Below are 72,089 nucleotides of genomic sequence, written 5' to 3' on the forward strand. Positions count from 1 at the left end.
TAACGCGCACACACACACACCCAACACAAATACACGCCCTGAGACGGGGAGAGCGTCAAAACATTTACAGGCCATTTGCAGCGTGGTGCGTGACACGAGACATCGCGGTAAGAGCGCCACATGAAGAACAAACACACCGCGGCGGTCTTGCTAGACGCTCGGGGCGGCGTTGCAACCAAACAGCCAAGTAGTGGTGGTTGGCTGGCTGGCCTGTTCCCCCACTCCTCAGGGGCAGCGTGTCAAAGGATGACCCGAACACTCCCTCTTGACATTAAACAAGACAGAAACGCATAACAGCTCTTTGGCTTATAAAACTGAGAAAACAACAGTTGTAACTTGAGTGGAATGAAAAAACCGGTCACCTGAGTGAGAGTTACCTAAACTTAGTGTCCCCCAGCTATGAATTTAAGGCTGCTTATCTGGTGAAGGTGCACACTACGCGGACCATGCTACCAGTGTAGTCTGTACATCACATTCATACACGCAGACACACGTGGACACAGACGCACACACACACACAGACACACAAACACACTCACCCCCGCGCCCTCTCCCCTCCCATCACACACACACACACACGTCTATAACACTAAAGCACACTCTTCCTTTTTAGAAAAGGTTTGAAACTCTTTTTATCCATTAAAAGCCAGATCGATCTTGTGCCTTTTTACTTGATGGTGTTTTTTTTGTTGCTAAATGTCATAAAGGGAAGTCTCCCTGGCCCATTTCTACAGCCTATTCTTCATTTGGGGGTAATTATAGATGAAGAGATGAAAGATGTATTCCGACCCCCCACCTCACCCACTCCCCATTCTCTGTGCCTATCTGCCTCGCTCTGCCTCCCTGTGCATTCAGTGGGCCTCTCACCACCGCATCCTGATTACGGGACACTGTTCAAAGCCTCACCCACACAGCCTGGAGTGTCCCTTGGTCATCCACTATGGTTGCTGCTGCTGCTTTTGTTGGCATTAACAAGCCAAGCCACCAAGGGATGTTTTCTTTTTTTTGTCCTTCCTCCAACAGGTACAAACTTTTCTTTTTATAATTACCTGCATTCAGGCAGTACGTCGAGTCATGGACAACGGCGTCATGAAAGGAGCAAGGCGGGAGAAGGTTATACGCCTCACCCGAAGAAAGGAGTTAGAAAGGGAGGGAGTGGGGAAAAGATTTTTTTTTTTAGGAGATCTTTGTAAGACAGGATGTTCTGTAAGTGCTCGTGGATGTTATACCTGAATTTCTGTTCGGATTTCTGTTTTTAATTTCCCTCCTCGTTCGTCGTTCGTCCTCTCCCTCTCTCTTTCTCACTCTCTCTCTTCTTCGTCTCTTTATCCCACTCCGGCGAGTAATGAGTGAAGACTCTGGAGATTTGGGCAGAATGGCCTCTGCCATTATTGAATGGAGGAAACACACAGATGGATGAATGGACCTCCTCATTGGGTTTTTCTGTTTTCCTTATTCCCTGCTGTCTGGAGTCAAAACCCCGGGATGCCTCATGAAGACGGCAGAGCCTCATCCCTGGTTTCCGCCGTCTCATCTCTTGAGAAAGAAGGAGGGACAGGGTTAATAAAAGGCACAAGGGAGAGGGGAAAAGTAATCTTCTTTTCCAGTCCAACCATTCTTTGGGTGGGGCTTTTTTTTACACTTTTCCCCCTGTGTACTTTCATAAAGCTCATTATTATTTTGACATGGGCCCCTCAGGTAAGAACCAATGGGCCTTTGTGCGCTGCTCCGTCAGTCTCTCTGGCATGGAGTGGGGAGTCACATTAACATCTGGTCTCTTCCTGCACCAATGTGCCATTGAAGCCTGCCTTGTTCTTCTGCATGGCCATCATGGAGATGGACGTTGACAATTATCTTCAACAGAGCTTTTCTCTGCAATATACATATATATTCGAGAAAATATAAATCGTGTAGCAGTACAAGAGCCATCTCTACTATTTGTACAAATCATTATTTTACATTTACATTTAGGGAATTTAGCAGATGCTTTTATCCAAAGCAACTTACAATAAGTACATTTGTCAGAAGAAAGAGAAACAATATATCGCTATCGCTACAGTAAGGATGTTCATAGGACCAAGTGCTAAGCACTAATAATTGTTAGGTTAACCCATTCCCCGTATACAACAAAGACAGCTAGGACAAGACGCTACATGATGCTAAGTACTATTTTTAAGTGCCAGGACGTACAACATACAATAAGTGCGTACATTAAGTGCCAGTACTTTCATGTCATCTATCGGTACTATTCGTCTATCTGCTGCCGTTGAGGGATGTAACTTTAAGTGTCTTAAAGACAACAATGTCTTCATTTCATCAAAACCAGGTCCACAAGCTGCATAGCCTGCAGTACCAGTCTGTGGACACCGTCAGCATCGATCCATGATCATGAAAATGTAAAAATCCTCACACACACACACACACACACACACACACACACACACACACACACACACACACACACACACACACACACACACACACACACACACACACACTAACCCCAACCCCTATGTCCCCACTCACACATCCACCCAGCCTCCAACCTCCCCTTCGAGCCAACCCCCGCCCCCTGTCCCCCCTCCACCCCTTTACCCCTCCACCCCTCCACCCCTCCACCCCACTCTTCCGGCTGATTTGTCCTAATGTAATTTTAATTAAAAATGGTGGTGTCAAAGGGCTCTGCCTGCCTGAGAAGCGGGTGCAGATTGCATCCCAGTGGCAGATCCCCTCACTTGGTTGAGAGGAAATGCATCCTGACACGAGGGCGAGGGTGGTGCCCTCGCCGCCAACAAGAGCCTCCGGCCCATCTTTAGCCCCCCCCCCCCCGTATCGGTTTGCTGTGGCTGCCACTACAGGGCAGGATGCTCGTGTATTTTTGTATTGGTGTGGTGTTGTAACGCTTGACTATCAATTTACTGAAATGTAAAATTCTAAACAAATGTATATTTTTAGATCTTTTTTTAAATATTTTTTTACAATCGCTCTATGGTTTTCGTATATTAGCGAGAGAGATTAAAAGATGAACGTAGTGTTACTCGTCATCATACTTAACATACAGTAATGCATATCAATTGATATTTGTTTGAATTAAAGCATTCTTCACGGAGCGTATTGTAATTTATTTTTGACTATATTTGACGTATTTATTTATTTAAGTAAAATCCCCTTAAATTTGTACACATTGATGAAATTATGATGATGATGATTGATGATGTTTGCATTATTTACAGGATGCAGTAATGAGTTTCAAAGAGATCCACAAACATACGGAAATGTTAGACACAAAGGCCTAGAAAGCATTCTCTCACTCCATCGGCTGTCAGCGGACGTCAAGCGGTGCCCTGATTCCCCCAGAGTAGCACGTGCACGTGAACGCAGTCCCACTGTACGCTACAGACAAGCTGTCTGAGGTTGTTATTTATAAAAGCAGCCTGTTAATTAACAAATACTTCCTACAAGCATGTATGCTGTGCATGCTGTGCCACACCACACGTCCTATCCTCCTCCGCCAGTCTTTGATGCCTTTTGCAAAAACTCAGTTATCTTAAACACAGTGTTTGTATTATCGATGTAGAGATACCTAGCTAGGGTTCTGACATGCACCTATACTCTTTTCCTTCTGCTAGAGTTTCCATTGAGAACTATCCAACAATGACAACATTTACGTTTCATTTCATGCGTTTTATGCAAAGGTTCATTTGCATAAAACGTAAAACCTCGGTTCATACACGCACGCGTTCACACACCGGCGGCGGAGTCAACCGCGCAAGGCGACAGCCGGCTCGTCGGGAGCAGTCAGGGTGAGGATGATGGTGTGGACGATCCTCTTCGGAAGGCAGGGGGACATAAACATTGAATAACCGATGCCTCCCGTTACATCCTACACCCACCTTGCACATGCACCTAGACAACTACTCGATGGAGATATCCCGACGACAACCGATTAGGAATGTACATATACAGAGTATCCTATCTGTTTGTCGCATAACGTGATGATATAATCCAAACGAGGCTTGTGTCTAAAATACCAGTAATGTTACCAACATTACCATCTCCCATAGACTGGGATCCATCCTCCTGAGATGAGAATCTCAATAGCTGGTTTATGTTTTTATGTCAGCATAGGTTAATAGTTCAGAAGGTATAAGGTATAACGATGCTGTGCATTTTATAAATAAAACACTTTGACCATTATGCTTTAAGGAAGAGCGGGTTGACTTGTAATCAGGGTGAGGTGTCTCGCTCAGGGACACCTCGATGCTCGGCCAGGAGGAGCCGGGGATCGAACTACTGCAACAACCTTCCGGTTCCAAGTCCGCTCTACCTCCTTGGCTTAACCGACCCCCCCCCCCAACGCAACAAGCTCAATGTAAACAGGCCCCGAGACGAGGCCTTATGGGGGGGTGGGGGGGGGTTGGGGGGGGTGGGGGGGAGACAGACGCATACTAAAAACATTCCTTGGCCAAGATTTATCACAGGCATGACCTGCGATAGGGCCCTGAGCAGCGGGGGCCACCTGCAGAGGTCAGCCGGTAGCTTTGTAATCCCTCCACCCAAGCTGTTGGGATTATCAGATCTCCGACGACCCCGAAGGGGCTCCCCGCGGCTGGGGGGCTTAACCGCGATGAAACCCGCCCCGCCACCACACATCCCACCTGTCAGCCGCCACACAGTGCCACATCTCAGAGAGATCGCGGACGCTGGAAGAACGGTGGCGGGGGGCCGCAGTGATGGGGGGCAGACGGGACAGGTAAGGCGGACGAATGGGAAAGGGAGAGGGGGGCGCGGGGCGCGGGGAGGACGGGATTGGCTCGTGGCTGGATGGGAGGACGGACATCAATGTCTTCATCCTACCTGGATGCATGCTTGAGCAAGACGCACAACCCATAGCCTTAATAGACCTGTTTCTGTGTTCACTGATTGATTGGAATCAGGTCTTTGAGTAAATAATAATGGCAAATCTATATGCAAGCAAACCACGGGTTAGTTTCAGTTCCACTTTTCTATTGTCGTTTTATTGTAATTTTCCACTTCCTAACATGCATAAATGATTTAATACAAATAACAGGGAAGAAAATCTAGATTGATGTCAATGCAGAGGAATATTAATGCAGCATTCATGTTTCCAAAATCAATAGAGCTTTGAGAGTATTTGTGACCATTTATAAATCTCAAAAGGGGTACGTGTGTGTTTGTGTGTGTAAACATTTATGTGTGTCCGACTATGTATGTGTGTGTGTGTGTGTGTGTGTGTGTGTGTGTGTGTGTGTGTGTGTGTGTGTGTGTGAGTGCTGTGTGTATATGTGTATATATGTATATGTGTGCATGTGTGTGTGTGAGTGTGTGCGTATGTTTGTGTAGACATGAAGCTGTGTGTGTGTGTGTGTGTGTGTGTGTGTGTGTGTTTTTGTGTGCACACGTACATGTGTGTGTATATGTGTGTGTGTTTGTGTATGTACGTATGTATGTGCATACATATCGCTGTGTGTGTGTGTGTGTGTGTGTGTGTGTGTGTGTGTGTGTGTGTGCATAAACATGTAGTTGTGTTTGTGTATGTGTGCACCTGCACGTGTGTGTATACCTGTGTGCACATACGTGCGCGCGCGCGCGTGTGTGTGTGTATGTGTACACCCATAGGTGGCTTGTAAGCGTACATTCATATGTGAACGTGTGTGTGAACGTGTGTGTGTGTGTGTGTGTGTGTGTGTGTGTGTGTGTGCGCCCGCCTGCACACGTGCGCGTGCGTGCGCGCCCACACACCGGTGGACAGTTGGGTGGCTGGTGGTGGGCGGTGCGCTGAGGCGTGTCGTGAGAGGGTTTAACTTCGCTGACCTCCCTTCTGCCAGGTTGAGGGGCGCCCGCTGCTCAGATGATATTGGATCGGTGGGTGACGGCCCGCTTTCTCCTGATACAGCGGCCAGCGCGCCAGCCTGCCAACCTGCTCCCCCCCCCTCATTAAAGTGTCCCCGTGCCAGCGGTGTGGAGAGGTGCTGGTGGTCCGGTACGAGGCCCGCACAGGGGAACACAGCTCAGCGCTTGAACCGCGTTCACGCCGTCTCTATGGGGAGGTTGTAGAATAGAAGTAGCCGCTTGGATTGATGTTATGGCATTAGTAATATTATTTACATAGCGTTTTTTGGACCTTGTGTGTGTGCGTGTGTGTGTGTGTGTGTGTGTGTGTGTGTGTGTGTGTGTCATTCACTACTACAGTTATAACATTCATGTTGCATAGCAATATAAAACAAGCCTACATAATTGTTTGAAGAAAAACTGATTTTAGATTCATCTTTATGGGAAAGTTGTAGCATAGAGGTCTGTATTTATAACATGAATGTTGCAAAGCAGTTTATAGCAAACCTATTTTGTGGAAAGATAAAAACAAATCAATACAATTATATCTAAAGAAATATATGAACAAGCTATAAGAATATGCCCAATATTAGCAAGTGATCTGAAAATATATTATGATATGTATTTGCTAGCAATGCGTGTTTGTTTTATTTGTGACGAGGTTGTAACATGGATGTAGCCTGTATTGAAATGTTGAAGGAGCTTGTCTTGTGGCAACCAAGTGTAGTGAGCCTGTGCAATGGTCTTTCGACATACAACCGAGTAGTTCTAGTATGTTTTGTCTTCACATGTATGTTTCCTCAACAAAATGTATTTATAAATATATATAAAAATATATAAATACATTATACATATACTTTATACCTGTACCTATATATGTACCCATTTTTATATATATATATATATATATATATATATATATATATAATTAAATTATTAAAATATTTACAATATTTACCTTTATATATATATATATATATATATATATATATATATATATATATATATTTATTTATTATTATTATTTTTTTAAGTTAAATATTTTAATAAGATTGTTATTCAACAAAAAAAAAGAATTGCATAGATAGAGCATGTACAATCAAGAGCACAAAAACAGGGTTACAAAAGCCTTTCGACTGACGGATCGCCTCTCTCAGTGGTGAACGTGGGAGTTGTAGTTTTATTTACCATTCCTCTTCCGGTGGCGGAAGTGTTTCGCGTGTATCCTGGAGGTCATTTTCGGTCTTCACATTGCCTTCTGTTATCGCTTGCTTTGAGACTACACCTGCAAAAAAAGAAATCTATACTCAATGGAAGCCGTTCAAGCAGGTAATGTAAACGGATATGTTAGGTAACGCGTGCTATGTTTTCGCATAGACAGCGGGTTTAACACTGGTGGTGTGGACGATCCTCTTCGGAAGTCAGGGGGACATAAACATTGAATAACCGATGCCTCACGTTACATCCTACACCCACCTTGCACATGCACCTACGACACAAACTACTCGATGGAGATATCCCGACGACAACCGATTAGGAATGTACATATACAGAGTATCCTATCTGTTTGTCGCATAACGTGATGATATATTTCCAAACGAGGCTTGTGTCTAAAATACCAGTAATGTTACCAACATTACCATCTCCCATAGACTGGGCTCCATCCTCCTGAGATGAGAATCTCAATAGCTGGTTTATGTTTTTTTATGTCAGCATAGGTTAATTGTTCAGAAGGTATAAGGTATAACGTTGCTGTGCTTTTTATAAATAAAACACTTTGACCGTTATGCTTTAAGGAAGAGCGGGTTGACTTGTAATCGGAAGGTTGCTAGTTCGATCCCCGGCTCCTCCTAGCTGAGTGTCGAGGTGCCCCTGAGCGCCTTGCGTGGTTGACTCCGCCGTCGGTGTGTGAATGTGTGTATGAACATGACGTCTGCTAAATTCCCTAAATCGAAATTAATGGATGAATGAATGATTAACATCTCACCTGCTCCTTAGAATCCCCTGTGTAACGATGATGATGATGATGAGGAGGAGGAAGAGGCTGAGTGGTCCTCTACTTTTTGTTTTCAGAGCCTCCGCTGAGGCACGTGGAGACCGATGTGCTGATCCCGAAGCTCATGAGGGAGAAGGCCAAGGAGCTCTGCCATGAGAAGGTCCAGGGTGTGTATTTACATATTGTCTCAAGACTCAACGTTACAAGTTGATCACGTCAATCATTTTATAATATGCCTGAGGTTTTTGACGTGTATTTTATTGTATTTGGCAAAAAATATGAATTTGTTTACCTGGCGATATCAGCCATTTTAATTGGCTTTTCAAAATAAAAGTCACACCAGGCATGTTATCACACTAGGTCTGTGAAGACGTAACACTATGTAATGGAAGCCAAGTCATGCGTGTTTTATGTATTTCATTAATTGGAGTCATTCAGAATTCTGATACTCATAGTCATTCTTTAGTTCTAGTGCACAGTTTATTTATCTGTGGATCTTTTTTTTTATAGATTTTACAGAAACCTTCTGGTACGGCTCTTTGCTGACAGTTATATTTACAACATTGGCAGTAATCTCGGAGCCAGAAGTTTGACAATGCTATGGCCAAGATTTTAAATGATTCACCTATACAGCCCATATTGCTCCTCTCTTGTTTGTTCGATTCTGCCCGACAAAGTCTGTGAATTCTCCCAGTTAGAACCATCAGCCGGTCAAGTTTTTAAACATGCCCACAAGTTCAGTTAATAGGCTTCCTGTTCTACCCAATTAAAAAATTAACAAATAAATAAATATATATATATATACAAAATTGTAAAAATATTTCATTTGTATGAATATAAATTTTCCTTGGATAACTTTTTATTGATTAATCTGATCAAACTTGGAACTAAGCAAACAAAACAAAACCAGAAATAAACAGCACAAACCGGGCCTGTGGTCTCTCAATGCAAGTCCCTGAATGGAGGCAGGAATAGGTAACTTGGATTAAAATGTGCCCTATGACAGGCTGTCCCTCGTAGCGTGCCGAGCAGGGCACCGTCAGGTGGGCTCCCCCCCCCCGCTGCTTCCCAAACTGTCAGGCTGCACCTTCATGTGCACATGGCAATACCTGAAGGTTCAGATGACCCCCTGCTGAAGCCGTCCTTTCAGTCTGAAACATAACATCATAGTGTCTTTTATGGGCGATAAGATTGAACAGATTAAATGAATTATCCTGTGTGTGTGTGTGTGTGTGTGTGTGTGTGTGTGTGTGTGTGTGTGTGTGTGTGTGTGTGTGTGTGTGTGTGTGTGTGTGTGTGTGTGTGTGTGTGTGTGTGTGTGTGTGTGTGTGTGTGTCCGTCCAGAGACGAGTCCTGCCCTGTGCAGCTCCTAGCGGTGCCCTGAGACTTGAAGTGTTTGTTGATTAGATTAGTCTCACTGCTCTGCCCCTCCAAATGGGTTTTTGTTAATGTCCGCATCCCAACAAATTTTGTGTGTGTGTGCGCTTGTGTACACGTTCTTGTGTGTGTGTGTGTGTGTGTGTGTAAATTAACCACGGTGATAATAAAGGTAATTATTACGGCGGTTGGGTGGCGGTTTGCACACACTCCTCTGAGGGGTTCAGGGGGGGGTTGTTGACGGAGATTGGGGGGTGCCGGGGGGGGGGGGGGGGTAGTGGGTCATGGTTAATTCAAAGTCTTTCAGAAGGAGCTGGGTAAGAGGGGAACGACTGAACGCATTCGACACCAGGCTGGTGTCTCCTCTTCCCTGCGACCTGCTTGGGTCAGGGACACCACGACCCCCTCTTTGGGAAATAATAAGCGTCACGTTAGAGTCCCTTACCTCCCTGACTTGACGCGGTGTAGGGAAGTAATGCAGTTTGTTGGCAAGGGTTAGAAGAATGTCATTTAGCAGATTCTTCAGCTTGGAACAATCAAGGCGTGCGATCAACATTGGACTACGACATTTAAGAGTGCGGCATTAGCTGTTTTTTTGGTATTTCGGCAGTAACTAGTAAATATAAAAAAAATGATTTTTTCTAAATGTCTGGGGGTAAATATACATCAATATATCATTCATTACCCATATTTTTATATATTTTATTAATTTTTTACGTTTTTTCTTTTGGTTGTGTCATTCTGTAGTGTACAGCTGCTTTATACAGCATTGGACGGGAATAATTCATAGATTTGTCAGCCTTTGCACTGTGGAGCCTATGACCGTACTCAAACCGTTGGTGTGGCTGTCTAACCCCCCTTCTCCTCCAGCCTTCAATGTCTGCTGCAAGGACTCTGGCTTCCTGATGGTGCTCAAATGCAGGGAGCAGAACGCAGCCCTCAAGGAATGCCTGACAGTCTAGTGAGTGTTTTGACTTTGTTTCTACCTTGTTTTTAGATGATAGGTTTACACTACATTTCAATTTGATATAGGAGGGTTTCACATGGTGCCACGCTCACTCCAAGCCACCATCTTTGTTTTTTTTTACCATTAAAGAAAGAATAATGCATCATTTTGCGTTTGTATCTTCTCCTGACAGCTACAGAGATCCAGTCTTCTATGAGAAGTGCAAGCAGGAGTACATCAAGGAGAAGCTGGAGTTTCAGAGGACGGGAATCCCCACCAAGAACAGGAAGCAGAAGCTCCCGGCGAGCATGTAGGCCCGACGCGCTCCGGGGAAAGGACGCGATGGAGCGGGTTGGCTGAAGACCGGACGGAGCCTCATGGCCTCATGGTGGAGGACACTGAGATCCATCTGAACCGAGCTCAGTGGGGGCGATTTGCTTCGTAAATGATGTGTGTTTGGATGGCATTTGGAGTGTGAAGTATGATTTAAGAACAATGTTGATAATATCTTTGATTCCTATCAAGGGGTACAGCTGTGCTGCTCCCTTGCGCCTCCGTCTTTGGTCAAGATCTTGCACCCACACATAGATGGATCATGCATCATACATACAACATGCCCCATGTTGGTTGGATATCTTTCTGCCAGTGAAGGGTATAAGGCATTAAGCTGAAGAGTTTGCGTGTGAAGGGTCACCCATCTTTATGTGTATGTATTATATTGACTCAGCTTTTGCTAATAAGTGCAAAAATGTCATCTTTTTTCTTTGCCTGTGCTTTCATTGTTGCAGTGCCCCCCCCCCCCCCTTCACCCGCTGCACAATTCAATAAAATGACAGTGCATTGATACCTGCAGTCCAGTTAATATTACAGAAATGTTCACCCACTCTTCATTAAATTGTGTTTGCTCATACATTGTTAACCATCCATTTTCATTTTTTCATACAAAATCAGTTCACCTTTGAATTAATCAAACGACTGGTAATGTGAATTGCAGTTTGCTTGCTTAATGATAAGACAGTGCTAGGCTGTCATAACCTAACTAACTTAAATTCACATTACCACCTTTGGAATTAACTATCAAAGGTTAATTAACCTTTTATCACATTTACTATTGTCCTTTCTTCCCAAGAAAATCAGAATAGCCTGTTTTTATATCAAAGTGCTAATTCTAAGAAATATATAAATGTGAGAGTATGGCTATTACCTTTGTCATTATGCACAATGTGATTTCTTTTTTTTCCTCCATAAAATGTGTGGGGCCATTCTGATACCTATTTGGTTATTACATGTTTTGATTCGTATTCATATTATTCATACAAAACCCCAGAATAATGGCAAATTCATGTGCCGATACCGATGTAATCATATAGGCGCCGGGCCCATTTCATCTCCTGTTGATAAGAGCTTATTTTTAGATGTGCATGCGACCGTTTCCCTGATTCCTGACGGGTCGACAGTCAATCAATAATAGACTGAAACCAAATAATGAAAAGAGTATGCAGGTGGCTCAGGAAGAGCGTATTTGTGACAATTGTTTTCTAATATATGTTTAATGTAACAGAAAGCCTTGATTTAGATATGATAAAACCATCCCGGGTATTAAATTCAAAACTTAAAAAAAGGGACACAGTCACACTCATTCATTCCTTCTTTTAGTTTGCCATATTTACAAACAGTCTGAGTGCAATAATTCTAAAATATAATCCATATCTACTGTACATTGCATTTTGGTTTGCAAATTGTTCACAGAAGTATGAAACTGCCGCGGCTGTAAAAGAACATTTTTCGTTTTAAAAATCAAGGAATCATTGACCGTGTGACAGACCAGAGTTGAGGAAATATGGAGAAGCAGAAGATAATCTCTTTTCACAACCACAGACTTGCGTGCTCCGCGCACCCCCACTTGTCAAAGCCATGGCTCACGTTACTTTACAGGTTGAATGTTCACTCAGCATCCCCACGCCCACCACTTCCCCCACCCCCAAAAAGGCAGACGACTTAAACACATAGAAAATCTTGAGGGTGGTTGGGCTGGTGGGCAAGTTAGGCAAAATCAATTGGTCTGGATAAGTGCATAAATCTGGCCTTGCGGATGAAAAAAAACCTAAAAAATATTTTTAAAAGCCTGTCATATACATTGATATAGTTTACTGTGATACGTTTGTGTGGTGTGTGTTCCCCTATATACTGACTCAAACCTTGTCCTTCTATACTACCCATGAAGGATTCACATGGTATACACACTTGATAAGCTGTTTTTCGTTTGTTCCAGTGTACATAGAATTGCCTCCGATGATTGTTTTGCTTATTACAAGCGCTTTCCCGATTCTTTTCTTTCAAAACACGGGTTTACTTGATGAACTTTCATAATTACACAACAGCTAAAAGGTTTGTGGGAGCACTGAGTCAACAAATAAAATAAATGCAATACAATCCAGTGCAGCATGACAACCCTTCAATACACTCAAGAAGTAAGTTCAACCGATTTTTTACTTTTCAGTTAAGTTCACAAAATATGTAAGGTTCTACCACGACACAACTTTTAAAATACCCAGGCCTCGCATCTCAACGTCCCCGTTACAATTTCACTCGAAAGAAGAAGAAGAGAGAAATAAAACCACAGCGCACGTGACAGTGTCCCACATCAGTGCTGAGAAGGTTACGGAAAATGTGTGGTATGAGATTCAGGAGGCTTGAGTTGTTGAATTGTGAAATTGTTGAAAAGTGTAAACAGTTGAGCCATTGTTGGAGATTTTACATTAGTTTTTTTTTTTTGGTACCAGTGAGGTTGAAGTTGAAATTCATTGCATATGCATGAATTTGACCACCTGGGAGATTATTATCTAATAATTATAAATAAATTACAAAAAAAGCTTCTGGTAAAACAAAACATGTCAATCATAGTATAGTCCCCTAAAAAAAAAAAAAAAAACTTTTTTTTTTGCCTCAACATGCCTTTGTTGTTTTTTCGACATGACCCAGCTAGTGAAAAAAAAGTGTGTGGAACTATTAAAAAATTAAAATAAATAAATTCTACCTTTCACTTTGGAATGAAGCTCTTCCTCTTAAAAAGGTTAACTGTATATCAGCCACCACCACCACGGTACGGAAACAGAACATCCTTCACAGGAGCATCCAACAACCAGGGGAGGCCACGCCCCCTTTTCTACTTCACAAACGGTCCAATAGAAACAGACTTACATTGGAGAGAGAGAGTACAGGTTTATAGTTTTAAAAAAACGAGTTCTAGCTCTATGATGAGATCCTTCTGCGGGCCCGGCGGTCACTGGGGCCGCGCTGGACGCAGAGCGGCGCATGGAGCCCTGTCGAGATTTATTATGTAATAGTGGACGCGGCCGGGCGAGGAGATGCCCGCCCGCACGCACGCAGAGCTGCACACGCACACTAGAGGCACCCACACACACTAGAGGCACACACACACACACACACACACAACACACACTAGAGGCACACACACACACACTAGAGGCACACACACACACACACACACACACACACTAGAGGCACACACACACACACACACACACACACACAACACACACTAGAGGCACACACACACACACACACACACACACACACACACACACACACACACACACACACACACACACACACACACACACACACACACACACACACACACACACTAGAGGCGCACACACACACACACACACACACACACACACACACACACACTAGAGGTACACACACACGCACACACACACACACACACACACACACACACACTAGAGGCACACACACACACACACTAGAGGCACACACACACACACTAGAGGCATACACACACACACACACACACACACACACACACACACACACACACACACACACACCTAACACCCAGTCAGAAGTCAGACATGTCCTTCACCGACCGACGTGGTGTGAAAAGACCGACCACAAAGGGGTGCCATGTTCAAAGCCCCCCCACCCCACACCCCCCCACCCCCCCACCCCCCCTATCCGGCAACGTGGATCCAGTTCAATCCAGTTTGGTCAAGAGGAGTGTTCTTCTCGTAAGGCAGGTGAGGTGGTAGCTTTGCGGCAGGGCCGAAGGATATCCCTTGGTTCGCTCGTCCTCTCCTTCGCCCCACCCATCTGTCCATCATCCATCTGTCCCCCCCGGGGGAGGGGGGGGGCGGGAGGGGGCCTTCAGTAGGGCTTGGCCCACTCGGCGTTGGGGGGGCTCCGCGGGGTGCAGCTCCCTATGGAGGAGGACGAGGAGGAGCTGGAGGCGGCGGCGGAGGCGGCGGCAGAGTGGCCCTCCCAGAACAGGGCGTCGCTGGGCTTGGGCGGGCTGGGGAAGGAGCGGGAGCTGTCGTCCAGGGAGGCCTGGTTGAGGGGCGGGGGGGGCAGCAGCACGGAGCAGGGGTCCCCGCTCTCCGGGGGGGCCTCGCAGCCGGGGCCGGCGCCGGCCGTGTTGGTGCCGGCGGCGGTGGCGCCGGCGCCGGCGGCTGCGGGGGACGCGCTTGGGTGTCCGGGCCAGGGCCCGTCGTACCAGCGGTCCTCCCGCAGGCCGTCCAGCAACGGGGGGCCCGACGGCGCCCCGAGGGCCGGGTGGCAGGGCCCGGCGGTGCTGGAGCCGGAGGAGGAGGCGGCGGCGGCGGCGGTGGTGGTGGTGGGCGGGGGGTGAGGCACGGACACCCGCAGCAGGGGGGGGCGCTGGCGGCGGTGGTGGTGGTGGTTGTTGTTCTTCTCCACGTCGTCCAGACACTGGATGGGGAGCGTGGAGGCGCCTGTGGACCCAGCAGGTCAGGGTTAAGAGGGAGTCAGGGGGGGGGCTGAATGCTTTAGAGGAGACGTATCATCACACCACCAGGTGAGAGTGGGATTAGCCGTTAACAAGCCGTTTTGAATGTCGATCCTCTTCGGACATCACAAGTGGGCGTTGTCTGCCTAGATGTGCGACGGATAGATGAGCAACGTTTGCGACAGTCCACTGGGTCGGCTGGTAGATCTGATCTATCCTGCACACGTCTAGGGGGACACTCCCACTAGTGATGTCAGAAGAGGCCGATTTTCAAAAACGGCTTGTTAACGGCTAATCACACTCACACCCGGCGGTATGATACGTCCCCTTTAACAATCTAGGTAGGACAGGGCACACAGGAAGGTGGAGGTAGTGTGGGTATGCAGGCACCCGAAGGACATGCAGTTGCAGTTTGACGGTTTTAAGAAGAACCCTGAACCACCCATCCCTGAGAAAACAGGGCTGAGTTCACAGGAGGAGGAAGGGAAAGGGAAACCAAAGAAAACCAATTCAACCGGAGAACAACATGCCACCCGTGTTTATTTTGACCAGAGCAGAGGAGCAGAATGGCCCTATCACCATCGCAGCCTGTCACACCAACCCACTGGCATGTACCTTTATGGATAGTGTGCTGGGAATGACCCTGAAACGAAAGAGAATATGAGGGAGGATATGATTTTAATTGGGGTTGGATTGGGGGATTATGAGGCTAACTTCACAACAACAGTTACAACAACTTTAGCACTTTAGTGTGTGTTTTTGGATGAAGAATTGAAAAGGGGCCACTGAGTTTGGCTCTGTTAGTTTTTCTATTGACTTGTGTTAACGGTGTGACAGGAAGTGAGACGTGTTCTCACAGAACAGTGTTTTAACAGTCATTCATGGACCTACATGCAGTTGAACTAGAGGAGTAGGAATACAAATCAAATAGGAATACAAAATGTTGATTTTGAAAAAAAAAGATGTGAAATCCATGTTGGAATTGCTTGGACTTATTAGAATTGATTGGAATTAGATAAGATATGATAAAATGGACACACAAAATAACGACAACAGAAAAGACTAGTATTGATTTTGTATTCATTTACCAGTGAAGCAACCATTACACAAAACCCGCCTTGTTGAAAGCGGCCTACTCTAATCCCCATTACATACGACATATAACATAATTAAATGTAAGCATAAACAACATAATTAAAAGGTCTATGAATGTAGTTGTACCACCATGGATGCAAGAGGACTGTGTGTGAGAAACACAAATAGGCTGTAACCTCCGCCATGTCCTACAACACGTACAGTGTCCATGGTGACAAAGACGCCCGCTTGTGATCGGTCAAACTGATTTATTCACAGGCTTTTCAGCTCCATGATTTGGATTTTTTTTTATTGATGTGGGAAAAAAAAATCACCACACACACAAAAGTGTACCACGTAAAAGGACCTTCGCTTGTCAGCTATGACCTATAGTCTTACTTTTACAGACTGAGTACCTAAATACAATTCATAAACCTAGAATAAAGGAACATCCTAACTTGACAGTTGGCTGCTCGATGCCGTTACAAACGACAACATGAATTGGAAGTACCTACTGGCACCTTACACCATACGGGCCAGTGCAGGCCAGCGTAGTCGAATGGGAAGGGTGAGAGAGGGGACCTATTCGCTTGCAATCTGCAACCTCACCACTAGGGGCCATCTACATTTTACACACTTTGGACTTTGAACATTAAGACATTTCTAACGCTTCTTAAACTTAAAAATCCTTCACTTTCGACACTTATTTCATGTTAAAAATGAACACATTTAACACTTCATTAACATTAAATTCTTTCACTTTTTACTTAGTACAAAAAGTGATTAGACTGAAAAGGTGTGTTTAACAGTGTTTGCCATTTGCTCAGAGAAGAAACCTAGAGAGAAAACCTACCTAAAAAGACCACACACACACACACACACACACACACACACACACACACACACAACACACACTACACAAACTGCCCCCACGTCAGCCTCCCCAAATTGACACAAACCCCTGATCAAAAGCAATCAGAATGCAGAGGCGACGTTCCCAGCCCCTGTTCCCATATCAAGCGTATCCTTAGACATGCATATACAAATCACATACAAATAGCCTAATCACACACACTCCGCTGCCTCGCTACCAAATCATCTTGAGGGGATAATGAAGTTTAAATGAGAGTTTCTTCCTTACACATTCCCCCCCTGACACACACACACACACAAGCGCACACACACACACACACACAGATGAGAGGGTCCCCGGGGGCCAGGATTTGAATACAAAGTGATTCCAAAAGGAAGAACATAGGAAGAATAAAGATGCAGACTATCATGGTAATAATAAATTAGTATATATATATATATATATTATATTCTTCTTCTACTCCCCCTACATCCGCTGTGCCACACACACACACACACACACACACACACACACACACACACACACACACACACACACACACACACACACACACACACACACACACACACACACACACACACACACACACCTTTTTCCCTAGGTCTGTCTCTCATCTACATTACAGGATTACCCAATTATTGAATAGAATAAAGAATAATAATCTAATTTTTTTAATCTCCTTTCGTGAAAGGGCTTATCCCTACTTTGCCGGGAATATCTCAGTCAATTGATGGGGGTTTGCACTTAATTTTCTCCCAATGCAAGCTTCTCGAAATGCAGATTAAAAGAGAGTCGTATACGGCCAAGGCTTCTCCATCAAGGAGAAGTATTCCCTGTTAATCCCTCACACACAAGCAATTAGTGCTCCTTCCCTCCTGTGGACACCTGTGGGGTGGGGGAGGTGGGGTGCATTATGCTACGAGGCTGTATATGAGGCATAGTGCATGTCGATTACCCTGCCTACCCTCAAACGTTTGGGTCCAACATTAGAACCGCGCAGCCAGCCGAGGTGTTTCCTGTGGCCTTTGCATGGCTGAGGAGGTGTGATCTCAGACTCTCATTAATGAATTGTGAGTATGTCTATATGAGCAGGTCCACATAGAAACACACATACACAGAAACATATCAGCATCGACCACGATGTCACAGGACATCACACCTTCTACCACGGCCGTAAACACATCCACCTCTGAGGTTGGAGTGAGTAGAGAACAGAGCAGCAGACAGAAGGTGATACCAGGTTCATAAGGTTATAAGGTTATTATGTACAATAACACTCACTCACTTTTTTTTACATGATACAACATGCCAAAGTAAATAGTAGCAGGTTGTAATGCAATGTAAACAACCTCTGTCACACACACACATGTACGCGTGTGCGTGTGCGTGCGTGCGTGCGTGCGTGCGTGCGTGCGTGTGCTGGAGCGGTGCATGGGACGGGGCTCACCTGCTCGGTTGTCGTTGAGAAGCGGTCGGAGATGCCTGACCAGCCGTGATTGGTGCTTGAGTTCGGCGTGGAGGCGGGAGATCTCGCCGCACAGCACCTGGTACATCTGCTGCATGCCCCTCTCCCTGGAGGACCGACAGGGAGCGGGTTGTGTGTAGGGTAGTGAGGGCTGCTCCGTGTGTGTGTGTGTGGTGGATCGTAACGCTGTAGGGTCTATTTACATTTAGATTCACATTTAGGGGATTTAGGGGACGCTTTTATCCAAATCGATTTATAATAAGTACATTTGTCACAATTTGTCTATAGTGGACTTGGACTGGCTTTGACAGTAAAACCATCTTCCTTTACTGGTTGTATGTTAAGTGGTGGTAAAAAGTGGTTAAGTATTTGCACTGAAATGTAAAGTGTTTTAATTGGCCAATTTAAACGGCAATGGTGTTCTGTGCCCGTTGACTTACAAATGTGTTTAGGCACTGAAGATGTGTCCACAACATCACATTAAAGAATTTCAGATTTTTTTCATTGATTTTTTCAAATTAATAGCGTGACACTTCAAGGCAGTTTGATAAAAAGAGAAGATAAAAAATAATTAAATAAAACTAAAAACCAAGAATTGCAAATGCCACAAAACATTAGTTTTGTGTTTGTTCACATTGACACATTTAAACAACACCCTAAACCTTGTCATCTTTGGTGACAATGCTGAATCTCACTCACACTGTGTCTTAACGTCATATATTGAAATGAGAAAAACGTATGTGTTAAAAAATGTGCTGCTCAACAAAAAGGAACACAGGCAGACTTACCTTAAAAACGCTAACGGTTATATCATAGCCAGATATTTATATTGTGTGTCAAGTTATTATTGAAAAATCCCTGCTGAACATACACACAAAAACTGGATGATCTCCTTGCGGCACACACTGCATTTATTGGTGCCTGTAGTGTTTCTAATGCATCTTAGTTAAAGTGAAAACAAATCTGCATCGCCCTCTGGTGGCTAAAGAAAAAGAGTCCAGTGTGAGGGGAGCCACAATCAAATGATTTCACTAGTGCTTTCATTAAGTTGTAATTCACGCACACATTTCCCTAAAGCCAAACGGGACATCCTTGTTGGTCGTCATTAATATTTGCGCCAATTACCTTATGTTGTACGCAACATCAGAGTCCTGATCGGAGTCCGGTCCATTGAGGCCATGGGGTTCCTGAGTCGGGGGAACAATGACATCATTCAAGACAGAGAAAAATTGAAAGCCTAAAACGGCCGAGTGAATTCATCAGCACAGTTCCAGTACACACGGGTAATGGGATATGGGAGCGGGCCAATCTTTGAGCAGTCATAAGACGGGCTGGGAGTCTAGACAGAGGGCGAGATTTGGGTCAGTCTTTGTCAGCGTTATTCAGAGAGAGAAAGGGAGGGAAAACCAGCTACATACCGGTGGCTGTTATCAATTCTAATGACTCGAGACTCACGTGTTCAGTTTACCTAGACTCTGCATAGCCACCCCCCACACCCCTCTTATGGCTTATTGTATGTTGTACATCCTGGCACTTAATGTGGCCCTTAATGTATGCACTTATTGTATGTTCTACGTCCTGGCACTTAATGTACACACTTATTGTATGTTCTACGTCCTGGCACTTAGAAATAGTACTTAGCATTGTGTAGCATCTTATCCTAGCTATCTTTGTTGTATACGTTGAATGGGTTAACCTAACATTTGTTAGTGCTTGGCACTTGGTCCTATGAACATCCTTACTGTACCGACAGCGATAGATCGTTCCTCTTTCTTCTGACAAATGTACTTATTGCAAGTCGCTTCGGATAAAAGCGTCTGCCAAATGCCCTTAATCTAAATCTAAATATGATATTGCATGAAACACAATGCATTCATTTACTAGGGTTGTTTTCCATGGAAATTAAAGTGACTGTTTTTTTTTCAAATTCAATGCTGATTTCAAGGTTTCACGACCGTCCCGCCTCTACCCGCCCCAGCGTTCTCCTCCCCTGATCTCATTGGCTGCCGGTGGCCCTAGCCGGCGGAGGGCCTCACCCCGCAGCGTTCCAGCAGCTTGCCGTTCTCCAGCGTCACCCTCTCCAGCTCCAGCTGCAGCTTGTGGATCTGCAGCTCGCTGTTGGCCCCCTCCACCTGCCAGTAGTCCTGGGGGCTGGTCAGGCTCTTCATCACTGGACACGCACGGGGGTTAGCACACACACACACACACACACACACACACACACACACACACACACAAACAAACATTAGAACTTTGCGATGGTTTTGTTAGACAAGCGCTTTGTAGAGAGGTATAAGAGATGCTTCCTATAAGAGAAGGTGATAACACATTTTGAATGTACAACATTAAAAAGTATGTCAAAGGGCATATAGTGAACTAGCATCGATAATGTAATGTTTTCACTGCTTAATATCGTGCAAGACATTTCTTTGTCCTTTTCAGACCACAACAGAGAACACTGTGACAGCCTCTGTGGTTATCCTGCCCTCCTTGGGTATAAAAGACTCCATGTGCCCCCTAGTGTATAAACCAATGACTTGCAGAGAGTTGCACATGACACCAATGCTTTAAATATTAAAAACATATACATTAACAAAAGATAACATTAACAAATAATATAAACATAAACTTTTAATAACTCACTATACAAGATATCCATCCTGTCCTTACTCTCTATTCAATTGTCAGCTCAGGAGGTAGAGCAGGTAGAGCAGGTCGACTTGTAACCGGAAGGTTGCTAGTCCGATCCCCGGCTCCTCCTAGTGTTGATGTTTCCCTGAGCAAGACACTTAACCCTAACTGCTCCTGCATGCTGGCTGTCGCCTTGCGTCGGTGTGTATTAACCATTGTAAGTCACTTTGGATAAAAGCATCTGCTAAATGCCCTAAATGTCAACAGCGTTTTTTGCCCAACCGTATTTATTACTGTCCATTTTATTGCATGAATGCTTTGAGAGTGATAATAAGCTCCCATGGATCATGGACGTAGGCGCTGTACCTTTACCTTGGCTGGTCTCCATCTCCGTCCTAAGCTGAAGCAGCTCCATCTCTCTGGCCTGGAGCTGCTCGTTCAGCTGCCGCTCGCTCTCACTCCTCTCCTTTTTCTGATATATGAGAGAGAGAGAGAAAGAGAAGAGAGAGAGAGAGAGAGAGAGAGAGAGAGAGAGAGAGAGAGAGAGAGAGAGAGAGAGTGAGAGAGAGAGAGAATGAGAGAACGAGAGAGAGAGAAAAAGAGAGAGAGAGAGGGAGGAAATGAAAGTGGGAGGAAATGAAAGTCGGCACATTGATTAGATAAAGATTTGCACATCATGTTCACACTGTGGTGTGGTGTGATGTCAAGGCACAGAGCGCCGGTCTGTACCACTTTGTTGAGCTCCAGCTGCAGGTCCTCCTTCTCGATGTAGATGCCTCGGTAAGCACTGAAGGCCTTGTTCACGTACTGGGGTCCCTCTGTCGGGGGGGCGTCGGGCCTGAAGAGCTGAACGCATGATAACAGACGCAGGCCATAATGAAGACATGCAGTCCGGATGAGACGGGGAATATTCAACTCAATGGTTTTCACGTCGTGCTCATTTTCGGTGTTTGGTGGATTTGGAACATTTATGATTACGGTTGGGTGGAAGAATTTGTGTCGAGCAACTAGCAACGTTCCAGTTAACAGTCAACCCTGCTCTTCCTCCTGAGCTACTGCCACCCACACTGTTTGTCCGTTTTAACTGCGACACCCTCCTCCCTCCACCACCGTCTCATCGGTGCCCATACCTTATCCTCCAGCTGCTTCACCCTCTTCCTCAGCAGCGTGTTCTCCCTCTCCGTGTCCCTCAGGCGCTTCTTGATGTCCTCGTAGGCGGTCACCAGGGCGAAGTGTGACGCCACCGACTCGTCGCCGGCGCACACCGACACGGGGCTCTCGCCGGCCAGGCCGTACGCCGTCTCGTGCTTGAGGATGCAGATGTCATCGTCTACCGTCAGGGGCTCCATGCCTGCACAGGCCCGAGTGGCAGCAGAGAGCAGGGCTGGGAGGAACAGGAGTAAGGGGAAGGGTTAGCTAGGGGCTGGGCCATGATTCAATGTTATCGTTTGTCATCTTTGTACGGTGTTGTATCGTCATCGTGAAATGAAGATGAGGACTTATTGTCATATCCTGTTTTATCACATGTGAGGTTTGAAACGTCAATGACAAAGGAAGACTTGTTTGAGTCTGATATTATAATTTAAAAGTGCATATTCCTTTATGTAACGACCCTCAGTTTGATTGTCAAGACAATAAATGTAACCCCAATGCACAGTCCTAGTTGTATCTTTCAACTATAAATTAAATTTAACATACTGCACAAACTGTTAATTAGATAAAGCCTTGAGGTATATAAAGAAATGTTATGGTTATAGAGCAAGGCAAAATGGCAGCTGTAACTTTGACAAGACGTCATCGAATTGGAAAATGGGATAATTATAGCACAGCATTATACATACAAATGTATTTTCGGCATCATAAATAGTAATCATTCACCACAACTTTATCCGTCTACATGTCTAAAATTATCCCATAATTTATATATCATATCACATAAATACAATGTCATTGAACTATATGGCAATATAGCATACACAACATATATAAAACATGTTTCTGCTCAACGTGGTACACATTTGACACGTCATATCTCAATCTTATTACGTCACGGTGATCTGATTCTAAAGGACGCAGGTCACATACATGGGAACGAGCCTTCCTATAAACATCACATGTGCACTTGATTTTATGCGATGGGTTCCAGTGATTCGGTTGACATCGACTCTGCACATGAGGATTCGCAGAAAGCGTTAATATTACATGAACCTCCACAGTGACATTGGCTCGCCAGTGCGGGTCACAGGGTGCACCTGACTGGTGATGTCAGCAGGCGATGATGCAGCAAACGACGAGCAACTTTTAAAGGACGTACTTTATAAATAAAACACCCCGTTACCGACGGAGTGAACCACAAAGGGAGGTGTTTAGACCGATTCTAACACCACACACGTCAATGACAGTCCGATCCCTTACAGCTGATCTGTGAACGTCGCCGAGGCGAAGGGATGCAAAACGAAACTAACATGATGGAAACGAACACACACAGGGGCTTGGGCGACTGCATCTTAAAACAAGGAGCGAATAACACAATCCACCAGGGTTACAGTCAAGGGAAAGCTGGGTAATGATAAAAAAAATAGGAAACCCCGACAACGTCCAGGCAGGGTACAACATTGTAAACAACGAAGGTTTCTCTTGTTATTTACGAAGCTAACCCAGGAACACAGCTAACAACTCTTGTTGTGACAGTCCTCACACCGACACACACAAAACACACACGAATCCCAACACTGCAAAGACACCACACGACACACACTCCAGACATGTCGATCGCGTGAGCCTGCCGATCACCGCGATCGATCTGTTGTGATCACGTCTAGCACACAGACCGTCCGGGCTAACGCTCGCCACTGGCCGTCTGGTTAAGGCTAAGGTGAAGCTACCACCGCCGATGCCGCGGGTCGACGTCGTCCACTCACCGTCTCAGATTACGGTCGGCGTTTGTGTGTGTCGCTTCGTCGTCGATGTGTGTGTTGTCGTGCATGGGAATAAATGTTTTCACCGTCGGGGGGGGAGGGCGGGGGGGGAGGGGGGAAGTGGCGATCCTCCGTCTCTGGGTTGAAAAACAAAGGAAGCCAGACGACACTTCCACCGTGTCAGAGCTGACAGGTGAGGGGGGAAACATAAACTTCCGGGAGTCGCGAGACTCACGTCTGAGTGCCTTCAAAATAAAAGTACGGAGGATGCGATGTGTCGTGATGTGCGTGCGTGCGTGCGTGCGTGCGTACGTGCGTGTGTGTGTGTGTGTGTGTGTGTGTGTGTGTGTGTGTGTGCGTGCGTGCGTGTGTGTGTGTGTGTGGCGCTCTTTCAAACGCTTGAATGTTCCTTAAAGAATCAAACATTTGAGGTAATTTATGCAAAATGTATAAATCCTACATAAAACTTAGTTTACAACATGGCCTGACTGGGTGTCAAGATATCACTTGGTACAGGTGGCAATAAGGAAGGGGGCTACAAGTTCGCGGTACTGATGGTCGCGTGGTACTTTTACACGTGACGGTCTGAACATTTTTAGTCTGGGAAAAACATTAATGGTTGTTTGACGAGGAATGTTCGAAACAATACACCACACATAGAGCACAACATCAGCGTAAACTGGTTTGTGTTGATTTAATTGTAATTGGGTGTTATAATTTATAATTTTGCAAATATAATTTTGCAATTAGGTTCGATAGCCAGCATGTCTTAAGCTAAGGTAAGTTAGCTTCATCATTTTGACCATTAGAGTTTAGTTTGTCAGTGCCTACTGCCTAGACATAGGCCTACAGTATATATATATATATATGTGTGTGTGTGTGTGTGTGTGTGTGTGTGTGTGTGTGTGTGTGTGTGTGTGTTGTTTGTATTATAGTTTATAAAATTATAGACAGTTTATATTATTGTTACATTTTTGTCGTCCTTTATTTTACACATTTTCATTTGCAGTGTTTCATATCGTCACATAGAGGGCAGTCAAGGAACACTGACGATGGCAAATACCGCGACTCGACTACTAAAATCATCCAGCACCACCAAGAACTTTAAAAGTTACAACGAATCTTCACATGTGGAAGAAAACCAGATATGGGTCCAGTGTGAGTCACCATGCTGCCTCAAATGGAGGCAGGTTCCTCAGGTGATTAGAATTGATCTTTGTATAAAGTCTATACGTGGATCAGTTTTTGTTTTCTGATATGTTTTCAATATCTGATAACAGCTCTTAAAAATACGAGCAGTTTTATTTTTATGTTAGCTTCATAATATAATATATCATATAGGAAAAATAACACAACAATCACTTGGTCTTAAACTTGTGTCCATGTTCACGCTCCCTGTCTCATCTCCTTGATGATCCTTCCACCTTAGGTGAGCGATGGTGGTGTGAGGCTGAGCACAGAGCAGTCCTGGTTCTGCAGCATGAACCCCGATCCAGGGTACAGCTCATGTGCGGCGCCACAGCAGCTCTTACCAAGTGCCTCCCTGCTCAAAAAACATGGCTTGGAATATGTTTACTCACAGATACCCGTAGGCAGTCTTGTCTCTGCAAAGATCTGCGGATGGCCGTGGTAGGTGTATAAAAGAACCTTGTATTCACAGTTCATGGATTTTGTTTTCCATGAATCATAAAATATAAAAAAAAAGGCATGTAGCACTATAGTGTAGCACACAGTAATAAAACACAACACCTGCCAAATTCAAATGGGATTGGGGCAAGGTCATATGAGATATAATACTGAGAAATGTGCATGGCTCTCAACATAGCTTACTTTGATGCTGCTGAGTTCTTTTTAAAAACATGAACATGAGATCTCACCTTAGTTCAGGAGTTACTCGATATGCTATTCACTTGGCTTCAAACGCCCGACAATACAAGGGAGTTTCATGGTTTGTTGCTTCAAGGTGAAACTGAAACACAAGGGTATTTATAACGAGGTCAGACCAGAACAAACATAAAGGGATGGTCTGCAAACTACTGTATAGATACAAAGGCTACACAAGGTTAAAACTCGCCCACTCTCCAAAGAACAATGACAATTTTTTTCAATCCTTTCGCTGATTTATTTAATTGATCAAAGCCAACAAATAGCTGAACTTGAACATACATTTCCATGTGTCATATTGTTGATTTTGTAGTTAATTAGAACTTTTAGCAATAATGTCTTGACATCTGCTTTCAGGTGGCCAGCTGTCTTGAGCCCTGACCCAGGCAACGGGATGCACTTGAAACAGGATGGAGATGGAGATGTGCGCAGCTACCATGTTGAGTTCCTGGGCAGCCCCCACAGCAGATGTTGGGCCATGGCCAAGTGTGTAGGCAGCTACCGATCCATTGCTGCGAAGGTGCTTTCAGGAGTGATACTCTTCTGCTAATTGCATTTACCAGTGGCTTCATTTTCAAGCTCTGGCAGCTTTCATATATATAACACTTTGCACTTCATCTTCCTCAACCTTTTTGCAAACATTTGCCAATTTCTCATCCCTTTTAAGTGTTCCTTACTGGTTGTTGTTCTCTATATTTTTTTTCCCTGGTCAATTGATAGGATTTGAGAGTACTTACGGATACTGACAGGAAGTCATGTGATATTGCCATACAGGAGGCTCACCAAATCACAAACATTTCATGTGAGGAAAGACTCCTCTTATGTCACTTCCAACCAAATTACCGTAAGTGCTGCGAAGCTTGCCTCTAAAGTTCTGTACTTCTTTACAAGGAAAAATTGCCATTCAGCGTATATGTCTTGCTTGTCCTGCTTGGACATCTTTGTGGTCACAATGGTGTCTCAGCCACTAGGCCAGGATGTTCATAATCCCCTGAAAAATGTCTCTTTTGTTTTTGTTTTGCTGCAGTATTGATTAAAGCTCAGAAGCTGATGTGGGACATAGAGGACCTGATAAAACAATTCGACTCAAATGGTGGCTCCAGACAGAAACAAAAACGCGACAAGGTATGAATCACTGACCGCCGGACAGATAGATCTGTGTTTCCCTCCTCCATGTTCAAATGTGTTCACTTAGCTGCAATGGGCACCTTGTTCATTACACTTGACGACTGAAATTCAAATTAAAACAGCCTGTTAAAAGTACTAAACTGTGAATGATGGTGGTGGTATATGTGTGTGTGTGTGTGTGTGTGTGTGTGTGTGTGTGTGTGTGTGTGTGTGTGTGTGTGTGTGTGTGTGTGTGTGTGTGTGTGTATGTGTGTGTGTGTGTGTGAGAGTGTGTGTGAGTGCACACAGTGTGTAAATCAGTGTCTGAACTAGCTGGGGATCAAAGTCAGGTGGAGGTGATTTTTATGGAGACCTTTCCGTAGGCAGTTTATATGCACATCAATTCACGTAATATATTATGCCGGTTATAGCAGTATAATAGTGTCGCCCTTTTCAGTATCTTGCATATCTTAAGCCTAGCGTTTAATAAATGATACATATATCATTGACATTGGGTACAGAAATGACTGTGAAATTCTCAATGTGTTGAACTTCAAACATACACTAGATGGAGCTCTAAATTAAGTTCTCCCAACGAGATTTGAGTTCTCTTAATATACCAGAACAATGCGAGAAAAACACTGACAACGTCTGCACGTTGTGTCCTCCAGTCTATATACATCTTTGAGCAGTATGTTTTTAATTATCAGGGACAATACATCTACTTGACGGACTTGTATGCAAATCCTGCTCATTTAGGTTCTGCAGGTTCGATAGAAAGGGGAAAAGATTACAATTTGATTGTGATTGCCTTTCAGAACTGTGATCAGTTCACAGATCACTCCTCTTCTCTTCTGTGAGTGTGTTGCCGTTACAGCAACACTTACAGACCGCATGCATACGTTTGAAGGGTATGCTTCGGTACATCTTGCATTAAGGCTGGTGACGTTGTTCCATGGCACTTGTTTTTTTATTGTCTGGATTCGATGATAGGCTGATTTGTCGGATAATAGTGGTCAAATAAAAACAACAAAGTCCGGTGAGGCATGAGCAGCCCTGTACAAATTACATTCAGGCATGTGAGCCCACAGCGTGGTCCAACGGCTCATGTGTTCTCGAAACAGGACAAGAGCTCCTGGTTGTGTCAGGGCGCGATTGAGGAGGACGGTGATGCATTGATCGTCGAGGGCTTCAGGTTTGAGAGTGCAGCCAGCAGGGAGGAGCTGAGGAGCCTCGGTTCACCGCCTGGCCGAAGCAACTTGTAGCGTGACAGATGACTCTGGGGCAGATTGAATGAGGAGATCCATAGGTTATGATTGGGAGGCTCAAACTAAAAGGGCAGCTGTATAGCGCAGTCTCAGTTGGCTTGATGGTAAGCTATATTTGCGTTTAATTACTTTTTTTTTCGTTTTGTTGTTTTTCTTTGTTGTTTATTACAGTTTGTTCGCCACAGATTAAACGGTGACATGATCCATTTTGTTAACTTGATGAATACGATATTTGCATATTTTTATTTTTCTGTTCCTTTGCTACTGTTATTTGCATTGGTATTTAAATACCTGGAAATGTCTTAATAGACTTCAGGCTGGAAATGTCATTTGTTCATAAATCTGTAATGTGAGCGCTGTTAATAAAAGTAGTAATGTGTTTACACAGGTGCCCAAAATGTCCATGCCGTGCAAGATGTACCACATCTTTATGGGTTTTGTTCAAATTGTGCAGAAATCTACCGACAATGAGTAACGCTGGAACATGCACTTCAACTTTAAATATGGCCCATTCTCGCTAAATCTCCCTTTTGATCGAGCTCTTTTGTCCACCACACGCTGCAGTGAGACTGCTGATTTGGTAAGCTAGGATTTAAGTATTTAAGTGCTTAAAAAAACCCACTTTGAACAAGAGGGTGGCAGAATCTTAAGGGGAATCATATAGAGGGTCTTTTGTCATCATGTTTTACAACCGACGGGATGTCAACGGATCGTACTTGGTACAATATCCTCCTGCATAATACGGTACAGTTTGTTCCATTCTGTTCTGTGTCATCCCTCACACAATGGAATCTATTGGATTGTCAAGGGTCAGAGAACCACCATCATACTGTTTGTGCTCATGCAAAGGCAGCATGGCGACGGGACCAAAGACACCTCTCCAGTTCTCCGTTTGATTACCAGGAGCGGTTGGCGTGGCGACGCGGCCTCCCGCTTGTTTCTTGTTAGTCTCGCCTCTGTTCTCCGTAATCTTCTCCAAAAACTCTTGATTGCAAAAAAAAAAAAAAGCTTTCACAGCTTGTCCTGCCTTCTCTTGTCTGTGTTCTCTGTATTTACCACGTCAGGCTCGAAATAAAATCAACATGTACCTGCATGGCACAAGGCACCCACCCAGCGAACCCCAATTAATATGCTTAATTTCTTAATCTAACTTTCCGCTTTACGTTTTCCCACGTCAGGGAAACATTTTTTTTGCTCAGGATTAGTTTTAACCTCAATGGTGACGCTTGCGCTCCGAGGGCAGGCTAAACTGGGACACACAACATAACTCCTGATGGCTGAACGCTGGATGTGGAGCGCTACATCCATACTTGACATGGCTCGGACCCGGAGGCCCCTTGAAGTCATTCTCCGCAGCGACCCGACCGGCACATCCTCTCTGTGGACGTCCCAGTTTTTAATGGAATTTTAAATGTGGGGGAAATTGGGAGACAGACGGCGTGGGCCTTGCCGAAGAAGTGGGAATCAAAGCAGTTGTTTGGTTAAGTGAACAAGCAAGACCCACTGATATATTAACAAATGTCAGAGCATCAATACTGCCAATTATAGTGTTGGCTGAATGATCCAAGCCAGAGGTTTACAGAGCATCAACATACTAAATGAACATGCATAATATATGCAAATGAGGTCATTATTATGCATGTGCCAGTTGAGTGCACAAATGAAGTGCTTGTTTGCCGTACCCGGGGATGGGTTAGCAAGCGTGAGTGCTATGACAACATATTAGAGAAATAATGGTCACTTGAAAATCTAATTAGTTTTACATGGGGTATCAATTTGGCGGCAGACTTAAGTCTTTACATTATGAAAAGTCTGTTTCAATTGTCGTGTTTATTATCTAGTATTTAGAATTTTCATCTCGAGGTGCAAAATTCTGTGGAACGACTTTGTTTTTTATCACATTTTGACAATCTGAGTCATACATGTCTGCACATTATACTTGAGTCCAGATATCAGAGAGATTACAGAGATTTCCGGAGTGCTGCTAGTTTGTGATACACTGTACTGGTGATGACACAAGTTATTCATTGACTCTGCTGATTGTCATGTTTTTGTCTGCAAAAGCGCTGCATGAATTATTAATGCATTGCAGCCCACGTAATTGGATGTTGATGACAAAAGACTGGACCCAGAAAACTGGAGGGCTGGCTGTTTCTTTGGAGGCAATTAATCAGTTGCCTGTTCTACAATCACTTCTGACAGTTTGGCAACTTTGAACCTATCCAAACTGAAATAACTCAAGTACTCCTTCACATGATCTCAAAGTACAAGCAGTTTCCTGGCATACATTTCTGGAGAGGCTTTTTTGTGGTGTATTAGTGATTAGTGCTTGTTATATTCCAGTCTGAGCCATCATCCCCTGTCTGTCTGGATTTAGGGATTGGCTTGGTAATTTACATTTTTTGAATGTTATTGTTTTTCCTGCTCCATTATAATATTGTCTGAAACATTGTTGCACCCCATCTTATAATCTATTCTTAATAAAAACAAAAACATTTAAAACAGTTTTATTCCATAGTAATATTGTACTTAAATTAATTAATTGTGTTTAATCATAAATATACATTTGGTTGAATAGTATCTTATCCAGTTTTTCATGTTGAGCATCAGTTTTTTAACTGCTAGTTAATGACAAAAGAAGGGAGAATAGAATCCATGAAATTACAAACAAAAATATTCATCGTTATAGCAAGGATGTGAAAACATTTACGTTTTGAGTCAGGAAACATGTTGTACATTGTGCATGGTTTTACATAATTCCACCAGAGAGGGGCAGTGGTTATTTGCCAGGTTTACTCCCTGGAATGTGTACAAGGGAATTTCCCACTTAATGAATAATAATGAAAGACCGATTTACATAGACTGAAGCCAAATTGGATTTCCAGAAGTAGTTTACAGTGATCTTTGCGTTTATGAATTATTAATAACGCAATACATCCATTTGTACAGTATGAATATATACTCTGAGCATGTTTAGCACTCAAGCATACCGTATTTCTTTTAAATAAAGCTGCATTTCCATAAGCCGGAGGAGCGGATAAAATAAGCAAATAAGCCGATTCGTAGTATAAGCTGCATCTTATTACGCATCTTTGCCCACAACCCAAATACTTACATGTACCACCCAATGCTGGCGTGAAACCTTAACCAAATTGTTAAAATAGTACGATTTTCCTTAGGGGCGATGGTCAACTGAAATAATGCAGATTGAAGCTTTAGTAAACCCTTTTTGCCAAATTTAGGAAAAAAAACTCATTTTTTTTTTTTTTAGGCTCAATTTAGATGGAGATGATCTGGACAGAAAACGCAAAAGTGGCGTTGCGTTCTCACTTTTTATTCCCGTGTTTAGGCTCCCGCTTTGGGGATACTGCGTGCATACGGTGACACAAAAGTGTGTCAAATTCGATGTAGTATGCACGCCAGGTGGCTAGGTGGTACTGTCTGGTTTGCCTCCGCTGAATTGGTGCATCAAAAAATTGCCCTAGGTAATTAATGCGCCTTCTCTGTTCTGTCATTATTCGGCTTAACTGCTGAAATGACTCCTGGATAGTTTTCAGAGCTGCTAGGGCAACATGTCCGACCGATGGAATAATCTGACGTTTGTTGTTGTTTGCCTGTACTGCACATGGATGTGACGTAAACGTGTATGCAACAAGTGCCAGCGTGAGCAGATCAGAGCATAATTTTGCATTGTTAACCCTCTAGATGGAAACACTGCAGCGTTTTTAAGATTTCCACACTGGAGGGTGGTTTCACTTTTTTGCGTTTTTAGGCCCAGGAAACGCCGTCGGCGTCTAAACGAAAGGCACATTTGATAAAATGTTTTCACCCGCAAGCATCGTCGTGTAAACAGGGCCTTATTGTGCAAACAATATATTTAGACGCAGAGGCTTTGAATTATCGTTCATGGACTGAGAGCGCATTGTGTTCTTCCTTGTTTTTTTGCCAGTTTTTCAGTCCCGATGTTTATTTCTTAACAAGGTTATCTTTTATTCGCAAACCTTTAATGTTTATTGTGAATATTGTGAATGATTGTGTAAGTCAGAATCCACCACAACCGGCTGTTTCGGGGAATCCGTTGCCTTTAAGACTGTCTCCGGGCGATGCCGCGGCTGAGCGGAAGTGGTGGTGTGTGTTTTGTTTTGATTGCTTTGTTTGTGTATTTAAGCTACAGTAAAGCAGCCCTGGCTCCAGCTGTAACCCAATCCAGTTGGCGTTCCTTTTGTACATACAGCCGCTTGAATATACCTCTTTAGAGAAACATGCTTCTTCTGAACTGATGTTCGTATTACAATCAGTTTTATGTGAAATGAACCTTGAGTCATCCGGTGAAGTTTCACTTTGGTCTGAGTTTGTTTTCTCGTTTTCTAACAGCCCCCTGCTATTGCAACACACGTGTTTAGGCCCCGTTTGGGTTTGAAACCCTCAACCAGAGTTTTGTTGTGTGAGGCAACATCAGCGTTAACCTACTACACCGCCCTACTGCCCGGCTCACAATCAATGTTTTAGCTGAAAGGACCATTTATCATCTGACTGTCTGCCGGGTCAGCGAACCTCAGCGAAAACAAACAAATCAAACTAAGACTTGGGACCGGCCTCCCTCTCACTCCGCCTCAAAAACTCTGGAGGGCCGTGTGAACACTCGCCAACTGAAAGTCAACCGCCATCAACGGAGCATCAACCAAAGCTGAGATTGATGACCTCAGAAAACTCAGAACTCATTCAGAGGAGTTTAGAGCGCTGCTTGCCTCGAGGGCTTAAATGGAATTTCTTATTATAAATGAGGTGTTTATTATTTTTTATTTTCTTTTATAAGTGTGGTAAAGACTGGATTCCTACAGCATATGTGCTAACATATCCTGTCAGCCGTTAAGAAGGATTCAACATCTCTTTGGAATGTAGTGCATAATGCAGCCCTTCCCATCATGTTGCCCCAAAGAGTAAACAAAGCAAAAAAACAAAGATTGTTTTTGTTAAACACCGCCCACTCTCCATTCACAAAATGGCCAGAGATAAACCCAAAGGGTGTGAATCGTACCCATGTAAACACGCCCACTGTCAAAAGAGGAGAGTTGAGTTGTAGGTTTCAGTGACGCTGTTGGTGGGAATTATGACCCAAGTGACAAATGCATTGCGGTTATGGGGTAGATACAGATATAAATCATAGAGATATAGTCATTATTTAGATTTACTCTATGGTCAACACGCACACTGTGGTCACACAGTGCATATACATATCACATATACATATCATATACATATACATACATATACATATCTCGGCTGAACTCTGAATTTGCTGTTATATTTCCAATACATCATATTTCCACAATCACACAGACACATTCATAAATATATCAACAGCAAGATTTGTCTCACCATTTCAAACATCTTTGAACTGATACTCAATACTTTTCTCAATCGGCGGGCAATTATTCTCCAAAATTTGGAGGATCTCCAGGGTCTCCGCTGAAGGATGCCATCATGGGCCCCGGATGCACTGATCTGCCTTCCCCTCGGGGTGCGTCGCACAGTGTGTCACGCACAGCTCTAGCATTACCCTCTCGCGGTCCCCGACAGCGCGCCTTCTCTCCACAGCGAGGCAACATGGCTGTCTGCCTCCCTCTGTTTATTTATTACTGTATTTACAGCACAGCACATGTTCCCCAACAAGGGAACGGATTACTGCTGCAGAGAACTTTCACTCTGCCCCACCAACGCCTCCCCCTAGTGCTGCTGAGTTTGTTGCATGTGATTAGGGCCGGAGCCTTAGAGCGCCACGCTGTCCCGTACCGCCATGGGTGTGTGTGTTTGTGTGTGTGTGTGTGTGTGTGTGTTTTTGTGTGTCGGAACACAGACTGCCCTGGGCCTCTCTGGACTGGATAAGCAGAGCAGCGGCAGGGCATCCAAGGCCTTTCCTTTAGTTTTTCCGACTGAGCCAATTAGAGATAGAGATAGCATCTGCTGTAAAAGGAGGACAATTGCTTTGGTGAGCATGGGTGCGTGTTTGGGAGCACACGGGAGAGAGAGAGAGAGAGACAGTGCGATACTATATGTTAGTGCACAAGCCCCATTCACAGTCTGACCGTGTGTGTGTGTTGGTGTGTGTGTTTCTGTGTGTGCGCGCTCACATGTTTTCAGCGCCCGAGGGGGACGCGTGTCCGTGTTTTGTACAGTTCAGAATGCATATGGAATTATTAAAAAAAGAGTTGCACACAGAGAGAGAGAGAGAGAGAGAGAGAGAGAGAGAGAGAGAGGTGCAACAGACGCCAACTGCGCTGAGACTGGAAAAACAGGGGCGGCGATGACAGTACATTCCTGATGACGGGATGAGCAGCCGTATGGCCCCTCAGCCGCTCCGGTTCAGCCGAGTGCGACAGACGGCCGGGCGTGCAAATCAGTGGAGAGGCGGGCGGCCGCATTAGAAGAGTCACTGCATTCATTCACAGAGGCGCGCGGCTTGTGGGAAGAAAGAAAGTCACTTGTGTTGAGTGGCAAGGCGGGGAGGAACTTTGTGACTGCTCTAAAGTGCAAGTGCGAGCTGCACAGTTGGTCGCAGAGGCGCAGCACTCCATCTCTCCTCTCTCCACTAGACCTGGAGGTCATATCCTCCTACCTGCTGTTGTCTCAATGTCTCTCCTTTTCTGGCAAAAGAGTAAAGAATCGTACATCTGCATCTGTGTGTGTGTGTGTGTGTGTGTGTGCGTGTGCCCGAGTGTGTACGGGTGCTTATACTACCGATGCGCGTAATGTGTGTGTGTTTGCTTCCTCTTAAACCTGTACGGATATGTGCTATAGTGTGTGTGTGTGTGTGTGTGTGTGTGTGTGTGTGAGAGGCAGAGCTAGCTTGCACCTCTGACTTGGCCAGCCGGCTCCGCCATATGGCCACATTTATCATGTATCTCACTATTCATTAAACCTGCCCTTGCTGGAGTGCAGTAGCACTGCGGGGGTCCTGTATCCCTCATCAGAAAGACCGAGCACCCGATTCCTCTGCTAACTCATCTCTGCTTGTCGATCTCTGCTTATGTTGCCGACAGAGACCTAAAGGTACTCTTTAAGGCGGGCGGTATATAGAAACACGTGCATCTTCTCAACTGTAGCTGAAATTGTGAAGGTTATTTTACTAAAAATGAATTGCTTCTTATTGTTGTTAATCAATCATCTTCAGTTTATGTATATAGAGGCACTTGGCTTCAGAAATGCTTGTCTCCGTTTCAGATCAGTGTGACATGAATGCTTGCATTTCTTGCACTATGTTTCTTGAGTGGTTCTCAGACAAAGCAAGCTCATTTGTGAGCCCTACTGTGCGTTCTGCTGTGACGATTATGTGGGATTCCTTATGACCTTCAATAAATGACACAAGTGATTAATCGATTAATCAGGAACGTTTAATCATCACCTTTGTTTGCTCAATGTCAACTGGGTTAGGGTTTTGCTAACCGCAAAATAAGGGTCATACTAACATAGGGTCATACTAACATATGGCAATCTTAACAGCAATCTTAACAGCGAGCCATTGGCTTACATCAGTCTGCGTTGAAAGCGGTTTACTCAAAAGACATCTGTATGCTCCAGCATACCTTAAACGGGGGTTGTTAGTGTAGTGTACTTTCTGTACTAAATCACACTTAAGAAGAGCTCTTATTTTTCTATTCCTACCATTTTATTTTAAGGCTCTACTTGACTGTGGATCCACCCCCGCCCCCTCTCCCCAGCCCCTCCGCCTTGTTGTTTTTATAGTGCTTTTTATAGTGTGTTTTTACAGTATAGTAGCCTTTGAGTGTTCTTGTGTTCATACTGCGATCCTCAGTGGTGGGTGGTGGGGGGAGTGGGTGGGTGGGGGAGGGGGGAGGGGGGTGGGGAACTGGCTCCTTGTCTGTTTTCTCCCGGGCCCGGTGTGACAGTCTGTCAGGATGACAGGGGACTCCCCGTCTTCCCAGCGCCCGGACGTGAAATCGACGGAGTGGGGCGTCAGATGTCAGCAGGAGTGAGATTTCTGTAGTGGTATCTTGTGGCGTTGGCTTTTTTCGGCGCACGTAAGCACACACTGACACACTAACGCACACTCCCCCCCACCCCCCGCCGCACCCTGCACCCCAAGGCCCTCCGCGCCACCACCACCACCACCACCAGTGAACACGCCATTGCACCCGCGACTGCGAGTGGGCTGGCAATGTGGTCTCCCTGCACTCTGTCACTTTAGGTTTGCCTTACTGTGTATCACGGTTTCACAGAGCCGGCGGCTCTCTTTTCATCCTTTTCTTCGGGGCCTAGTCCCTCGGGTCTCGTCTAGACCCCGGGCGTATGGCCGGATCCAGGCATCTGGCTCCGTGTTTCCTTGGTTCTGATCGCGCCGTGCTTTAATCAAATCCGACGTGGGGCCGTGATTGTTGATGACAAGGCTCAGTCTGTCTCGAACGTCTCCTGTTTTTTTTTTCGGCACAATATGTACCTAGCTGTACATTATGTGAAACAGTGAGTTTGATCATCCTCTACGCCATCCGTGTTTTGTCTATATGTATTTTTAGACTATTCAGAGGTGGCGTGCAGATCTTAGCTAATGAGCCTTTGAGCTGCCAGGCATTACTTAGGTAAAGCTGGGACTGACATAAGGACCCTGAAAGCAGTCTAACTAAAGTGCCATTAGGCAAACCATTATGCAGTAATTGAATCCTATATACTCTTCTCTTTTCCCCACAATTTTAAGACCAGAAGAGCAATTTGGGATGATTAATTAACACCCTGAATTAATCACATTTGTCCCATGTCCAATGTGCCTCAAAAGAATCAGTCCGTACCCCACCATGCGTGGAATCCGTTGTGTCAGTTAAAGCGAGGGGACCAAAGTTTGCTGGGCTTATTCAGTTGTTGTCACCCAGTTTGGCAAAGCAGTGGACTGCAGTGACTGCTGCAGTGCTGATGCAGAGCAGAGGGTGGTTAAACGCAGGGTGCATTACCGCTTAGTTGCGTGACCGCCTTAGCAAACAGTCGACTGCATAGTCCCTGCATAGGCATGCATTGAATTTCATGCATACATTAAAAAACATGTATACATAGTGTAGAATAAGATATGAATAAACCAACGGTAGTGTGTGATTGATTTATTAAAAACAGATGTCTGTACAAGGCTATACTTCACCTCTTTGTCACCTATTAGATATCAGGTACCGTTTAGACTCTGGATAATTGGATTGCTAAGGATTTCTATGATGCCATATAGAATGCTATATATACTATATAGCATAGAGGGCAGGGGAGGAACGTGCCAGGGCAGCTGTATCACCGGATGAGCCTGCGTGGAGCCACATAAAGGAGGGGGGGATGGACCGTGACCATGACCTTAGCAAGGCATTAATGAAGGTGTCGTCATATGTTATCTTTGATGACAAAAATGGCCATTATGACTGCCCGCTCTGAGGGAAAACCTGATATAGGTCGTGGATGAGTCCTTGAAAGTGATGAACCAATTAGATAATGTGGCGTGTGTGTGTGTGTGTGTGTGGTTGTTTGTGTGTGTGTGCGTGTGTGTGTGTGTGTATAAAGGGGGTTTTGACCCATAGGAATTTCCCCGCACACCCGTCTCTTGATCAGTGGAAATACCCCCTGATACCTGATGCTCCACACTACATGTAACACACACACACACACACACACACACGACCACTATCACACAGGCGAGCCTTGTCCTTGTCCTGTCCACGTCCGTCCATGAAAATAACAGATTGAATTGACCTGTCTCAAAATACAAATTCACATTGGGGCTCGGCCCATTTGTGCCCGTCAAAACTACAACATAGTTTGCAAATCTTCACAACACGGTGCTGCAGAAAGGCCCACAGTCCCTGCATTGATCTGTAACAGGAGCCTGTGTAAGGGTTCGGTGCTGATGTGTCATTAGGAGGCACCCAAGGGTGTCAAGCCAGTGTTTTGACACTGGAGTCAATTAATTGTGCAGGCTTGCGCGGTGTGACAGTAATTCTTAAACAAAACGTAGGTTTATGTCGCTGTAAATCTGGTATTGAAGGGTTGTTAGAGGCTCTCGCTATGTTTAGGACTTATTGCCGTGCAAACAATTACAATTGCTCCTGTACAGTGCAGACATCTGGTGATGTCTATTTCATTTTTTACCATTCGAAGCATATACAAACGATACGATATACATACGTTTAGTAATCAACATTTAGTCACACAGAGTTCTTTTTCAAGGGTGCAATTTGAGCTTGGTTTTGACAATGCCCGATGATGCAGTGAGACAGCAGCCATTGTAAGCGCTGTCGTATTAATAGAACACAAGTATACCCGATCCATCCAGCACCCTCCATACTACGCACGTGCAACGTCTAGCTATTGGCCTTGCTTGCATCAGCAACGCTTTTAGAGATCACTCAGTACTGCACTCGGTTTATTTGATTTTGGACATGTTTACAGTTTTTCAGTTTTTTGTTTAAACACATTAATTGTAACATCAGACACAATGTGCACGACCTGAAACTCATGTACCAACTGTAAAACCAATTCTGCTGAACTCCGAGCACATTTTCTGCTTTAGACTCAGATTCTCATTCCAAACCACATATTTTTCACAACACAGCACACAATTCTCTATATCTTGCACACTCTTCCTGAATTCCCTCTCTTGGTGTTCACACAGAACACACTGCCAATCACATTTCTAAACTCCAAAGGCTGTTGTGAAATTAGCAATCTGCAATTTGCTATAGAAGGGTCACAGAAGAAAGACATGACATTAAAGTACAGACATTGAGTAATATCACTCTATGAAAATGTTGATAATGGTGATGATGATGAACATTGTTATTCTCATTATGTTTATCATCATTTTTTAGGATTTTATCCATCTTATGGTGGAAATGTACTGGATATAAGTATTTACCCTTATGGGTATGTGTAGGCGTGTATGTGCAAACACACTGTATGTATGACATTTGTTTGTTACTCTTACTGTAAAAATGTGAGAAGGGTGGCTTGATATAAGCTGAAGCTTCTGCCCCTACCCTTTGGTTACGACCAATAAAAATGCATTCATTCGATCATTCATTCATTCAGATGTTTTGTTTACAGTATTGCCTATTTTCTGTTATCTCTTTCATATCATCCCGGTTTCATCCTGTTTGCTGTGATTTACAGTAGACTGCACATTTTGGGTACAAGTACAGTATTTGTTGTTACTGTAAAGTATTGTGTGTTGTTTTCTATTTGAGTATATGTTAAAACATTATATGGTAATATTCTACATCCAACAGGTGACAGTGTAACACTGAACATGCAACAGCATAATACTGATGAAGCATTCATATAGTGTTTTCCATTCATACCATAGTGTTTTCCATTCTGCACACCAGTGTTCAATGGGTGCTTAGAAAATAAAACACCATTTAGTGAAGAGTTAACACTGTTTTGAGGGCAAAGTGTGCTTTTGCAAGAGAAGTGTAGGATTTAGCATTTTGTGTGCGAGTTTTGAGATTTGTGTTTAGGGTTTTGGGAAAGTGAGGTAATCTATCAGGAAATGTGTTTAAGCAATTGTGAAAAACTGTAATGACAACGATGAGATTGAGATTTGTCTGTATTCGGTACTACCGCATGTACTCTCTGTTTTGATGTAATTATTATCTGTGAGGCAATACGATATAATTAGTAAGTGAATAAAGACAGATATCGTGCACTGCAGGGCGATGCGTAGCATCTCAAAGCAGTGCCTGATTGTGGAGAAAACAACATTGAAATACTGACATCACTCACAAGGCACGCAATCATGACAAGTCGTCAGACCATCTGGGTCGTGGAGGCTTCTGCAGCAAAACTAACTCTCACTGTTTATAACAGACAACAGTCTCGAGTACATTGTTTCCCCCAGATCCTCCTCATCTCTCCGGTGGCTATTATTGAGTTGATGGTTAAATCCTTCCACTGCTGGGAGACCCTTGTAGCACACCTTCCATCTGCCTCCTTCGTCTCTGCAGCTGCCTGCTCACGAGTCTCACAGTGTGAAGAATTGCATGAATGGGGGTTGTTGCCGAGGTTACTGGCATTCACTGAGGGGAACTTGTGATGGTGACATCCAGGGAGGTTGAAATCCAGGGTTCGCTGACATCCAGACTGTTGACTGGGCCTGTTTTGTGCTCCTGGTATTTCTGCCTTTCCTGAGTTTCTCTCTTTCAAAAACAAAACGGTTTGATGTTGAAGCCTCACTACTTTGGCAAATCTGTTGTTACTGAGACCATGTGTTTTGCCAGCCTTGATTCTCATCAAGTGTTGGATCTCTAGCCCTCTCCACTTCAATCAGGACCTTACTCATGCCTTCCTGCTTCTAAATCCACTATGGGAAATCCCACTCAGTCTTGTGTATTTTGTCTCAAAATACAAAAACCACTTGATTTTTCAAGTCGTTTGCTGATTTTTGAGGCTCCGCTGCGTTACGAATCTCATCATCATTAAATTGATTTGTCCAGAAGAATTCTGAATTACAGGATTTGATAGGTACCTGCAAACCTGGATAAAAACTTAAGTCAAGGGGACAATCATTGTCATAATAGTCTCAGTTTCAACAAGTAGGGGCTTGATTTGTCTTCTTTTTTTTATCTCCACCCCGCAAGGACATAACAAGGTAAAGAGGAAAGTAAGGATCCAGTCAACACTGACTTACGGTCTCTCCCCCACATATCTGCTTTCCTCTCTGTTGTAATTTGTACTGTACGATGCGATGCCCTCGCCTCTGTTCATTTACTGAGATGTTCCAAGTGGTCTGCGCCCTTGTATTCCGCCATCAGAAGGCTAATAAGCTGCGTGTTTTCTATAGGCCAACCCTGGGAGTCGGTGGAGCGTTGTGTCCAGCATGATGTTATTCTGCAGGGTGAGCTAATTGCCTCCGGGCGGTCTCTCTCTCTCTCTCTCTCTCTCTCTCTCTCTCTCTCTCTCTCTCTCTCCCCCTCTTCCTCTCTGGTTGCAGTTGGATGCAGCTCTGCTACACGGTGCAGCCGCAGGGCCCGGGGAGAACTCTAATGAAGAGTTATGAGAGGCTGGGAGCCTCTTGGCTGGAGAGAGAGGGAGAGGGAGAGAGAGAGAGAGAGGGAGAGAGAGAAAGGGAGAGGGAGAGGGAAAAGGAGAGAGAGAGGGAGAGAGCATGGAAGAGAGAGAGAGAGAGATAGAGAGAGAGTGAGAGAGAAAGGGAGAGAGAGATGAGAGGAGACAGGGTGTGGGGTTTGGCATTGGGTGGGGCAAGGCGAGGGAATGCCAAGTGAGGTGGAGGAAGAGTTGTGAACAGAGCACGAGTGATGAGCTGGAGGGAGAGCAGAGGAAAGTGTAGCATGGGTGGTGGGACGGATTGAGACAGGCTACGTATACATGGAGGGCTTTTAGTGTGTGCCAGGGGGAACAGTTGCCTCTTAAGTTATGATGTTCCGAAGAAAATGCACACGCATGCAGATGTATACACGTGACGTGGGCTCGCTCCCTGCTTAGAGTCGAGATCTGAGGTCTTTAATTGGGTGATGTGTCATTTTGAAATGCAAACCTGAATTCTTTTGGTCTGCAGTGTTTGCATTTTCACTTTTTCATATTGAACATAAAGGGTTGTGGGCTGGCCCTGGCCCGCCAGTATCGCTGCGGTCCCGACGCTAGCGTGAGTAATCATTGGATCACAGTGGAGTAGTGTTGACGTTCCTCTTGGCTCATGGCCGGACCCTGTCTGCAATCCATTGAGCCGCTTGATCAAATCCAGCCGTCTCCTCCAGTGGTCTGTTAACATCTGGGTGGTGAAAGGTGTGCGGTCACTCATACTCTATGTCGACTAATGCCACGGTCCTGCTGAATGCTTGATTCTGATAGGGTGGCCATTTTTTGTGCGCGCATTGCCGTTTTCAATAACGGGACACCTCTGCTCTAAGTTGAACAAATGTATTTATTAATCGTTTTATTTTTTAAGGGGGAGCCCTTGTAGTGGCTTGAGCCCCCATAACGGACCAGACCCTAGTAAACAGGGCTTGATCTCTTACTTTGTAAGATGCCCCAGACTGGAGATTTGGGTCATCTGTTAGGGATATACCAAAATCCGGATACGTTATTCGGGGAAGTTTCTTCAAATGGAATCATATTGTTGTGTACGGCCACGAGATTCAAAGGCCCATTCTGCCTCATAGGACTTTGATTTCAGTCTTTGATGACTATCGTCATTTCATATACTACACTTTATTGTTGAGTCAACACGATTCTGAAGTCGCCCCACCGGGTCAGGTGAGGGAGCGGGTGACAAAAGCTTGCTGCGGCGTTCTGAGCACTGCGTGTAAATGTTTGGGGACGCGGTGAGGTTCGCGGCATGTGTAATGTGACGACTCAAGCTGCCCCCTGTCGAACGCAGTAAAACATACGCCCACTCACTCGTTCTTTTTCTCCGTGAATCAGTGGCCATCTAACACATCCACTATGAGTGTAACCTTAGCATAATGCTGAGCAGTGTCACACGGCACTCGTGACAGCTGGGATTTAACATCCGTTAGATGCAAAAGTCTGGAAGCTAGAAGTCTGTTGTCAACCGATATAGTCTGGATTACCCGTCGTGGCCATGATATAGCCAGCGTTCTATAGGCTGGAAAGACTTCCCTATTGGCACAGAGGTTGGCAACAACCAAACACGGTCCCACTGGGCTATTTGGAGTCCCGTAGTGTATTTTCTTTGTGCAATAATACAATAAGCATTACTAGCTTAAGACAAAATTAGTTTGGCATTCTCTGATTATTTAGGAGATTAGGTGAGAAAATAATTTGCCCGGAAGCGTGTACATTTCCGGTCGTCTATACTCTATACAGACGCAATCACGCGAATAAACGATTATGTACACCTAAACTCAGTAACTCTTTGCGTTGAAATCATATAGAAAATATTGCGGTATCCTTAACCTACTTCTCTGATCCCGGCTATACTATATCACAAAAACAGTCTGTGTCCCATCCTTCCCTCTCCATTGTGTTGGCATTCACGCATACACATGCATGAAGGAACATCTCTCTCCCTCTTTGGGATTTCAATCATTCCCCCGATATGAATGACAGCGCTCCATCCCCCTATAGTATTTCAGAATGCCCGGGATGGGGTCACGCCCCGGGAGGCTGGCTGGGGCCACGTCAAGGCCACACTCGCCCGAGAAACCTTTCTGTCTTGGTCCTCTCGTCATTCTCCCTTCTCCCTGGTTTTTAAATGTCAGCTGGCCTGAGTGAGAGGGAGAGAGAGAGAGAGAGAGAGAGAGAGAGAGAGAGAGGGGGGGGTGGAGAGAGAGAGAGAGAGAGAGAGAGAGAGAGAGAGAGAGAGAGAGAGAGAGAGAGTGAGGGAGGGAGAGTGAGGGAGGGAGAGAGAGATGGGAGAGAGAGAGAGAGAGAGGGGGTTGGAAGGAGAGAGAGAGATGGGTGAGAGAGAGAGAGAGAGAGAGAGAGAGAGAGAGGCTACTGGGAATAAAAAGGCATTCTTGAGATAGGCAACATGGTGGCACACTTCTCCTATTGAATTTGATGAGCTATTGAAAAGCCAGCTGACATTTCACAATAATATGCAGTATAGCCCCAGAGTTTAAAGAGATGGAACGTTATTTATAAATATGTAATGCCTGCCATTTATTGATGGTTTGTTCCTAAGACCTACTGTCAAATTATTTTGCGCTTTACTTCATGCATTCCTTTGTGATTATTTTGCTGTTCAGTCATATGTACATATAAATATATGTTGTTAATATATATAACTAACAAAGCAGTAATCCAATGACGCTAAAACCCACACAATTAAGTCTAGGTTCATCCCCTCTGCAATTCGACTACTAAATGCTCCGTAGTTGTGTATTGGTTGTTTGTATGTTACCGTATGTACAACAAGCTGCTCAAACCAATTTCCCCTAGTGGGATGAATAGCGTTGTATTGTATTGTATTGTATTGTTAGATGGCAACATTGATTAGCAGTTTACACCATCGTAAGCTAAATGTTTGGTATTTTTTGACACTAAAAAAAGTAGTCTGGCTATTCGTACCTCTCAAAGAAATGACCTGCCAAAGGAAAAATAAATGCCTCCGCTAAACCGGCATCCATCAGGTGAGTACACCAGGTGAATAGCACAAGACAATCAGCTGATTGGTTAGAAAATCAGTGCGGTTCACGGAAAACAGCAGGGGGCCATCGTCAGAGGGCACTTGGCCGCCGTCAACACCTCTGCTCCACTCCGTTTTATCCCTCTCTCTCTATTTATCTTAACCCCCGTTCCGCCGTCTTCCCCGTGTGCCGAGGGCTCGAGTCTCTCTCTCTCTCTCTCTCCAGCCATCCCGAGAAGAAGCGCGCTATTTTTCCTTTCAGGGCCGCTGGAGCGAGAGAGACTCTCCCCTGAAAGGATGGCAGATTGGCACCATTCTCATGCGGATAACTGTAGCAGCTGCAACGGTGGCAGTGGCGTCCACCACATCTAAAGTCCCCCCTCCTCCTCCTCCCCCACCCCCTCCTCCTCCTCATCGTCATCATCTCTTGAGAGCCACTTTGGCTGTTAGTCGCATTTCTGTGTCCTCAGATCAACGCAGCTGGCGAAACAGAGCGGGGCCCCATTTTCTTCTGTCGGGGGCTCTGGACACTCGCGGTGTCAGTGCGCCCTCGGCTCCGATTCCCGGTGGCTGATGGGGGATCCAATCACACAGCTATTGTGCTCTCGGAGAGACCCGAGCGAACTGTGGGTGAAGTCCATTACACAATAACTGTCTAAGGTGTCACCCTGATTTAATAACGATGAAACCATGGGAAGAGAGTCGCCTTCACCAACCCCTCGATGGAAAGTCTCTCTCCACGGTGGTAGAGGTGTTAGATATCAGCCTGGTGGAGTCTTGAGTGCCAGTCTTGAATACAGAGGACAATCCTTGTCCACACGTGCTACTTGTGCTCTACTGGTGCAGTGCGGTCATAAGGTTCTTTCTCTTTGCAGCCTTTATTTCATTCCTGCCTTCACGGTCCTTAGTGTGCATCTGTAAATCCTGCTTGTCTATCCCTACCGCGCCCCCCTTCCCTCCACTTAAGTGTCTTCTTATGGAGACACTCACTTGACCGAGCTGAGTCCGCTAAACTTGGCTGCTATGGTGGCACACACATCGGTCAAAACAAATAGGATCTCCGAGAGCCGAGTGGTCCACCCACAGTGGCAGTGTTCCTCCCGACATTGCAACCGTAAGAGCAATTTCCCAGTTTATGGATGTCCTAGTTTCGGCCGCGTAACCAATAAACTTGGCATCAGGATGTGAGCAAGCGTTTTGTGGCCTTGCCAAACCTCGCCTGTGTTCTGTGCTTGCATCGGGTGGGCAACACACATTTGTGTGTGTGTGTGTGTGTGTGTGTGCACGTGTGTGTGTGTGTGTGTGTGTGTGTGTGTGTGCGCGTGTGTGTGTGTGTGTGTGTGTGTGTGCGTGTGTGTGTGTGTGTGTGTGAGTCCTGGTAAAATGCTGTTGGCTTATACAATGCACCACTTGACGGAAACTGTTAATGAAGAGGGTGGTTGGTGGGAGTGGGCATCATGCAGAAAAGAGTGATGCAAAAATGAGGACATTAAGGGACAGATAGAGGAAGGAAAGAGAAAGCTGGCAGGGAAGGGAAGAGATTGATCTAATAGAGAAGCAGGCGGTGGGCCGCGCTGAGTGGCGGGGGGGGGGGGAGGGGGGCACAGATGGCGAGAGGTTAAAGAGGAGAGAGTTATGACTGAAGCATAAGTGGAGAAGGTGGGAGAAAGAGGCGCCTCCAGACCTCACAGAAGACTTCCTCCTCAGAACTTGGAACAAACAGTCTCTCTTTGCCTCTTTTCCTTCTCGCCTCCTCCAGCTTCTCTCTTCATTTGTTATTTTTTTCTCTGCTTGAAGACGCACACACACACACGCACATGCACACAACGACACAGACATGCACACACACACACACACACATACAACAATATATACACACACACACACACACGTACACACACACACACACACACACACACACACACACACACACACACACAACAATATATACACACACACACACACACATACACATGAGCACTTCATTACCAGTGTGGCAGACAGTGCATGCTTGCCAAGTGATTCTCTTCGGCTCTCCACTCCCTCTCTCTCCCCTGGCTTTTCAAAAACTTAATTACGACGATAATTTGGTGTTTGTTTGTTTGAGTCATTATTACATTCTGTAAGCGCCAAACGGCTAATGAAAACACAGACCCAGCAGTTATAGGTGGCAGGGCTTGTCTTATACCACGCAGGCACGCACACGCATACACACACACACACACACACGCACACACACGCACACACACGCACACACACACACACACACTAGCTCAAATAGTGAACAAAGCTCTTTCTAATGTTCCAAAATAGCAAATAATAGCAATTGCTAAATATGTTGTTTTTAATCGCTATCGGTGAGAGGGTGACAGAGAAAGGATAATTAGAGCAAGGGACAAAGAGTTAAATGCCTGTTTCGTCATTAATTGCACACTATTACAGACCTCTTGGTAAAAATACTGAAAAACTGAAGACGCTAGATTAAGACGGTTTAATCCTAAAGAGGGTTAACAGACTTAAGAAAATCCCTTGCCTTGACATTACTTGCGCTTTTTTGATTTTTACGTTTAGTTTTCGTAGTCTGAAGTTTAGGCTTTTTTGACAATGCTGCCTTTCTGGTGATTTAAAAAATAAGAGGCTCTTCAACCTATTTTTTTTACTATGAATCTAGCAATTTAGGAACAGTAAAAAGTAATTCAAAAGCACGGAGAGAGAGAAAAAGTAGATGGGTAAAACGGTAGCTTTACAGAGAAGTGGCTGTATCGAATGGATGCACACAGAGCTTGTAGGTACGGCAGAGACGGCCACCTACTAGATGGAAAGTAGAGGTTCTCTTTTTCAACAAGAGTAGACGTCAGTTGACCCTTTCTCTAATAGTCTAGTTCCAGAACGTGTTCCATGAATGTAGGCATGCAAAAAACCCTTACGTGGTAACAAATGCATTCATAAAACTAAAAAAACTAAAAGTGAAACGACTGATTGCTTTGACTTTTTCAATTCTATATTTCTTGTTAAGTGTTCGGGAGTCATTTATCAGGTTGACAAACAGGGTGGGATACAGGGTGGGACTACGACTGCGGACGAACCCCCCCCCCCCTCTCCCCGCCCGTCCACACCCCACCCCCCGTTTTACTCCTGAAAAAATATAATAAATAATCTTGACGCAGTTAGGTGGTCGTATAAATGTCAGCGGACGCAAGTCGCAAACACACAAAAAAAGTGTGTCTGGAAGATATTTCTTCATATTACAAAGTGTTAAATGCGCTTGTTGTTCCGGTGTTGTCGCGTGTGCTGTGCGGTGGTACTCCAGTGCTGAGTGTCATCACAAAACGACTGCGCACCGAGCTGTCAAGCTCTGTCAAGAAAAATAAGAGAAAAATGTTGAAAAAAAGATGTCTTATTATTATAATTGTTCACAGTTTTTACAACCAGTCCCTCAAGTTCATTTTGCAGTCTCATAATGATAACAATATTATCCATTAAGACTATATACCCTGAGAAACATATTGAATTGCTCCCCAACATAGAAGATGCACTAGAGTGTCCAGTACAACAAATTAAATCAAGGATTAGTTTTTCGTTCTTTAAAATTAAGTTCCCCAAAAAACAATTCACGCATGGGACCCTTGAAAGATACATCCTGGTATCAATAAACAAACTAACAATTGGAAAATGGATAAGCTAACGCTAATAAGAACACTAAGAACTAAAAAGCAACAAACCATCTTAGGAAAATAATGAGCATCAACTCGTAGCCACCGCTCCGTCGAGGCAGTAATAAACACGACTGTGTCAATGATGCACAACACTAGCAGTAAACAGTGATCGCACTGGGTTACAGTCGGTTACAGTCATAAGCTCGCCCTTTGCTTAGAGGCCCAGGTATATGGTAGTAATATACCTGGGCAGTAATATACATGGTAGCAATATATGTGAGGAGAAAATCAGTTATTCTTGCTTTTGTTTGGGATTTAGTTTACTGATTTAGAAACTGTTGCGCTTGATTAATACTTTGCCGTAGAGCTTACGGCTCAGAATAGACAATCTCCAATACGGAGCATTTTCCATTCTTTACAGAACATTTCTCCGTCAATCTTCCAAAATGGAAAGAAGTGACATTGTATATTAAAGTCACATCGATGGCTCGATTTGTGTTTACCTCATGGATTTGCAGATAACATTTCCATTCCTTCTTTTAAGAAAAGGTTTAAACAACTTCCCAGCAATCATCACACACACATTCAGTGTTTTTGTTGTTGTTTTCTCTACACATTTGTGTGTACATTTGTCTTCTACAACAATCTAAACAATGCTATTCCTACTGTTGAGCACCATTTTCTTTCGTTGAATGTTATAATTTCTGTCAAAATCTGTTTATTTTGACCCTTCCGAGTTGTGACCTTGGGTTTCCTCTTCAGTTTTATTTTGCAAAAAACATCAGTTTTGTTTCGCAACTCCACTGTATCGTCCACAGTGAGTTCCCGGTTCACACATAGGTTGGAACGGACATATTTCAGCAGACTATGCACAAAAAAAATCGCTTGGAAACCACATAATAACACCGCTCTTTGTGTTCCCAGACAAACCAAGGTAATGGATTCTGCACACGCAAGCCGTCTGCTGCGCAACATGAAATAACGACAGCAGCAGTGTCCTGTTTCTGAGTTTCATCCTCGCGCGAGAGGGCTGATTCAACAACGCCAACTGTGGAATTCCCCACATGGCTGTTACCATCGGTTACATCAAAAAAAATGTCCCTTGATGCAGGGGGACACAACACATGTACCCGTAGATTTATGACGTGTGAACAGCATTTTAGTTCACATTTTTGTCAACGGCCTCATGTTAACAGATTTGGCCGGAGTGCCGTACTCTCCTCCATCTTCCGTCAGTCCTATTGGCTGGCAGAGATGATGTGCTGTGGCCATGGACTCAAATAGGTTCATCTTGTCGTCCACTTTTTAATTGTAAGTGTGTGCAGAAAAATGCGGTGGACACACAACCGCACACACCCACCTCACGCCCATGCTCATGCCTTTCCGTTGTGCACACAAAAAACAACACACACAGCCATAAAGGCATAAACTGCATTGCAGGTGCAGTAGTGTTGAATAATGGGTGTGAGTGTGTATCGCGCGGCTGTTAGCTTAAAGACTCCCAGGACGACCGGCGTCCTCCGGCGCCGCCCACATTTTTCTCTTTGAAACAAATCAGACTGCAGCAAAGCTAAGTCACATAAACACCCCTGGAACAAATAGCCTCATCGGTGGCCCCACTTTGGAAGATTTGTATCATGGTGACATGAGGCTAGCCATGCACCGGAGAGCACAGATCGTTCTTTGGGGGAAGTTGCAGGCGAGAGTTTTCCCTACTTGTTGATTTTCTGACAGAGAAATGGCCCCGGAGATATCAGGCCACACATTACTCCATGAGAGAGCGGCTTCCATCGCAGGTTGCCAGGGAACCTGGGTTTGTCTTCACTCCTCTGCAAACCACTCTCCATCCATTTTACGCTCATGCACGACTTATGCATCTGGAGGATTTTGGCATTGTACGCCTTATAACAGAACAGATCAAAACCCTGGGCCTTGGAGCTCAATGTCACGTATGTAAGGTATACGTGTGTGAATAGAGCCTAAACATGAATATGATACATGCATAAATGGGAGCATTATGCATGCCACTAATTCCATGGAAAGCTTGTGCTGAGCAAGCATAAGGGAATAAAGTCAAACGAATGACAGACATTGTAATTTAATATATTTATAGTGTGATGTGTGGGGAAGACATTAAGTTGATTTTCTGGAAAGTGTGAGGCGATCATGGCATGATTTTGGACCCATTTGCGCTCAGATGGCTAAAAACATGTCAGAGATTATTAGTGTGTGACAAGGCAAAGTCTAGACAAGCCAGACTAAACGCTGCGAGAACAGAAAGCCATTCAGTTCAGGAAAGTGACATAATGTATCTCTCGTTCGGACTGGCTGTCACACTCTCAGTCTCAATAATATTTTTAGAATGACTTTGAGGCATTCTTTGTTCATCTATCCTTGTGTTTGCTTCCTCGCTGCCGGGTGCTGCAGTGAATAGGATGCAGCGACTGTAACCCTGATTGATCTCTGAGAGGTAATCTTGGAACGGTAGCGATACACAACTTTCCAATTTCAAGATATTCTTTGATTTAGGTTTGATAGAATTTTTATAGATCCTTTTCCCACTGTTTTGCCCTAAACCATTTTAGGTTTTAGGTTCAAATGTCATGCACTTGAACTATGTGTGTGTGTGTGTGTGTGTGTCGGTCTGTCTGTGGTTAATACCCTTCCAAAGTTTGTCAGCCCACGAGCCATGAAGTTGTTATTGTTGGCGTGTTTCTGAATGACGATGTTGGACTTTCTCTGTGTGGCTTATAATGCTTGTTCTACCCATCAACAGTAAAATAAATATGGTTGTAGCTTTCATGACGTCACCCTTTAGTTTAACACAACCAATATGAAGCCTTAGTGCTCACGTTATTGCCTCCGCCATTGCTTGAGGTGTCTCGCAACTAGCAGTGGAACCAATCCATATTTTCCTGTTGAGAGCGAGTGGTCTATGGCCAACAGTTCTTAATATTCCATCCTTAATAACTTTTTAATGAAATAAAACTGTCAAGCGCTTAAAATTAATAATACAGAGATGAACTAGCCATTCAGATCCTAACCGAGTGATGAAAGAAATGTTTTTGTGTTGTGTTACGAGAATGAAGTCACAGTTTTCGCTGTCTTTCGGTTTGTGCGTGCGCGTGTATGTGTGTGTGTGTGTGTGTGTGTGTGTGTGTGTGTGTGTGTGTGTGTGTGTGTGTGTGTGTGTGTGTTGTGTCTGCTGCTGCAGGTGCATGCAGCAGATTTGGTTGTGTGGGTTTGCATGACAATGTGGGACTGTGTGGATCTGTGTGTACTTTCTGTGTCTGTTGTATAACCGGTTGCTAGGCAAAGGATGAGATAAAGCATTTAAGCAACTCACAGGAGATTTCCCTTCTGCTGTGCTTCTGCTACGCAATAGGTTCAGCAAAGTTCACCCGCATCCCTCTGAGTTCTCACTCACAGAGCTATAAAAATACATGGGTGTATTCTTGGTTCAGTCGTGGTTCAGGGTCAACTCCATATGTTGGCAATATTTAATTCAGTCGTGACGGTTGACCCTAACCCTAACCCTAATAATAAAAACGCTAGTACATAATCAACAAACAATGATTTGAAAAACTTTAACAAATCCTACTTTATGGTGTATGCGTGTTTTGTAACATTGTCGTCAAAGTGTTATTTGCCAATTTCTGAAATGATGGAACAGTTACAAATACTGTATAACTGTGGAATCACACAATTAATTACAAAGCATTGCAGCATTTCCAGCGTCACTGTGTTTGTCCGTTAATTAAAACGATCGATCATTTGTGTTGTGGATGTACCAACATAATGCCCTGATCCGTTGCTCAGTTCTGAGCAGGACTGGCTGCCGAGGGTAGCCTCGGCGGTGAATGCCATCGTTCTCACATGGTGTTTAGACAGCGTTACTCTGTGCTAAATCAATGCTATTCCCACCAAGGGCGCTTTAATCATGCTGATGATGTTCCTGCCGTTGTTTAAATCGACATAATGGGCAGTTAATGAGTTTCTTATTGTCAAGCTGGCGTGCGTCCGCATGGCCTGCTCCCGTCCATGGGCGCGGCCCCGCCTGTCTGTCTGCCAGCACCGCTGAGCGGGATGCATCTGAGGCCAGGCTCGCACGGGCTGCTCATCTGCATGTGCCCCTCTCTCTCTCTCTCTCTCTCTCTCTCTCTCTCTCTCTCTCTCTCTCTCTCTCTCTCTCTCTCTCTCTCTCTCTCTCTCTCTCTTCATCTCTCTCCATCTCTCCCTCTCTCTTCCTGTCTCTCTCGCTCCCTCCCTTCCTCCCCTCTCTCTCTCTCTCTCTCTCTCTCTCTCTCGCTCTCGCTCTCTCTCTCTCTCTCTCTTCATCTCTCTCCATCCCTCCCTCTCTCTTCCTGTCTCTCTCGCTCCCTCCCTTCCTCCCCTCTCTCTCTGTCTCGCCATCTCTCTCTGTCTCTTCCAGTCTCTCTCCCCCCCTTCCATCCTTCTCCCCTCTCTCTCACTCTCTCTCTCTGTCTCTTCCTCTCTCTCACTCTCTCCCTTTCCCGCTCCCCACTCTGTCTCTCTACTCATCCCTTCTTTTTTATGGCTCTCTCTTCTCTCTCTTCTTTTGTCCTGCAACTCCCTCTCTCTCTCTCTCACTCTCACTCTCTCTCTCTCTCTCTCTCTCTCTCTCTCTCTCTCTCTCTCTCTCTCTCTCTCTCTCCCTATTCTCCATGCCCTGCCACTCTCTCCATCTCTGTCTTTCTCTCTGTCTTTTTTTCCCTTTGTGTTTTTATCTCCTGTCTTTCTCGCTCTCCTTCGGCTCACACTGCCCCTCTCTGCTTCGTGGACTCTCCCCGTTCTCCTTTCTCCACGCCCCTCCCTTCCTCCCCACCTGAGGTGCCAAGGTGATGGATTAAGCCTCAATAAAGTTGTTCATCTTTCAATTAGGCCCAGTGTTGAGGAGTTGCCAGCCATTATGAAGCTGTTGTGAAAAAAACAACAACATGGGGTTGGGACTAGAGAGTGGGGGGCGGAGGGGGGGGTAGGGGGGTGGAGGGGTATGGGGGGGGGACAAGGAGTGTTGGATGGATTTGTGCACGCGAGCATGCACTCACGCAGGGGCGCGAATAAAACCCTGAATGTCTTTCTGTGTGTGTGCGTGTCTGTGTGTCTGTGTGCGTGCGCATGTGTCTGCGTGTGTGTGTGCATGCGTGCGTGCGTGTCTGTGTGTGCGTGCCTACGTGCCTGCGTGTGTGTGTGTGTGTGTGTGTGTGTGCATGCGCGCATGCTTACGCACGTGTGTGTGTGTGTGTGTGTGTGTGTGTGTGTGTGCGTGTGTGAGACAGCCAGGAGTGGCAAGTGACAAATCAATCCGCAGAAAGACAAAGAGAAGCGAGAGAGACAGCCGTAGTGAGATTGCTTTTACGCGTGGGGGCGTGCAGCCGTGCGACTGCGCCGGGTGGAGGCGTCAGCTCCCACTATTAAAACACCACTTGACACCAGCGGGCCCAGTCGACCAGAACAGAGTGGTGGCGGTGCCGGCTTCGCCCACCTGCACTACGTCAGAGGCACGCTGTGATGCAACACTGCCCCGCGCCTGATGAGATTTTCATTATCATTATTTCACGCTTTTATTGTGGAACCCGTCGCCTTTGAATCTGATTAATGAATGAGATTTTATTTTCCTTTCTCTTTCTCCCCATCTCTCTCTCTCTCTCTCTCTGTCTCTCTCTCTCTCGTCTCTCTCCGTCACTCTCGATGTGTCTCTCTCTCTCTCTCTCTCTCCCTCCCCCTCGGTCTCTCCCTGGGTCTATCTCTTTGTCTCTCTCTATGTCTCCCTCTGTGTTTCTCAGAGGTGCTTATAGGCGGGTTTGAGGTCTTTATGAGTTAGTGCCTGTGCGTGTCTACATATTTACGTGCGTGGATCTGTTGATGAATCTTCTCCCAGCTTCCTCTCTGGAATGGAAGGCGTCAGGGCACACACCATATACCATATATATATTATACTATAGCATACCATCAACTCTTTCTTGGGCTCTTCAAGGGAATATCATGCACCGTGGGGCAGGCCAGCGACGCTTTGTAATGAATTTGAATGAGCGTCTCAATTCATTTTCTGTGTTTTATTTATTTTTGCGAGCGTTCTGAGAGTAAATTGAATCGACGGCGGCGATGCGTGCGCTAGTCAGGAGCAATATACGGAGACCTGGTGCTCTGATTAAGTTCCTGTTCTGGGGCCATTCATTATTGATTTAATTTACCTCCTGCACCCCAGCCTCCACCACCCTTTATATTCCACCCACCCACACCCCTCCATCCCCTCCAGGTCTTCACATCTACTTTTACCTTTTTTATTCATGGTCATTCATTCAAGTCCTGGTGTAACTGAAAAATGAATTCAATTCTCTTTTTAATATATATATATATATATATATATATGTATATATATATATATGTATGTATTTCTCTAATATTACAATATGGTTTTTAATTTTCCTTCCCACCAACTGTTTGGCTCACTGTGATTAAAAAAACATTACCACTCATGATTTTATATGTTTTTGGTGTTCGTATTTGGACATTAATCCCAATCAGCAGCCTTTTGCTTTGCCAGCTATTGCAGCAACATTGGCTGTTGACTGGAGGCCTGTTCTGTTTTCTCCACAAAACATGTTTTGTCGATTCAGTTCTGTCGGGATGGAAGCTTAGACCCCTTATGGAGATTGACAATCCCTGAAGTCCAAACATATATATGCGATGCACACCATTCAGGTGCACCATGCAGCATCATGGACGGCAAACAGAAGGAGGGAATCGATTTTGGATCCGGCCCTTGGAAATGTAACTTGGTGGCCAAGATTCTGAGCAGCGTTGGACGTGATAGCTGCTCATTGGCAGGCATGTGGGCACCTAGTTTGCACCTTCATAAATTATAAATAACGTTAAGTAATGGTAATGGACCATCACTTTACTTCCCCCTTTTTGGACGATGACACAGATTGTCTCAAGATGGCGTGCTCAATATTGTAACCTCAGAAATGATTGCCATACACCTTGGGTCGTCGTCTCAAGTTCTTCCATCCTGCGCTAATATCCTTTCGAACGTCGGACCAACAAAATGCACCACATCACAAACACTGTGGTTTCACTCTGCTTTTGAAGGTTTTATCCTTTTCATTCAAGTGAGATAGACACGAGGGTATGGGAGAGAGAGGGGAAGACATGCAGCAAAGGACCACGGGCAGGAATCGAACCCCGAACCCCGAATGGTATGCGCTCTACCCGGTGAACCACCAGGGCGTGGTTCACCGGGCAACCTCACTCCCCTTTTAAATGACCTTTATTTAGCTGCTATTATCAACTCCTTGGACGAGCCATGCATACCGAGGTACCTCGCTGCAGCTGTGTTGTGTGGTGCCTTGGACCAGCCTCATGTGAACACGAGTGGTTTTAAAAGGCTGCGTGGGCCGGTGTTGTTGTGACTAACTTCCTGTAACCTTAGCGCCACGTGAGTCAAGGGCCAGCTCATAGTGAATGGAATGCAGTGACAGGTTCCATGGAAAAGGCAAAAGGAGAACCTGTTGTTCTAACGATTGTCTGATGTGTTTAACCGGCCGGCTGGCTGGCTTTCTGGCAGAGTGGGTGGCAGGCTGCAGCATGATGAACAGCCTGAGTAGCTGGTTGGTATTTTCCCTGGCTAATTCTCCACTTGGATGGCTTCACACTCACTGACAGTTTTTTTCCCCCTGCTCTGTCTGGCGAGCTATTCATCTTTACAGCTGACTTTTGGCAAACACTTTGATTTATCGTTAAATGTCACTTGGTTTAATGCTGTTCCAGAAATGTGCAACGGTTAAATAGAAAGAAGTGACGCCACCGTGCTATGTTTGAAAAGCTAATTCTTCAACATTTCTTTTCCAATTACTTGCAAAATAATGCAAGGTTTTAGGTTCTGTATTGTACACCCAACACCGGGTCTCACATATTAGACACATCTAGTCTGCGTGTAAGCTCTTCCAAACCCAAAGGATGAGGACAGCACAGCTGCCTGGCAGAACATCTGTGTTCTTGGCTGCGAATGAATGACGATTGATTCAACCATTCAACCAAGAAGCTTAAATGTACGGTCTGGGGTGGAGTGCAGACAGAGGCTACGCTCGAAAATTGGGATTGGGTTTTTTGAAACCACGTTTGCTGGATTATTGCGATGTGAATTGGGCTTAAAGGGATGCTAGAGAATTGTCTGACAGGGGAAATTAGAAGAGAGAATGTGAACCCAGTAGGACGGATGCCCTGGGTTGGAGAGCAGTCGGGCTGCAGGTTGTACATCTGGGGTTAAAGGCCTTTCAGATAGGAAGTGCTATGTGAGCCTCGCACGATTGGAATGGAGCCTCAGGTACTCAAACCGGGGCCTGCGTGTGAGAGAGAAGGCTCATTCGGTTACCAAGCAACCACATTAAACGGGACTGTCTAGACTCGAGGACAACCCTGAGTAGCTAATCTTCCAGCCTATCCATTATTTTAACAAACAGCGACCCAAGGGATGATCGTATTGTGGAGTACCATGTTAAAGTAATGTTGTTGTGGGAAATAGCGATAGCGAATGATGAATCTTCCTTGAAAGTGGGCACACAGTTTGCAGTTGCAGCCAGTTCAACTTCAGTAAAGTGTCCCCTTTACACAAGGTCTACAGCCTGTAGGACCTTGTGGTCTTTAAAACACCTGTTACAATGCATAGGTTGCGTGCTAAACAAACCATTTTCACTGTGTGCGGTAAACCAACAGCATCAACCCGGGCATCACGCCCGGGTTGAAGCGTCTGTGATTTGAGGTTTGAGCAAATTAGATCAGTTTTGAAAATGTTGCCGTAACCTTGGACCGGTAAATGGCTGAACGGCCGCCACGCAGGCCCGTAGATGGATGGCTCTCCGGGAGACGTGATCGTTGTTTGTGCTGGAGCATGGAGCAGAGCTTTTGTCTCTTGGACCGCTTGAAAGGGGTAAGATGAGGGTTAGGTCACGCTACTTTGCATCTTGGGGAAGAGAACCAGGTCGGGTTGTGAGAAAGGGAGGCTTTCTGGCTTCCTGCTCTTCCCTCGCACTCTTTTTCTTTTCACACACACACACACACACATGCACATGTACACACATACACACACACACACACACACACACACACACACACACAGACAAACACACACATAGTCTTTTCATGCTTGGCCAAACATGCTCCGGGAAGACATGGAAAGATGAGATTCCGGATGATACGGAGCCCAAGATGGGACAGCCACAAGAATCCCACAAACCCACAATGGCTGGCTGGACTACAGAGGGAGAGAGAGAGAGAGAGAGGGTGAGAGAGAGAGAGAGAGAGAGAGAGAGAGAGAGAGAGAGAGAGAGAAAGAGAAAGAGCGAGAGAGAGAGAGAGAGAGAGAGAGAGATTAAGTCGGGTCAAAACGCAAGTGATGGGAATGCGTCATCGAATGTTGATTCTTTTGGGTATGATGTAAGTCAATTTGTCCTCGTGGCCTTCATGTATGAGCCAGGCATTGCCAGACGGATTGTAAACTGCAATTAGTCTGGAATCCCTCCGGTCTTCAAGGGGGGGGGGGGGGGGGCGTCACCAAGGGCCAGACCTTAAGGCCTCTGGATGCAATTGGATAGGTCTACAGCCAATCACGACAAGGAAACAGGTGACACAGCACTGAGTGACGGAAAAATACATCTTCCTTCTCAACTAAAACTTTGAGTGCGGTCGTTTGTTCCTCTTTTAGAGAAAATATACCGTCCAGCTCGTTGACTACCGTCTCGATAGCAGAGTCAACAGTCCGTTCTACATCAGCGGCAGACATCTCGGTTGTTGTTGCCTCTACGGCGCACCGTCATCGTATTTATCCTGCCTCATATAAGATAAAAGGTTGTGATTGGTCGGTCTATCTCGTACCGGGCAGAATCCTTTTGTGTGGGAGGGGAGCCGGACCTTATCTGCAGAGCAGATTGTCACACAAGCCATTTACCATCAATAGGTAATAAAGTGGCATATTAAAAAGATGAACCATCCAAATTAAATCCCCCACTCTCAAACTGTTAATGTCCCAAACTTGAGGACAGTTCATATTCATACAGCTCAGTACGGCAACATGTGGAGAATGAAATCACACAAAGAAAAGTAATATTTCAGGGCTCCAAGCCAAAAGAAACATTAGCCTTGCTGAATTTTTCATTAGCTATAATGACTAGCTGTGGTAATTCCTTAAGGCCAGACCCCACCAATGCAACAGCTGAAAGCGTCCTAACATAATGATTGTTATGGGAGATGTATGCCCAAAGTGCATCTGGCCTTGTTTACTGTGTGTGCACAATGACAATGTTAAATTGACTTTTAATGCATCTATCCTACAAATGCGTGCACATATTGACCACAGCCCGATGGAAACAACAGTCGATTCCAGTAGATTTGTCTTCACCTTCTACACTTAGATAGAGAGCGATAGAGTTCACAGCCGGTGCTTAGTCTGTGTTTTGACCTCTGTCAACTTTTGTCTTTGAATCTTCTTTGAGTCGTTGTTGTTCTCCACCTCCTTCTGATTTACTCCGGCTCCTCTTTGCTTCCTCCCCGCCCCCCACCCGCCCTACCCTTCATGGCTGGAGCTCCAGTGTTTGCAGTTGTCTGTGGTGTGTCTGTTCTGGGTGATTCTCTGTTGTCTCGCCAAGCTGACATTACAAGTGCAGAGACAGTGCTCAGGGCCAGCATGGGGCTGAGGTCCAGTCCAAATATGCAGTCCAGAATGTGAGCTGAGCTTGGCAGGAAGTGAAGGGGTAGAGGAAGTAAAACCGACTTCAGTGGTGGAGGAAACTGGTTGGGGCTGGGTCAATGCCTTCTGAAAGGCTTTGAGCGAGATTGACCACAAGGATCTCCACGGGCCATAGGATAAGGTCACATTCTGTCCAACCAAATTCACATGTTGTTGGTGTTTTTTTTCTGAAGGACGGTAAAACCACAAAAGGTTCTGAGATGATATGTTGATGATATGATGATGATGTGAAAATAAGTAATTTTCTGTAAGGGCGTATTCACACCAGGACAGTCCTTTAGTTCGCTGCCGTTGGTCTGGACCAAAATACGATGTTTACTTTTTGGTTTGGTGCGGTTCCTTTTTACATTGCAATTTTCGCAACAGTTTGTCAACAAACCCACATGTGTGCAAAGGTCGTTCAATCATTGGACAAAAGGGTCTGGGGCAGGGTAAAGCGGTAAAGAAAAAAAGGGGGGGGGGGGTTAGTTGTGCTGATATGGATTTGTTTCATACAGTTGCGGACCGGTCAAACTCCTTCTCCCTCATCCTGGTGCTGAATGTGTTAAATACATCGGCATTTTTATGTGTGTTTTCCAGCATACTTTTTATGTGGGCGTCTGTCCAAACATCCAATACACATTCCGTCTCCACTTTGCTCCATGTTGAGCCATGATTAATTTTCAACCGACGGTCCGACAATGCGCTGCTCGTCTTGGAGTTACTGCTGTTCAAACAATATTTCCCATAATGCGCGCCTCTGAGCGGGTGCCTGTTACGTCCAAAGGTGCATATGATTTTTAGAACTGGATCGGACCGAGATGCGGTCGTTTTCACATCTCAAGCGAACCGCACCGGGGTTCGTTTGGAAGCGAACCGAGACCACCTCTCCGGCTGGGTCTCGGTCCGACTGTTTGGTCCGCACCAAGAGGTCGATGGTTTGTATTCACACCAGCCCAAAAGGTCCGCACCAGCGATTTCTTTGCTTTGGTTTGAACCAAACAAGGGCAGGTGTGAATACGCCCTAAGTAATATAGAACACACCGAAACACAAGGCAGACTGTAAGTAATGTAGTCAAATAGTATACACTATCATAAACAACAAACAATAACATTACAGCAGTTCATACATTAATTCAACCAACAGTAAAAATGCTTTCTTTGTATGACAGAAACTCCATGTCATTCCATGAGAAAACCCAGGCACTACTTTGCGGCTTAGCAAAAATACAGCCCACCAAAAGACATGCTCTCCAAAAAGGATTTTTGGAACCACAAAGAACAGTTGTGCTCCCATTGTTCTACATTATACAAGTTGGCATTGCAGTGGGTGTGCAGATTCCCACTGGCTGCCCTGTAAGTCTAGCTGTCAGGGGTTTGGATAAGTTAAAAAGCAAAAAAAGTGCTGACTAACAGTTCTGACTTGATTGAGTTTGCTATCATCGGAACTACCATCGGGCAAGTGTTGCAGTGACCTTGAGCAGGAGGACACAGTGGGAGTTCAGCAGCTGAGTAACTGCGGAGGAGGCGGGCTGTGGATACAGGTAAAGGTTGGAAACTTAAAGGTACTGTAGGATTTAAGAGCTTTTATTTTGATACGATTAGTTACAAATGGTAAAACTACCCTTTACATATTAGTAAGTGACGTACACTGTGAGAATATCCATTAATATTAAGTTGTGTACTGGATTAACCCTTTCTCACCACAGCCTTAGTTGAGCTCTACGTAATGGTTTCTGTAGAATAGAGAATGTACACTCAAAGTCACACACGCACACACACACACACACACACACACACACACACACACACACACACACACACACACACACACACACACACAGAGACATCCTTGCACACACACACACACACACACACACACACACACACACACACACACACACACACACAGCATTACAACTTTGTGTGAGTGCAGAATGAGTCAGTGGACACTGAGTGTTTATCCTGGAAACTATGCAGAAGCTTCTCAGGGACACACACCAATGAGTCACTGACATCAAAGATTAGAATAGCACTCTGAAGTCACGACGTACCACGGTCGGGCTTGTGTTGACTTTCAGACCAGCGGGTCACTCCGGAAACAAGGTGACTCCTGCTGGGGATGACAGTAACAGTACGTTTAAAAGTAGAACACAGACAGAACCGACGGGACTCGGCTTAAGAGACGCACAGAGGAGATGCGGGACAGTGATGACTTGGAGAGTGGATCCTCAGCCAACTGTGTATTGATTTAGGGTGCAGCTCTCCACCACCACCACCACCACCTTGGTGCCTCCACCATCCCCTCTTTTATTACCCTGGTGGCTGCATTTCACTTTGACTGTCGGACACGGACACAGACTATTCACAGCTTACCTGTTTTTGTGAGAAACCCATTCTAAAAAAATAAGAAGAATCTTGGAGAGGTGAAAGTCAAGTGAAAGTCCTTGTTTACCAGATGAAGGTCTTACTCGATGTAGTGCATAAATAATGGATAAAAAAACCATTAAATGCTCAATTCATTTATTCCCTCTTAAATTTTTAAGCATATTTCTTGAAGTACGCAGTGGCCATGTCCCAAACGTTGGCTGCTTCTCAAGAAGAGGTTGGACCATTCATGCCTGGATTCCCGTGTGGAATAACTCATTCACCCATTCACTTCAGTGGCCTCCGCATGAGTGCTCCATTCATGTCTGAAGCTCAATTCTCCAGAGTTTTTATGGTCTGACCGCAGCAATAACCTCTGTAGGTTACACTGGCCGCTATAGAAGGGCCAGGGAGCCTTCTTTTCTGGTTGCCTTGATGTGTGGATACCTTCCAGTCAACCTGGAGGCACTTTCTTTTGTATCTGCTGTGCTTGATTAGCCCGGCTATTGCCAGACCAAGCTCAATCGTAGATGGCACGTTGGTCTGGGGAGGCTGCCGTCGTTTTCTTCAGCACAAGAGGCGTGATCAACGGGCCTAGTTCAACTGACTCTGTACGCAATTGGGTGCTTCGCCGTCGCTTCTCCGTTGTCATTTTGTTAAACCAGCCAATTGCGCGCCAGGGGGAGAAGCCAGTTTTGTGATTGGCTCCTGCAAAAACGTATCGGAAGCAGAAGAAATGTATTGCTCTTCTCCAGACCCTTCTGATGGGCGAATTCAAATCGCCGGCAAAACAGGCTGGGGGTACCCAGTCTAGTGCTTGATGGTAGTATGATCTATTCGACAACACACTGTGAAACGGTCCTCAGGAGTCACTCAAAGCATTTTCCAAAAGTAGTTAGTTGGTTGCATGATAATCAAATAATTTATAATAAATAAATAAATGTTGTAAATGACTATAATTTATTATATATTTATATATATATATATATATATATATATATGTATATATTTTTGAAGACGTCCTCCTGTTTCGACAACATTTCAAATCGTCGTATAACGTCAGTGGTGTCTGCATCAGTACTGATCGTTTCTGAAAACCACAGTTGTTATACAAAAAACAAACACACACCACCGTTGCTTAATGTAGCGGTTCACCTCGCTCCTCATTCACCACCGCACTGTAGGATTTTTGGAAATGATTTGAGACACACGACGCAGTGAACAGTACCGTATCGTATCTGGACACTTTTTAGATGACAGACAGTGACACGCAGTAATCTTGAGCGGCTGGTTATTAAGAGGTTTGGTTTACTTTCCGCTGGATGTAGGCGGCTTGTGATTGGCTACGCCTCACGAGAAGCAGTCATGATTGTGCGTAAGTGGTGCCTATCAACCGCCGTCTCATTTTGTCGGCGGTACCGAAAATATCCTTTGGAGATTCGGGAAGTAATCTAGCTGTGCCACTTCAAAGCAAAAGAAAACACTTTGAGAAACCTCTCTCCCCCCCCCGTCCTTCTCCCCCTCGCTGCCTGTTGAAGTGTTGGACTGCAGGAGAGGAGGAGGGATTTGGGCCTCACAGGTTTCTCTCAGTTTGTTTTTCACGTTATTGTGCATATGTACAGGTAAACTTTTGTAAGCATTTTGTGCAGAAGGTGTGGCTGTAGGCGTATGGGTTCTTACGAATACATGTGCTTATGGAAATGTATCATTACTTTAATGTGCAGCTAGATAGTTTAGAAAATAAAGGAAAAAAATTAGTTTCAAAATACTAAAATACGCACATAAATAGTCAAGGCTCATTTTAATCATAGAACGATACATCCTCGTGCTTTCCCCAACACTGAGGACGGATGATGGTCACTCGTGGTCTTGCAAGAGCCTGTGGAAAGATCACTCTTATCAAGTTCACCAGGACGCAGACCCAATCTCTGTGCTTTTGAAACTCGTTGCAATCCCCTTGCACAACGCAAGGAAGAAAGCAGAAGGCCATTTCTTAGTATAACTGGTGCCTCCTTGTTGTTTATTAAGATTATAATGATGAAGATTTTCGCAATATGTGTTCCAGGCGGTATTCCTTAGGAGTGTTTGGCGGTAACACTTTACCAGAGCTATTGCAGAGAGAAAACTATGCCGCTCCAATTGACTGAGAGAATAGAATGAGAGAAGAATTGAATGAGAGAGTAGAATGACTGCAGTGCCATGCTTGAGCAGCAGGTGAACAGAGCTAAATGCCAGATAATTACAATCTCTGTATCATTTCCGCTATGAATGGGCTATTTGCTACTTCTGTGCAAATAACACAATCCACGGGTAGCTGTGAATACAAAATGATTTGCCAATACCCAGTTTATGTGTGTGATATGACCTTGTTTCAGAGCAGTCACTAGCACTGTGGCTACTCTACATGATGAGCATCTGGCAGCTGTGCTAATCATCCATCTTGTAAATAGGTGTCATTTGAATGAAGCAGGTACATTTTTGTATCTAACAAACAAAATATTTCTCACCTCAAATGTTTTCTGATTAATTTGTCAGCAGCGCTAAATTAGTGAATGTAGCTCCTTAATGAGAAGTAGTTGGCAGCTATTGTGGCATGAACAATAGTTAGACATTTGACATTATGACAAAAAATATAAATAGCCTAAATTAACCTTAATAGAGGCATTTCCCATAACAACCAAGATGGCTGCCACTGACATACCACACGTTTCTTTGCTCTGATTGGTTGTAGGTTCATCCAATTGCGTCCCGCGGCATTTTCGTCTCCGCCTGTTGATTATGCCCCATGGAAAATGAAAATGAATGAGGAGGTGCCAGACTATGATGCATTTGCGAATGGGACGGCGATGTCAGGAGTGAGTAATGCAGAAAAAATTGTCAAAATGTTGTCAAAACTAGCTCAAGGGGGCCACTCTCTAGTAAAGGTGAAAGTATAATTATCTGTAATATCAAATATTTATTACGGATCCAAAGTAAACACCTGAGTATTGCTCATGAGAGAACACAAAAGCTTGCTCATTAAAGAAAACAACATTCTACTTCCGACAAAGTCATTCATTATTTTTAGAAGGTATCGGGTGACACAAACTCTTGCGCAGGGCTGGTTTTTAACCAAAGTTATCCTCCAGATGGCTCCCAGGAACCGCACACACCCAGAAGGACACGCTGGAACATCCAGTGTGATTTCCTCCAAAGCCCCTCAGCGTAATCAATAACGCCTGACTCAGCCTCTAAACCCCTGCCTACAAAAACCAGCCCGTAAGATAGTTGTCATCGCCTGATCGTATATTAAAACAGGGATGATTAAGCCCGTTTGTAGGGACAAGGACGGTATAACTTAATGACTTCTGTTTACTGCAGTCCTGCCTCGAGGTCCTCCCTCTGGGGCAATACGTGTGTATTTAGCAACGGGAGCACTAAAGGACTTAAGAGGGTCTTCGGTTCCCCCCCGCGTGACAAAACACAATCAAAAGATAAATACCGACCGATCGTATTGAAAGGGGTAGGACAGCCCTCGTCACACACGCACGCACGCACACACGCACGCACGCGCACATACACACGCACACATGCACGCACACACACACACACACACAGAGTCTCCGCCTCAGAGGTATGAGGCCCTGGTGAGGACTGAAAGGAGTTGTCTTGGACCTGATGGGGTTTAATGGGGCTGTAATTTTCATAGTTTAAGTGCCAGCGAGTGGTTAAATCGGAGGCCTGCGAGGATATTACTGGCTGGGGTCAGAGGTCGGGTAGAAATATATCATGCTATGTTAGATAAACACGACTCGGCCCTTTCATTTAGGCGACAATCGTCTGACACTTTATAAAAAGCGAGCGGCATTAATCATCATTTGTTTGTTCCCAAGTCCTGTCAGTGATCCAATTACGGTGAAGCCCACGGGCTATTCACAGGTGACCGAGAATGAGAGGTGCCAAATTATAACATTGGTCTTCTATAAAACTGTAGAGTTTGCCAGTCATCGCCTTGAGTTATAACTGCTTAATGAGTTTGTGATGCTTAAAGGGCCCAGGTGTTGCTATTGTCGATGCCTGGTTTTATGTCGGCTGTAGTTTGTCCGGGATTTTGAGTTGTCATTATCATGATTAGTTGATTCGGCTCCCACACTTTTTTGTCACCATTCTCCCTCTCATTCTGTCCTCTCATCTCATCTCATCTCATCTCCTCTCCTCTCCTCTCCTCTCCTCTCCTCCACTCTCCTCTCCGCTGTCCTCTCCTTTCCTCTCCTCTCCTCTCCTCTCCTCTCCTCCGCTGACCTCCTCTCTGCTGTCCTCTCCTCTACTCTCCTCTCCTTTCCTCTCCTCTCCTCTCCTATTTTCTCCTCTTCTCTGCTCTCCTCTCCTCTCCTCCGCTCTCCTCTCCTCTCCTCTTTTCTCCTCTTCTCTGCTCTCCTCTCCTCTCTTCTCCTCTCCTCTGCTCTCCTCTCCTTGCCTTTCTGCTACGCTCTGCCCTTCTCCTCTCCTCTCCTCCTTCTCCTCTTTCGGCTTTGACCAGATGGCTGCTCCTTAATCACAGTCTCTATACCTCTGAGAGGTAAACACATTATGCAGGCCTGATTACACTGGATTGGCAAAGCATACCGTGTGATGGTTTATTTATGTATATATATATATATAAATGTAAAAATACAAATGTAAAAATAAATGTTTACATTTGTCTATATATATATATATATATATAGACAAATGTAAACATTTATTTTATTACATTGTCATCTGTTTGTGTGTATGCGCACAGTGGTGTTGGGGATAAAAATATTAAATCTGCAGTAGGGTTTACTTTGTCGTTGGTACTGTAGCCAGCTGAAACACACACACACACACACACACACACCACACACACATGCGAAAGCACACAAACACATACACATATTCACACAAATGCACATACACTCACTCACTCTCTCTCACACACACACGTACACACACACATGCACATGCACTGACGTGCACACACACACACACAAAGTATCCCCCAGCACATCGAAAATGATCTTTCTCACAGTATCACATTTCCCGATTGTTAACAACCCCCCTTTGGCAAAGCACAACCATGGGTACTGTTGCTTTGTGGGCCCTGGCAGTGCTGCTCTGTCCCCTGCTGTAGTTACTGTCGTTAACACCACTGCCAGTGGCCCCTTGATGAGGGTGCCAGGCACGTACGTGAACACACCTGGTGGCAGAAGACATTTTGGAAGCTGTATTCAAATGAATTCTGACACACACTCGCTGTGACTCTCAATCAGTTTAAAACGGGCGTTCTTGTAGAGTTGCAGATAGAATGATTGTCATTTTTTTTTGGTGTTACGACTGTGGGCTACCGATAGACCTACTTAGGAAATTCCAGAAAGAGGGCCTGAAGGATGTGTTAGATTATCAATTTGCAGGCCCGGTCTTACATGCAGTGACTCACAAAGCCTCTGCAAACGCTCCTTGTGACAGCTCCTTGTGACAGCTCACCCCGCCGTCCACTGCTGAGTTTATGAAATTCTTCCCAGACCTACACCGCACAGATCCGACACGCATATCTGAGAATCACACCTGTATCTAAAATAAGTTATGAGTAGATGCACAGGAACTTTTTTCAGGCTTGTAAGGGACTTTTTTTTACCCTAAATATGAAGAACTTGTGCCTTAATGAAGTTTCTATTTCCCTCCCACTAAAAATGGGGAACTTGAAACCACCGCCTTCTATGTACTCCAATGTTAGAGGTCACGCCCCTTTTCGTGTACTTTCAAGATGGCTAGTGATGCCAAAATTTCCCATGTGTCCTTGACCCCAAGGTCACCTTATAATTGCATTGCTTCCTGCCGGGCTAGAACCTCCAGATTGATCATTTTAGTAGACCTTAATGCCCTGTTTCATATAAAAAATAGATCAGATCTCTCCATCTTACTCCCAAGTCATTATTTGCCCCCATTCATGGTGTGTTGATTGTACTAGTGTTTTCAAAATCGTTTACCTACTTATTGATTGCGTTCCCGCTTCGAAAAACTTTATAGGGGTATAAATTTCTCTTCGACGTGTATATATAAAATGAACCTTTGGAATGGATTCTTTGCGAAGAAACAATGCAAACATGAACTTCTGGGTTTCCCCACAAAAACACTTGAAGAATCATAAAATAACACTTATAACAACAGCACTGAGGACTACACAAAGCAAAGACAACGATCCAAAGCTGTGTGGTTTCAGGGGTGGCAGCATCAAAGTCAATCACCACGGCAATGATAGAAAACATTGAATTAACTAATAAACTAAACATAATTCTCTGAACGTAGATTTACGTTTAAGGCGTTTAGCAGACACTTTTATGCAAAGCAACTTACTATAAATAAGTCAATAAAAGAATCAAATCAGAATCAAAGAATCAAAGAGTCAATAATAACAATACGTAGATTTGGAAAATAAAATGGATATTTCTCTCTAGAAATGTTCAAAACGCATTTAAATGCCCAAACTATACTAATATGTTGTATTTTCCACTGGGAATCACACAAATGTCATCTATTTAATTTTTTCTAGACAGAAACGTGACATTGGGGACTAAAGGCTGTTTCTTCAACCAGTAAAGGGTTTCTGCACCGGCCTGCGTCCATGCGGGTGGGTTAGTCTCGCACTGACAAACCTGTTTCGTCGTTTTAGGTTGGCCATCACAATGAGATTATTGTCCGTCTTTCTTGAACATATTTCTGTGACGTTTCTGTCCCTGGGGGGTGACGGAGAGAGAGACAGGGAAGTGAGTAAAGGGAGAGGAGATGGTGGGTTACCAGGGGCCACGGGGGTCTGTGTCGGCCCCTGGGTTCGTACGTGGCTCTTTGGCCTCGGTGGGTAGAGCAGTAGCGGGTTGAGTCACTAAGCTGCCGCGAGTTGGTATTTGTCTCAATCTTTCAGCTTTTCTTTTTTTCACCTTCTTTCTTATTTCCTTCCTGAGTATAATATAATCGCCGCTCTGCAGAAAAGCAGACGAAAAAGCGAAGAAAAAAAAACGATGCAACCTCCACAACACCCGTCATGCAGCCCTGACAGATCAGTAAGCCCAGGGGCCCGGTGTCAGAGCGCTGTGTGTCTAGCTGTGAAAACACAGCACCAGAGGCCAGCCTTGGTAGGCTTGGCAGCAGCCACAAAGCGGTAGTCTTGCTACCAGATAGAATTTCAGCCCTCCCCTCCACCACACACACACACACACACACACACACACACACAGCATGATGGTTGTCCACAACGCAAGTATGTTTCTGGATCAGGATATTAAGAAAAACATGTTTCGGGAGTAGCAAGTGACATCGACATCTGCTGCTTTTATGTGGCTGAGATAGGGCTGGTACCCTCGCTTTATGTTGAAGTTCACACGCAACATATGTTCATGCAAGGGAGTGATGTGGGCAACGGTTACATTGCACGTGAAAAAAGAAAAGGAGATTGCATGTTTTTCTTGAGAAGGCTGTTTTATCAGGTGGATTAACATGGCTTTGCCCATACTGCAACTTACACTGATCCCTGAGAGGGTTAGGGAGAGATGGGGTATCAAATGTTTTTTTAATTGGTTTAAAGCATGGAAGGCAGAGCATTGTTGTCCATATACAGTACTAGCATGACACTATTAAGAGAGACAGTTTATTTCCCATGATGACTACACTTTAGCTCCAGTCACTGTCCTTAGAAACAACATCATCGTTCTGGCTTTTGATCACTTAATACGATAATGCTCTAAGATGTTCAACTTTTTTTGAACATTGATAACGGTCTTAGTGTCGGGGGAATGCTCGCTGTGCAAACTGATGGGTCGTGTGAGCATCGTCGAGTAAATATGCCTACTCCATCGATTAAGACTCCCATCACTCACCAAACACTGCGGTCCCCATCCGCCCATATCTTCCCCATGTCTCGTCTCCCCTCCACCTCCCTTCCTCCCTCCCCACCCTCCATCCCTCCCCCCCCACCCTCCATCCCTCCCCCCCACCCCTTCCTCCTCATCTCTGTCAGGACGGGCTCAGTGGAGTGGTTAAATTGTCCGTGGCGCGTAAACGCTCGTTTATAAAAGCCGACAGACGTGGCGGTCGTTTGCTGAAATTAATTACCCCTCGGAGCGGCAGCGAGCGCGGGGCCCTCAGTCAGTTAGTCACGCCTCGGCACCTCCCGGGGCCTCCGGCGGACACACAGACACACAGACGCACAGACACACAGACGCACAGACACACAGAAACACAGACACGATGAACACAGGCTGGGTTAGCTAATGTGACTTTGCAAGTGCTCACTGCAGATTGAGGATGAAAAGATATGATACGTAGGTTTGAAAGTGCACATAGTAATTTGTAATGAGGAAATCGGGGTGTAGGATGTGGTGTCCCGTTCAAGTGTGAATGTATTATGTGACAATGGTGTCATTTTTGCCAATGTTGCATATTGTTAGCCTCATCATAATGGATTGGCAAAGCCATAATTGCCGTAGTCAAAATTTTGGCCAAATTGTGATATCTAACCTAACTCTATTCTCCTAACGCTGCTGTTTCACTGTGCCTCACTGGCTATATCCTAAGCTAATCAGAGTGCTTCTTACATTCCATAATCACTATCTGCCTAGGTCATCTGTTTGACTTGGCCATTTTTTACACTAAATACAAGATGAACCTTAAAATATGACTTAGGCAATAACGCCATGAGGCTAAAGATATGAAATGCCCTGAAACAAAAAGTTATCTTAAGTTGTAAGGGTGTTGACATTCAGCCGTAATTAAGCAGTAAATAAATGTGTGTAAATTGCTTTGAATGAAAGCGTCAGCTAGATTACTAAATGAAATACCGATAGTATTGTTCCCTAGAGAATACTATTATATATCATAGTATTGTCTAGCGAACGGCATGTCCTTTTATGGCCCTGACACACCAACCAGATTATCGGTCGTCAGACAGTCTGGCGAGCTCAGTGACCTGAGTCTGTACGGTGTGTGTGCTGTGCGATCGGCCGTCGTCAAAGCTGTCGGTGATCTTTTCAAGCCGTCTGTGATCTTTTCAGCCGATTGCTCAAGGTTGAATCGGCAACGACCAAATCGGTCCGACTGCCGTTTCTGCCGTTGATCAGCAGTCAGAGTGGTGTGTGTCAGGGCCTAAGACTCAAAAAACCAGGGTGATGTGAAAGGAATACCTTGTGCACTTGCACTTGTGCAATATTTACGCCCTCTCCCCTGCTTCTTTTATTTAGTTTGACAAGTCCCTCCGCGCCGGGGGTTTAAGGTCTTCGCTCCCCGAAGTTTGAATGAGTGATCCATCAATTCGAACCCGCAACCCGAACGCAGCGCTAACATAATAGCGGCTACGGCTACATGAGAGTAATCACAAGGCGCTAGCTGTTCAACAGTAATAACTTTATTAAACCCGCCGCCTAACGCCAGACTTTTCTCCATTATTAATAAAAGCTTCAACCTCCTCGTGCATTTGCATAATTGTGCAAATGAATCCACAGAACCGGTGTTCATTGGTGTATTATTATAATCTTTTTGGGGGGGGTTGAAAAAGAAAATGATGATTTGGTTTGAAGTGAGTTGCCGGTCTGGGTTTGGGGGGGAGGAGGAGAGGGGGAGGGAGGCACGGGGGAGAGGAGGAAGGAAACGGGGGAGAGGGGATTGCACGGGGGCCTAAGGTGATTTGTCTGTGTTTTGATTCAGTCATGTAATGAACTGCGCCATTTGAGCGGGTCGCTGTTAGTGGAGGAGGGCTGGGGGAGGGCGCACTAATTCAAACTGATTTTTTTATATGGCACCGCAGCCCACGTAGATCATTTTGAAGCATGTTTTTCATGCGGGCATAATTTAATATTCCCCTCCTCCGAGCTGTCAGGTGTAGCCGCCTCATCCACGGTGGCGTCAACAATATTTTTTCTTCTCTAATTCACTTATCGTCGGTAGCCCCGCTACACCGTGTTTCAATAATTCCCCCTGATTCATCTTATTGGAAAGTGACCTCATATTCCAACTGACATTGAAGAGGGTGTTTAATACTTTGTATGGCTGTTGCGGGAATGGCAAAATGCGAATGTATTTTAAATTTGTTATTAGAAGATTTTTTTACCCACTGCTTTCGATATTGATGTTAATAACAGTTTTGGTAATGCAACACATTCATCCTTTACTTTCATGTATCCACCATCTTCTTTGACATTCTGTCTGCCACCACTGCTAAATTGAACAATTTGCACTCTTCCCGATTCCTCGGCCGTCCCAAAGCCACCTACGAGTTTGGCTCTTGGGACGTTCTCGAGAGTGGATGAATCCACCGTTTCTTATGTGCCGCTCTTCTACCTAAATGAAACAAAATAATTATTGTAATTATCATATTATTATTATTATTATTATTATATGTTTTTGCTTATTGTAATAATAATAATAATACTTATTATTATTATTATTATTATTATTATTACAATAAGCAAAAACATCCAACTGTTGGAATGTAAAATGGAGGATGAGTTGCCACACTCTTCGTGTTGGCACACAGAACATCAAATTGGCGTTTCTTCATACTGTGAGTTCTGTCCGAAGATATCAAGCCACCCACGCAACAATGTCCTTTTTGGTGAATGTTAGGATAAGGAATACATTAAGAGATCACCAAAGAACACAACACAACTCCACACAGGGCAAACCAGGGGGGTATTTCATCATCGCCTTGCTCAGGTTAGTTCAAACCAGGCTAACGTTATCCTGGATAACGCGCACTCATGATGTATGTAACCAGCCCAGAACCGTGAATGTCGAATCATGGATCAAATGTCCGGAAAAGACAGAGCGGGGTGGCGAACAGAAGCTGCTTGTGGAGGTCTATGAGGAGTACACGCATATAATAACTCAAAAAGAGAACACCTTAACCATTAATAAAAACAGGGAGGCTGCATGGCAAAAAAAAATCGCTGATCTATTGAATACATAAGTAGTATTAAGCGTAACATATTTTATTGAATATTGACCATGGTTTTGTAATCAGGGAGATAGTCTTGAGGTAACGTTTCGCACTTGCCCACGC

General features: G+C 44.8%; 3 protein-coding genes across 5 annotated transcripts; 2 read left to right on the plus strand and 1 right to left on the minus strand.

The window, feature by feature from the left end:
• Positions 1-7,053: 7,053 nt before the first annotated feature.
• On the plus strand, positions 7,054-13,689 carry cmc1 (C-x(9)-C motif containing 1). Of its 2 annotated transcripts, XR_014636720.1 has the most exons (5): positions 7,054-7,182; positions 7,927-8,016; positions 10,097-10,187; positions 10,366-13,602; positions 13,641-13,689. XR_014636720.1 is itself a non-coding variant. In XM_084471269.1 (4 exons), the coding sequence occupies exons 1-4, from the start codon at positions 7,164-7,166 to the stop codon at positions 10,484-10,486; spliced, it is 321 nt and encodes a 106-aa protein (XP_084327395.1). In that variant the 5' UTR covers positions 7,054-7,163; the 3' UTR covers positions 10,487-13,617. The 2 variants fall into 2 exon arrangements, 1 of the variants encoding a protein (XP_084327395.1); XM_084471269.1 differs by lacking the exon at positions 13,641-13,689 and having other exon boundaries at positions 10,366-13,617.
• Positions 13,690-13,933: 244 nt separating this feature from the next.
• On the minus strand, positions 13,934-24,015 carry azi2 (5-azacytidine induced 2). 2 transcript variants are annotated; one of them, XM_084471785.1, is made up of 8 exons: positions 23,927-24,015; positions 22,136-22,389; positions 21,735-21,851; positions 21,378-21,477; positions 20,411-20,544; positions 19,500-19,561; positions 18,357-18,481; positions 13,934-14,947 (listed from the first exon to the last, which is right to left on the minus strand). In XM_084471785.1, exons 2-8 carry the CDS (start codon positions 22,352-22,354, stop codon positions 14,364-14,366), a joined length of 1,341 nt encoding a protein of 446 aa, XP_084327911.1. In that variant the 5' UTR covers positions 22,355-22,389; positions 23,927-24,015; the 3' UTR covers positions 13,934-14,363. The 2 variants fall into 2 exon arrangements, with proteins under 2 accessions (XP_084327911.1, XP_084327910.1); XM_084471784.1 differs by having other exon boundaries at positions 21,372-21,477.
• A 960-nt stretch (positions 24,016-24,975) lies between these two features.
• LOC311351710 (zinc finger CW-type PWWP domain protein 2 homolog) lies at positions 24,976-28,179 on the plus strand (the record flags this gene model as incomplete). The annotated part of the gene is made up of 6 exons (XM_084471870.1): positions 24,976-25,122; positions 25,353-25,552; positions 26,165-26,327; positions 26,528-26,651; positions 26,835-26,932; positions 28,039-28,179. The coding sequence occupies 6 exons, from the start codon at positions 24,976-24,978 to the stop codon at positions 28,177-28,179; spliced, it is 873 nt and encodes a 290-aa protein (XP_084327996.1).
• Positions 28,180-72,089: the final 43,910 nt, after the last annotated feature.

This window comes from Micromesistius poutassou (assembly GCF_964030765.1).
Source record: "Micromesistius poutassou genome assembly, chromosome: 8".
NCBI lineage: Eukaryota > Metazoa > Chordata > Actinopteri > Gadiformes > Gadidae > Micromesistius > Micromesistius poutassou.

Excerpts from the sequence above, each read along its gene's own strand:
- cmc1 (XM_084471269.1), top strand. Across the intron at positions 8,017-10,096 it reads CTGCCATGAGAAGGTCCAGG|CCTTCAATGTCTGCTGCAAG; the intron begins GTGTGTATTTAC and ends CTTCTCCTCCAG. Across the intron at positions 10,188-10,365 it reads AAGGAATGCCTGACAGTCTA|CTACAGAGATCCAGTCTTCT; the intron begins GTGAGTGTTTTG and ends TTCTCCTGACAG.
- azi2 (XM_084471784.1), bottom strand. The coding sequence starts at position 22,354 with ATGGAGCCCCTGACGGTAGACGATGACATCTGCATCCTCAAGCACGAG. Across the intron at positions 21,852-22,135 it reads TGAAGCAGCTGGAGGATAAG|CTCTTCAGGCCCGACGCCCC; the intron begins GTATGGGCACCG and ends TCATGCGTTCAG. Across the intron at positions 19,562-20,410 it reads AGCTGCTGGAACGCTGCGGG|GAACCCCATGGCCTCAATGG; the intron begins GTGAGGCCCTCC and ends CCCCCGACTCAG.